This window comes from Solanum lycopersicum, chromosome 9 (genome assembly GCF_036512215.1).
Source record: "Solanum lycopersicum chromosome 9, SLM_r2.1".
Classification (NCBI taxonomy): domain Eukaryota; kingdom Viridiplantae; phylum Streptophyta; class Magnoliopsida; order Solanales; family Solanaceae; genus Solanum; species Solanum lycopersicum.
In genome coordinates, this window is record NC_090808.1 from 18,714,416 (window position 1) to 18,786,504 (window position 72,089).

The 72,089-nt window shown below is 34.7% G+C and overlaps 1 protein-coding gene across 1 annotated transcript; it reads right to left on the minus strand.

Moving 5' to 3' along the window:
* Nucleotides 1-15,874: 15,874 nt before the first annotated feature.
* On the minus strand, nucleotides 15,875-39,751 carry LOC101247846 (uncharacterized). The gene is made up of 7 exons (XM_004246199.5): nucleotides 39,288-39,751; nucleotides 38,413-38,512; nucleotides 31,615-31,677; nucleotides 23,158-23,272; nucleotides 21,794-21,876; nucleotides 17,682-17,743; nucleotides 15,875-16,287 (listed from the first exon to the last, which is right to left on the minus strand). Exons 1-7 carry the CDS (start codon nucleotides 39,491-39,493, stop codon nucleotides 16,173-16,175), a joined length of 744 nt encoding a protein of 247 aa, XP_004246247.1. The 5' UTR covers nucleotides 39,494-39,751; the 3' UTR covers nucleotides 15,875-16,172.
* Between the last annotated feature and the right edge of the window lie 32,338 nt (nucleotides 39,752-72,089).

The window sequence follows — 72,089 nt, forward strand, 5'->3', positions numbered from 1 at the left end:
GAGCCGTGACTACTCAAGTGAAGTTGAGCATGGTGCCTAGGGTGAATTTTGTGGATATCACTATGATGTATAGGTTAAGATATTTTGTGAGGATGAATCCTCCTATCTTTCTTGGCTCTAAGGTGGGAGAGGATCCCCAAGAGTTCCTAGATGGAGTGTACAAAATGTTGAGTATTGTGGGGTTTACATCTAGGGAGAAGGCAGATTTACCTTCGTAGTAATTAAGGGATGTTTCTCCAATATGTTACACTCAATGGAAGGATAATAGGCCGGAGGAGTCGAGTCCTATTGAGTGGGAAGAATATAAGGAAGCTTTTCTTTTTAAGTACTTTCTCGTGAGAGGAGAGAAGTTAAGGTGGAGGGATTTATCAATAATCAAGTAAATATGAGTGTTGAGGATACTCTTTGAAGTTCTCAATGTTATCTAGATATATCCCTTCCCTTGTGTCTAATCCAAGGGATGAAATGAATCATTTCGTGACAGTTGTAGCCAATCTAATGAGGAAGGAATGTCGTATGGCGATGCTACATGATGATATGATCTAGATAGACCCATGGTGTATGGACAATGGATTGAAGAGTATAGACTTATGAGGATTTCTAGAAACTTGAAAAGGAGTGTTTCTAGTGATCAAGACCAAACTAGGATTAGGAAGAGAGCTCAAACTAAAGAAGAACCTATGGGTGCTAAGGTAAAATTGGAGAAAGGAGGTGGTTCTCAAATAGACAAACCTACATGTGTTACCTGTGAAAAGATGCATTATGTTAAGATTCTATTTGGGTACCGGGAGTTGCTTTGGTTGTGTCAAGGAAGGACATAGAGTGAGAGATTGTCCTCACATTGCTTCAAGAGGAAATGAGGGTAAACAAGTTACTCCTAGTGTTCCAAAGGATGATGCTCCAACAAAGAGGCGTTTCTATGCACTCCGGACTAGATGAGAGAAGCCGGACGGTGATGATGATGATGGTAAGTCCTTGCTTTTCTCTTTTAGTGATATGAGTTCCTTCAACGTGGGGGAGCATGGTTAGTATATGGGATAGAAAGTCATAAAAGTATGTTGTATGTGTATGGTGTGTTTTGTTGAAATTGAATTTCATTAACTTCTTGCGTTGTGTGTTTAATGAACTTATGATTATGTTGTAAGATATTTTTATATGATGTTTCCTTACATATTATCTTGTTCTTATCATGAATTGCCTAAAAGTTGCATTTTCAAAAAATTTGCTTAACGCACTGTATACTCAGTATTAAAATTTTCAAAATTTGACTAATTGATTCTTTGGTCTAAAATTGTTTTAATGTGGTTATAACTGATATATATGAGTATTATATTGAATATAAAATGAGTTCCGTTATTTGAAATGAAGGATGTGAGTTTTATAGCATGATCAGTTGTAGAATGTCTTCTAGTTTCTTGTTGTGCTATTAATCTCTTGACTATGTGAAATTGATGTTTTATTTTTTATTATGTGTTATATAATATGTTCATGATATTCTAGTTGAATCTCTAATCTTGGAAGTGTTCGGAGAGGGGCAAGTGTCATTCGAGGAAGAACGTTGTCCAAGTGGAGGAGATTGTAAGACCTCGAAAATGACTTAGGTGAAGCTAGAGACTAACATGGTTGTAATGAAGGTATAAGGTCTTAAATAAGTGTATAAAGTGGTATTGAGGCAGTGTCTAAGAGTATAGGTGTATTGGAAGTTAAACGTCAAGGGATGACTAAGACGTTTGACAATAAAGTCACCTATGTGGTTCTATGTGTTTATGTGTGATTAATGAGGTTATAAGGTATTTATATGAGTTATTACAGTGTGTAATGGCAGTGTGTCAAGTTTCGTGAAGTTTGGAGGTAAAACGTCCAAGAACGTCCATGACGTTCGAAAAGTTTGCCTTGAAATGACCTTGTATGTCTAAGCATGTTTCGTTGAGTTTTATGTGTTTGTTTTTAATTAAATTCATGATATATGTGATAAATTAATATACGATCATGTTTGGTTTGGAAACATCTGGGCAAACATCCCCAAGGACCATCCACGGATCCTTGAGAAGGACCCAGAAATGGTGCCAAGACTATCCAAGTAAGCCCCAAACGACGGAGGCAATCGACGGCTCGTGGTCCAATCAAATCCACGTCAATGGACTTGGTGTTGTGAGGGAATATACCCATGTGGAGTCTCTGAAATCAATAATGGAAGGACAGGACGGTCCGTTTGTGGAAAACGGTCCGTCGACTGCCAATCGTTGATAGAGTCTGTCGCTGCGTGCAGTTCACTGCCAAGTGAGGGTGAACTTGTAATTTCACCCCACTTACAAATAAGAGTATTGGTGTTTATTAAAGGGTATTTTGGGTACTTTAAATGTTTTTATATGCCTAAAATACTAAGAAGATTTCATTCTTCAAAATCAAAAACCCAAATCCCTTAGAATTCTCTATAGAACTTCATTGGAGTCAAAACTCAAGGAAGGGTTTTGAGTGAAAAATTGGGTGGATATTCTTCATCAAATTGAAGAATTATATTCATCAAGGTATGTATTTTGATCCTTGAAACTCTCTTCATCAAGGATCACAACTTTAAAAGATGTTTTCTAAAGTTTTCAAGTTAAATTGTCCAATTTTATGATCTATTCTATGGGTTCTTGCATTAATGGTTCCCGAACATTGAATAATGATTGAATTGATATTTTATTTATGATTTCAAACTAAAATAACCTATGAATCCATGAGTTGGATGAAACCTAGTTTTTTACTATGTTATGGGTTACATGATACTTATATAATGTTAATGAATTCTAATGTAGTTTTATGTAGGCTATTGATTGATTTAATAATTGTATTAAATTGATATATATTTTGTACTTGATTGATGATTATGTACTAATTTGACCTAGTTTCATGAAAATTGTTATAATTGTGTTGAATTGTTGGTTATAGTCATGGGTAAGGGCCTTGTGATATCGAATATGGTGAGTTGGTATTGATTGAGGTGTTGAGGATGATGTGGTTGTAAGCTTCCCTATTTTATTTATTTTGTGTTGATTATTCTTCAATTATGTTGTGATTGGTATGGTCCACTTATGGTGGCGGTATTATGTGCTTTACTTGCAATTGATGTGGCCTTGTCAGCGTTATATTAAGTAATATGATAATCATGGCGTTGTCGGCAAACTACTTGTGTAAGGTGATTATTTGTGTAGTTGATTATGTGAAGTATGATAATGGATATCTACATGTTAAGTAATGTGAAAGTATGTGTTCTTCTCTTGATGTTATGTAGGTGATCATGTTAAACTATGAATGTGGCTTTGTGTATATCGTCTTAGGGATGATGTATTTTGTTCCTACTTGAATATATGAGTATATTATAGTCATAATTATGTTGATATGATAGTATATAGGATGACTTGAAGATGATAAGGTTATTTGTATGTGCTTCTAGAATGACATGAAATATGTGTTAAAGTGAAGATGTGGTGTCTTGTCTTGGTTGACTTGTGTCCCTTACTTGATGCATGTATGAATGTGACATGCTAAAGTCTATTAGTCTTGTGTGTATGAATTACATGAGACCTTAAATGATGTTAAGAGGGTCCTTTATGTTAAACCTAAAACCTAGTAGTAAGGTTATGAATGTTGAAGTTGAAAGTCGTAATGGTATTCTTCAAGTAAAGGAATGATAGACTTAAGGTTGATTGTTTGGAACGACATCATGTCAATCCTTAGGAAAGTTATGATTAGCTTTTTGTATCCATTGTAAGGTAGCCCTAGTGGACCTTTCTTTGGTAGGGTAAATGTGATTGGGTTATGAGCTCAATATGGGACCCCTTTATATGAACCATAAATGTAAATTAATCTATGAGAACAAAGGCTAGCACCGAGTGAGTATGTGATGTCTTGACTTAGGATGCTAAAGTCTCTTAGTCTTGAATCTATGAATGACATGTGACCTTAAATGAAGTTAAGAGGGTTTTTTATGTGAAACCTTGAACCTAGTGGTAAGGTTATGAATGTTGAAGTCGTTAGCTATAATGATATCCTTCAAAGCAAAGTAATGATATACTTAAGGTTAATTGGCTGGAGCGGCATCATATTAATCCTTAGGAAATTCGTCATGATCTTCTTGTCTCCATTGGGAGGTAGCCCTAGTGGACCTTTCTTTGGTAGGGTAAATGTGATTAGGTTATGAACTTGATATGGAACCCTTTTATATGAACCTTAAGTGTAAATTACTCTATTAGAAAGAAGGCTAGCACCGAGTGAGTATGGTAAGTGAAGTAGTTATAGTTAAAGAATGAGACAAGATTACAAAGCATGCCCTTCATATTCCTTAACCATGTACCTACATGGAATGTGTCTAAGCTCTACCATTGGCAAGTAAAACACCCCCATCGGAGTAGGTCAGAACTTTGGATTCCATGTCTTGCTATCATGGTCTATGTCGGTTATTGCCTATTCTCATCATAAGGAATACCTATTAGCATTGGAGAAGTTCTATGAAGTTTGGTGGTATGGTACGCTATCTAGACATTGCACAATAGACTTTGAAGGTGTTAGTTGAAGTTCTTAGGTCTTGTCCAAGACCATTACTTGAATGTCCTTTATGCGTTGAATGTCTCCTAAATGAAATAATAAATGTAATGACTTAAGTTAATAAAGTATGTTAAATGAATAAGTACTTATCTAGAGTAGTTAAGAATTGTCTAGTTAAGGTATGAAGGGGGCATAAGAATGGTCACTTTGTATCTTACCTATATGAGTCTTAAGAATAGCTCTAGTTAGGGAAATTGGTTGATTATGTGGACATGACCTAAACTTAGATAGTCATAAGGATTACTTAGGTAATCTTGAAGAGGTCAATCATGGACATTACCTTCTTAATTTACTTAAGTAAGTATTTTGATAGGCTTTGGTAAGAGAATGTCATATTATCTCATGTTGATGTTTTGATGTATTGTAAGTGTGTATGTAAATCATTATAAGTAGTCTTGAGGATCATTTAGGCATGCCTAGAGAGGTTGTATGGGCGGTCTCTCTTTTTGTTGCTTAAGTGAGTCTTAAGACAGCTTTAATGGGGATGATTACATACTAGAAGACGTCTAAGGTAAAAATAAGCAACTTCATTGTACAGTGAAGGAATTCATTGTAACAGTCAGTTAAGTTTACTGTAAAGTAACTTCAAAAATTATGATATTTGGTTTATTGTTATCTTATGTGTTTCTAAGTTGATAAATGTTGTTCTTATGAATAAAATATGATTTAAAAAAAAGATGCATATTTCCAATAAATGTCCGTTTTCAGGATTTTTAGGCATTATGTCATACTTTGTACATGTGGTTATACTAATGTATGCTTTTATGTATCTCTATAGTTGTTGGTAGGTGAGGAGCATTTGGAAAGTAAAAAACTTGGACCGTAGCATCTTTCAAGAGAAGTTGAAATATATCCTCATTTTATTCGAGGGCACAGATGTATTTTATGTTTCGATTTGATGTATTGTAATAGACTAAGTATTTCTTCATGTCCTAAGTATTCTCGTGTCTTAAGTTTGATGAGATAAGAGACTTAGTATTTCCTATGACTTTATATGAAGGAGTTTTTGTTTAAGACTATGATATATTTTGTGAAAATTTTTAATTCCGAACTACTTTTCATTATGTATATGCGATGAATGAGATGAAAGGGCTTGTACAAGACCTCCTAGAGGTCAAGTACGCTGGTTGCAATCCGAGATCACCCCTAACTTCTAGGGTGTGGTTTCGGGATGTGACACACATGACCCCTACATGATGTATGCTTAGCTTGGATAGTGATTATATTTGCATTCCATGACATGGTTGACTTAAGATGATGGTTCCTTGACAAGATGAAGTAGGTCTACTAGAGACTCCTAGATGACATGAAACAAGATAGGGTGACTTCAATATATGCTTTGTGTGTGAATTATTATGGGATGCTTCATATGGATTGCACAAGTGTGCTTTGAGGTAGCCTAGGGGAATATCGCCCATAAGTTATAATGAACTTAGGTATTAATTATGAAAGTGGACTATAATCAAGAATTACCAAAGAGATGTACTTAGCTTTGTTAGTAGTATGGGATGCTACCTTAGCCTCGCACAAGTATACTTGGCGGTGGTTTGTGATATGGTTCATTTGAGTAAGAAGGACAAAAGGGTTACGTATGAAATCTTATATGTTTTATGATGCTTTAATATGCTTATGATACTCATAATATTCTTATGTCTTTATCTCTTATGATTATGTCTATGACTAACCCTTTGAGATATCTTATGTTGGTATGCTAGTTTCTAGACTTAGTACATATCGTACTAATGCATATTGCCTATATGTTGTCTATGTAGGGTCTTAAGAAGATTGAGTTGCTTGAAGGGTAGAGTTTCAAGGTTTCCAAGAAGAAAAAAGTGGCGAGTCCCCATAGCTTCGGGATGAACCTTTATGTTCCTTTATGTTTTCTTTATGTTTAGATTTTGTGGGTTGTGTCTGAAGATTTTCATTCATGTCAAAGTTAGATAGTTTTTGAGACAATGTTACTAGAGATGCTTCCATTTTTATGAAATACCTTTTGTTTTATGATTAAAGTAAGTTTTCAAATTCCCTCCATTTATTAATGATGTTATGTAATGAATTTAAGTGGCTTGTACAAGACCTCCAAGAGGTCAAGTACGGCGTGTTGCAACCCAAGGGTTTCCCTAACTTCTAGGGTGTACTTGTGGGTCGTTACACATGAGACCTGTAATTTTTTTCCAAGAATCACTAATTGACTCTCATGTTGAGCCACAAAGTTGTTTAAGCTTCAGCTTCTTTGACAACCAGAAGTACTTTTACAAGAACACTGTGTGCAGCTCTATCCACGTGGTAATTGAATTATATGGAGGCTCAAATTGCCACATGTTATCATCACCTGTCAATGATAATCAAAACACATGTAGCACGATCACAACCATGTCTAAGTCTGACCTTCCCACACAACTCTTATAAATATTGATGACGTTACACAGAAGATCATATTTGTATACCATCAAATAGCCCTGGATGTAAGCATTTGCATACACTGGTAGTAACCACAAGCGTATGTATAGGTGGCAGTGAAGGTACAACTATGACACTCGGTTATCCACAACACTAAGATCAACCCTATAATTATCACACACAATGAATGCTTTTTGATCTTGTACTATTGCAGGTTTATTACGGGTTGTTTCTCGATATCGCTATTTTTCCTAGAAATTAAGATCCAAGGTAACCTTTTTCCTCACTCTGATTGGATCATCGTTCAGCCCTAGACTCCGGTAATGTTTTGACCATTTCTCGCAGAGTTTTTCTTAGTTCTGGATTAAAAGATGTCAGGGGATTGCCTTAACTCTATGTACTTGGCATACACTGCAAAAAAGAAACATATAGTCTAATCCAAAAGGTTGATTAACCAACAGCGGTTCCGAAATTCAAAACGCTTTACACCTTCATAAATAAGTATAAGTGGTTGTTATTCAAATTAAGAACATAATAAAGGTTAGGGTCGATCCAGGAGGAATGAGGTGTAGACTTAGGTTATTTACAATTGATTATACTTTTAGTTATATTTTTTCCATAAAAAGGGAGGTTTTATAACACAAAATATTAATTGATTGAATTCAGTAACAAGTAACCAAGTAAGCATAATTTTAACATTTTGTAAGATTAATAGAAGATGAAACTAGGGTATATGTGTTCCCGATTGGCTCTTAACACAATAAAACATATAATAGTAACCATGTCTAGTTTTTAACATGCAAAGTCGGTATGCTAGGTATCCCTTAAGTGATTAGTTAACCAAATAGGGAATTTCAACACGCAACTTGATCGGTCTACGGGTGTGTGTTTTACTATCCCTTACCCTTGACCCCATATTATCCTTCACAAAGGTGGTTCAATCTATTAGACGGAGGATTATCATGCCAAATCACTGTTGATTAATCTTTTTTCTACTTGTTACTTCCTTGGTCGGGCAAGTAGGAATAATTTGGGTTCTAATGTAAGGCCTCTGTTGAAAAGCAATCAAAATGAAGAGATCAAAATACATGCATAAATACTATTCAAGTAGTACTAATTATTACATCTACTTTTTTACACTACCTCAAAAAGGACAAATAGAAGCAATTAATTACAGTAATAGCTTAATTTCATCTATATATGTATTTTTAGCCCAATTAGCACACTTTGTATGTGTCCCTAAGTCCTTTAGCGACGTTGGTTCTAATGACCACTTAATGTAACGCCCCGCAAGTACACCCTAGAAGAAAGGAGCACTCTTGAGTCGTCACAAGGCATACTCGACCCTTCAAAAGTATTGTACAAGCCTTTTAACTATCATTCATTGCATAAGACATGAAAAGTAGTGCGGAATTCAAACGTTTCAAAACATTATAAATAAGAAACTCTTTTAAAATTGCTAAGGAATAAGTCTCATTGTCACAAGCCAACTTAAAGACACAGCTTAGATATCTTAGGGTCACGATCCTTTACATTGAAAGAAATACATAATAAGTATTGTAGAGGAACTAAAGAAACATAGACTATGTCCTTGAATAAATGAGGACATACCAAGTCATGAGAGAGTCAACTTTCCAAGCTTCGCCTTCTAGGAACCTTCACTTGCCTTCAACCTATACTTATAAAGTATAGGAAAGTATGGGGTTAGTACAAACATTGTACTAAGTATGGCATTATGCAAAATCATGAAAAAGAGGACATTTTAGTTGAAACAGAGATTTCATGCTATTTAAGTAAAACCATCATGAATATAGTTACAAAACATCAAATAGATCATCATTTAACACATAAAGTAAACCTCCCATAATTTCAACAAAAGGATACACTTTACAGTGAACTCAGCAATCATAAAGTCTATCCTATCCAAAGTTATGTTAAGACTCATTAAGGTAAGACATGAAGAAACTGCCCATACAATCTCGTCAATACACACATAAGTGATTTTTAAGGATACCAAGGATAGGCATAATTCATCTCATGTTACAAGTCAACATATATTAAAGACACTAGAGGAACATACTTGCATTTAGGAACTTCACCTAAGAACCATCCTCCAAGACAAGCCCTAAGATAAACTTAGTGCAATGTGAAAGTAGCATCTCATACTACTACTTCCACCTTAGTGCTCCTTGAGAATTCCCTCATACTAGGCACATCACATTCTTCATTCACATAATCTTCATAAATCATACACATAAATCATCAAACTTCATAAATCTTAGACATATAACCAATATGTTTCACTCTCATTAGACATAAAGTCACATTACTTCATTTACATCACATAATGGCCCATTAATTCATTTTTACATAAGGACACACCAAGACTCCCTCCAAATGCCTACTTGTGCAATGGATAGATAGCGTCCCATACCACCTCCTACCCTAAGTAGTACACCCTTTAGAAGACTTAGTTCACTACATTCATTTGTGGTGGCTTGATTTAACTGACATAGACCATGAGAGCTAGACATAGAATCCAGGTATCAACCCCTACCGGATGAGGGATCCCCACTTGCCTAAAGTGAGGTCATTCTTGAGCCTTTACATGGATTTTCTAGCTACTCCTATGCGGGTTCATAGTTAAGGGATAAGGAGACTTCTTATAAGTAACCCATTCTCTACTAAAGAGGAGTACTCATCTCAAGAGGTACCTTGAATACAACATCTCTACTCACAAAGTGTACCCACCCCTTTTATAAATCTTCTCGGTTCTAAGAATAACTTTTCTTCGGAGTCTTAAGAATTCATTCATTATAGGTTAAGGGATAGCTACTTAGTACCACATCTCAACTCACGAAGGGTACTTATCCCTAGAGGTTACTTTTGAACACCACATCTCAACTCACGAATGGTATTTAACTTTCAATCTATCTTACAAAGCTCTTGGGAATAGAGAGGTTGCTACTAAACACTTCATCTCAACTCACGAGAGTGTTCACCCCAAAATCCCCCCTTTTTCATTCATTAAAGTTCTTTAGGAATGGTAGGGAATTGTCTAGACACTTCATCTCAACTCATGAACAGTGTCCACCCTACAAAAATCATTCTTATTCATTAACTTCATTCATTAATTCAAATTGTGTGTGAGAGTACATGTGACCACACCTTTAACATAATCACCATTCTTATAACATTGACTCCTAACATGCTCATACCTTCATTCATCATAATTCACACACTATGATGCTTCACATATACACATACTTCATTTAGACATAATACTTTCAAGATATACAATTCCAATTTCCTATAACACATCCAAGCCTTCACCACATTTTTCTCAATTTCTCCAGCAATACATTATAAAATAGAATTTAAGGCAGTAGATAATCACAACATATTATAAATAAAACCATAGTTCCAACATTATCAAATCATGCACATTAAACCCACTCTATAAACCAAAAGTTGGAAATATGTTCATCGGGGTTTTGAAATTAAAATCATAAAATAACCCTAAAAATAACATATTTCTATCATTAAAACATTTTATGCAAAGACCAATGATTAGAGTCAAAGATAGAAGAATTTGGTGTTTGAAAACCCTTTTTGATATCTCTTTGGAATGGCTCCTTGAATGAAAGGAGGTTCAAGAATGCACCACCATACGTCACTATGAAGAAACCCACAAATTTTGGTTAATAAAACGTCCAAGACCTTCACTTCTATCCCTTACCTTCTATGGAGTTTGAGAGAATCTTTCTTGAGGAAGGGGTTTTGATTTTTGGATAATGAAGTCTAACCTAGGTCTAGGAGTATAAACTAACTTAAAGTAAACCTAAGACCCTAAAACAAACTTCCATGCTTCATAAAATACTTGTGGACGGTCTATAAAAACACCCCAAGCTTGGCCGATTCCTTTACAGCTTTTATCAGTGACCAAACTACGGACCCTAAGAGTAGGTTGTAGTTTGAACGACGGCCCATCCTGTTGGGCATCATTTGGTTAAGAGGTTGGATTCATGGGGAAAAGTTCCCCACCACTAAGTGTTGAGCTACGCCCAAAACGACGTGGTGTCGACCAATGCATGGTTGTAGATGAGGTCGTCGATTGTACAGTGAATTGGCAGTTTCTGCCTTAAAGTTGGGGTCCTCTTCTAGGGCCCCTCCTGGGTCCTAGGTGGAGTCGTACCCGGACGTTAAACCCCTAAACATGGTCATCTAGGTACTAGGTTCCTCCAATATCAATTTAAACACTAAACGAATTCCTAACCATCCAAAGGCACACCTAAACACATGCAAGCACATAAATGTCTAGTCGTCGAACGTATTGGTCGTCCCTTGACGTTTGACTTCCAAACTTACCAAACTGACTTCAAACATTAAAATTAGCTAATTTAACACATTATAAACTCATGAAACACTTGTGAATATTTAATTCAACCTATTTCATTATGAGGGTCGTTACACTTAACTAATGTTGGTAAAGACTGTAGCACTCTTTATTAATGTCTATATATATTGTTGCTAAAAGTTTTTTTGTAGTGTTAATTTCTGAAAGTTCCCACTACCCTATTTTTGGATTTAACGACTCATTTTTTGGTAATAACAATTCATATTAAGTTTGTTAAAGTAAATCATGAAGTTATAATTAGAGTAATTAATATCTGAAATCTTTAATTGATCAACAAAAGCTATATTATAAACACGTACTTCAAGAATTAAATGGATAAAGTGTTCACCAAAATAATTCTCATATCCATAAAATAAAGTATCCAATTGTCTGACTCCAAAAAACATAAACAAAAAGGTCTATTTAGAAGCATTTAATCCTACATAAAGTCAAAATAGGAAATGTTGGAAAATCTAGCTCGACAATCACTTCTATGAGTTGGTCCTACGAATGTAGGAATTCCTAGAGTTTGTATATACATTTCATCAAATAGCACGACCCGTCCTTGTATCTCAAAGTTTTAAGTACTTGGACTCAAATATTTTAAGCTTTTCTACGACTCGTATCTACCGCTCATAGAAATTGGTATGGCTCGTAGTCTGGCCTTATCTTTTTATACTTGGCCCCATATTTCACTACTTCAGTCCATGACTCATTCTTATGGCTTGTAGGTTGGTTCGTCAAAATTCCAAAAATTGTTCTTTCACCCTTTTCTCATGAAAAAAATCCAAGTAAAATACCATCAAATCTAATAAAAATGTTTAAGACACATACAAAACTTCAAGTTTAAAACAGTATGAGTACCATAAATCCGCGTTTCATCATTAATATAAAAAATTTGTCTTCAAGTGCATAAGTAGCACACAAAATATTTAGAATCTATTTTCTTGTGAACATTTAGTAGGGTGTGTTTAGTATGAAGGAAAATGTTTTTCCAGTTTTCTCATTTTTGGTTGAATTAATGAAAAATATTCCCAAATCAACTTATATTCCTCAAATTTAAGGAAGATAACTCCCCTTTAAAAAGTTAAAAAAGATTTGTACAAATCATTGTGAACCTCATATCTCAACTTTACATTCTAACTTAAATTTGAATATCAATTCCCAAAACTAATCCTAGATCTAGCTCCTAATTCTTAATTTCGTACCAGACTGTCGACCTTGATTTGAGATCCAACTACCAGGTTCTAGACTATGTCAGGTTCAAATTTCAAGTTAGAGAGTTAGGGTTAAGGTAAATTCTTGATTCTAGGTTGGGTCTCAGGTCATGGTTAATCTCGAGTCAAGGTCGAGTCTCAAGGTAGGGCTCGAGTCTTGAGTTGGGTGTTGAGGTCAGGTGTCAAGGTCAAATGTCAGGGTCGGGGTTGGGTAATAGATTGGGTGGCAGGGTTGTGTCTCGATTCAGGTCTTAGATCGAGGTTGGGTCTCGGGTCTTGGGTTGTGTCGGGGTTGGGCCTCAATTTGGGTTTTGGTTAAAGTCGGGGTCGTTTCTAAGTTTGAGTTAGGTATTTGTTTCTAGTTCAAGGTCAAGTGTTGGGTAAGGGTAGGGATTGTGTCTCGAATAGGGTGTTGTGTTAGGGTCGAATCTCAAGTCAAGTGTTGAGTCTTAGAGAGGTTCGGGGTAAGGTCTCAAAAACGTGATCGGGTCTCACGGTAGGATATTAGGTCATGTGTCAAGGTCAAGGTCAATCTCGGGTAAGGGTCGTGTATGGTTCTCAGGTCGTGGTTGAGGTTGGGTCACTAATTAGGTCGACGTTAGGTCTCTGGTCAAAATTGAGAGTCAGCTCGAGTTCAAGTTGAGTTTTGGGTCTCGAGTCAGACTCGGGTTTCGGGTCAAGGTAGGTTTGGGGTCAGGATGTGGTCTCGATTGAGTTTCAAGTGTTGGATTAAGTTTAGGCCACGAGTTCGGTTTTGGGATCGAGTATTGCATCTTTGGTTAGGGTCGGCCTCGAGCTTAGGTTCTGGGATCATGGTTGGGTCTTGGGTTAGGTTTTGGGGTCAGGTCTGGCCTCAATCTTGGGTCATGATCATAGTCAGAGTCGGGAGTCAGGTCTCGAGTTTGGGTTGTCTCTTGGGTCTTAGGTCAGGTGTCTGGGTTAGATCTCGAGTCAATTGTTTGGGTTAAGACAGGGTCAAGTCAGATTCTAGTTAAAATGTTGGTCCCATGTTGGTAGTAAAGATCAGGCTCTGAATCAGGTGTAGGGTCAGGTATCGAATCGATTCATTTCAAACAAAAAAAATAGAAATAAGAAAGCATGTCTATTTTACTTCACTTGAAGTTGTACAAAATAATTACTTCAGAATACTTTACGCAGAACTAGGGGCGTCAATGGGACGGTTCAATCGATTATTTTTAAAAAAATTGTATCATCCCAACTTTTTTAGGTATTCTATAATGTATAACCAAAATTATTTTTTTTAAAAATCATCTCAATCCCATTGGTTTCTTTTCGATATCGGTACAATTCAGTTAATTTTCAATCTTTTTTACTTTTATAATCACCTAAAAATAGAAGTACTATTATTAAAATATTTCTTTCGCAAGTATTTTCTTCAAAAGCACTTCAATTCTTCACCAATAAGTCAAGAATCTAAAACTTTATCGCCTTATTGTTTGATCTTAAACATTTAATAAGGGTATTTGCATAGGTTTTACTGTATAGTTTGATGGAGCATATATTATAGTATCTTTTAATTTTAAACCAAATTGATTAAAGGCTAATAAAAGAGCATAGACCCAAAGTCGTCAGAGGCCTAGGACCTAGGTCATATTTATATTTGAAAAATGTTATAAAATATAGTTATACATTAAACTTAATATATTGCTAATATGTTAAAAGCACTTACATATACACGTAAGGTTATTCAAACCATTTTCGAATTTTTTAAAAATTAAAGAGATCATCCCAATTGTTTAGGACGGTTATACACTTAAATAAAAGTCAAAAATTTTATTGAAAAGATGATATAAATATTTTTGATTCATTTTCAATAAGTTCGATTGATTCAATCGATTTTTCATATCGTTTTGACACGCTTATGCAGAAAAAAATAAATTTCTCTTATTATCCTTCTCCTTTCCCTTGTTATATGATATCTACAAGATAGGAAAGAATTATAAAGTTAGATCATAGATATATACAACCGTATTTGTTTATTATTCGTTTTAACTAAGAACATTTAGAAGTGCTAAGGCATGAAAAGTTCACTAGTATATAATTTTGTATAGCCGTATGAAACATATATAAATCCTCTAGTGCACTTTTACGTAAAAAAAAGTGTGTTTGGTATGAAGGAAAACATTTTTCGAAAGTTTTCCAATTTTCTCATGTTTAGTTGGGTTAATAGCTCTGAAAAATGTTTTCAAATCGACTCATTTTTCTCAAAATTAAGGAAAATGACTTCACTTCAAAAATTAAGGAAAACATTTTCCAAAACTTTCCTTCAACTTCAAATTACATTTTTTTTTGTTAAAAAAATAAATTGAAAACTTCTTTTAAAAAATATTTCCAATTTCTAATTTTTTTTTCGCCCCGCCTCGCCCCTACCCATGACTCATCAACCCCCACCACCTCCAAAATAATTAAGTTGTTATTAAAAAATATTTTCAATTTCAAATTTTTATTTTTTTCACCTCGCCCAACACAACCCGTGACCCCCTACCCCACAAGCCCCCCAACCCCAAAAAAAATTGAGTTTGTTTTTAAAAATTATATTTTCAACTTCAAATTTTCATTTTCTTCACCCCTATACTCGATCCCCCTGCAAACCCCCCCCCCCCCCCCCCAAAAAAAAAAAAATTAAGTTTGTTTTTAAAAATATTTTCAACTTGAAATGTTTATTTTTTTTCACCCTTACGATTGACCCCCCCCCCCCCAACCCCAAAAAAAATCAAAGTTTTTTTTTAAAAAAAAAATATTTTCAATTTCAAAAATTATTCTCTACTCTAGTAAAAATAAAAATATTTTTCAAAAATGATTTTCATTCCTAAATCAAACACTAAAATTTTCTTCTGAAAAATATTTTTCTACTCAACAACCAAACATGAGAAAATTAGTCAAAAATCTACTTCTTTTCCAAAAAATATTTTCTAAGAAACATTTTCCTTCATACCAAACACACCCATAATTGATACTTTTCAGTACAATAAGTACATAATATTCGTATTGAGTATAAATGTTATTGCGAAAAAAAATCTGACTATAGATGCAGTATCTTATGTTGAACGGTATATTTTTTAAAAAGTTTCCTTTGGGGTGTGGGGTACAAGAGATGATGCATTTGCTTTGCAATAACAGTTGATCTAGTTCACTGTTTTGTTTTTCCTAACATTCAACTAGTACGTTGGCTTCATACAGAATTTTCCGATCTAATAAAGGTTAAAACGAAGAGTTATCCAATTTCTTGTCTGATATGAAAGGGAAAGAATTTGAATAGTCCATAACAATGGTGTATTGCAGCAAAAGCATAGGATCTGAACTTATTTGCATCCATTGATTTACAGAAACAAGAATCCTTCCTGCACTAACTATATTTACATGCTATAGCCCAACTACCTACTTAAGTAAATCAATAGCAAATCACAAAACTAGATATTAACTAAAATGAGCAAATGGAGTCCTAACAAGCCAAAAGGAGCTAATATTGATGCATATTTCCACAGGAATAACCTTGACTATATTATTCTTCATTAAACTGATAGAAGCATCTACAGTAACCCCAAGCCTTATGATTTATTAGGCAACGGTGGTCGAGGTGGAAGGATTAAGCTGGCAAGTTCGTCATTTAGCTTTACAGGGAGGGGTGGCATCTGCTTCATTATTTCTGGCATATCGTTCAAGCTGCAACAAATAGTTCTCTTAGAATGTAGCAGAAACACAACCAATATATATATATATATATATATATATATATATATATATATATATATATATATATATATATATATATATATATATATATATCAAGTAGAATTTCGTTGAAGGTTACAAAAACGCTTCGTCAAACACTTTTGTCAACAAATTCTTAAGGGGATATATCGAAGCAAACATTTCAGCCAAGGAAGATCAAGAAATCAGTATAAAGTAAAAAAAACATATCAGCTAATCTGGAGAATCAACAGGAGTCAAAAGAGATCATGAATTGCTAAATGTTTATCATATCAGTTACTTCTCCCATTTCAATTTATGTGATACACTTGGAATGTGCACAAAATTTAAAAAAGAAATACTTTTGAAACAGTGGTTTAAGAAACATATAGATATTTCTGTGGCCATAAATCATCTCATTAAAATAAATTGAAAGTTTAAAAATCAAAATATAGAAAGGTATAATTCTTTTTTGGACAAAATAAAAAAAGAAACTGGTCATGTAAATTAGGACAAAGGAAATACAAGTACAAGCCATAAATGATGCAAGTAAATTACATAAGTCTGAGAAAAATAAGACGAATGAGCGCGCATGCAAAAGTATCACTTAATAAAGCATGTATTCTCCTGCAACTAAGCTAGAATTTGGCCATAGATTTCTAAACATTCTTGGCAAATATTATTTGGGAAGAAAATTTGGTAAAATTTCATTATGTATTTTGTCATTGTATTTGAGAAACATATTTCACTTTTTTAGAAAAATATGATTTATATCCATAAGTTTGTATAACAAGTCAATTGGATTTTCGTTGCAACAAATAATAAAAAGTGTCCATGACACTAGAGCAATGTGGTAGTTTGGAATGAGTGCAACAAACACTGTTCTATATATCGTGAAGAAGACAAAGCACATGACTTTGTTACGGACCTATTCATTATTTTCCATCAACAACCATGTCATAACTTTTATATTAATTGAATATTTCACCACTGCTTTGGTGTTCACGTAAAAGATTATGTAATACAATGCAACTACTATAGAGGGTGTTTTTGTAAAAGATAAAATTTTGGTGTAAAATTTCAACTTTTGAAAAATCCCAAATAATGAGATTCTACCCAAATACAAGAAAAAACTAGTATTTGAAAATTTAGGATATTTGCCAAGTAATGGCAAATTATATGAACAAACACTATTTGTCCAAATTTTCCCCAAACATTAGTTGGGAAATCATGGTCAAACGGGTTCTAAGATTCCTTTATGACAAAGAGATGGCATAAGATTCACTACACGTAACTTACTGCAAACTAAATCATTGCACGTGAACAACTAACTACAGTGAAAAGGGAAAGAATAATCCAGAACATACTCATTTAAGATGGTGAAGATATTGTTTCGAGCTTGAGTAAAAAGGTTAATGTTTTCTTGGATCTGCACAGAAACCAAAAGAAATGTTAATACTGCCAATAACCAAAGAACAAATAATGCTTTGCATTGCAAATTATGAGGAACAATCCATCCACATGGATTTAACACAGAATACAACTGACTTGACCTTAGTACAGCATAATAGGAGTAATGCAACGTACTATGCAGTGGGTGCGTGAAATAAAAAGAGGGGATATCCCACTGGAAAATATTATTCAAAATTAAAGGGGTGTAGCACACCCAATAAACATGCAGAGAGTTATAGGAATGATGTTTACTGATTATACTACTGATATTTAAGGGAATCGGTAACAGATAAAATAAGAGAAAGTAGAACAGGGGAGGGTACGAGAGATAGACATAACACAAACACGTGGGGAAGGAAGATTCTAACAGATTTTCCTGCCTATAAAATGCTGCCACTATACTATTTAACTATCCCCAAAATTTTATTCAATAACCCATGCAAGGCCATTTCTTGCCTCATACAAAGTCCAATCCTTGTGATTGTCTCCTCTTCTTGCTTCTAAAGATTTAACTGGCCAAATATTTTCTTCCACGGTTAGTGCATCTCCCCTGCAATTCCATCTCCTCCACTTTCTTGCATGATAATACCCCCATCCCAAATAAGAACCTTTTCATCAAGGTTCGATAAAAAGTCGGCTCATTCCTGAACTTCAATGGTGTAATTTGATGGTCAGGCATTCCAACATCTTTGTAGCATGGAAACATAGAAAACATGGTAATTCAAGCCTCATTTGGTAAATCTCGTTCATAGGCCACGTCTCCAACTCTCTTAAGAACCTTAAATAGACCAAAGCAACATCTTCCAAACTTATGGTAGGGTTACTTAAAACCTCAGAGACTGCTGTCTATAGGTATTTAATTTCACAAACGCCCATCCTACTACTTTAAACTCGATATAGTGTGTCTTATTAGCGAATTCCCTCATCCCTTGATGAGCTCTAATAAGATTGTGCTTCAGCAAATCCATCACTGCATTACGTTGAAGCATATATGCAGCTCCACCAGTTCAAAGGCACCACTGCTCATGATATATCGAACAATAGGAGGTTCTCTAGCATAAAGGGCCTGGAAAGCTGTCATCTCGGCAACTTTCTAGTACGTTGTACTGTACCAATATTCAGTGCAAGGTATAGGTGTCCATTCATGAGGGCTGTCACCCATGAACACCGAAAATGCTGCTCACAGTACTTGCTGAGAGCTTCAGACGAACCATCCATTTGCAGATAATATCCAGTGCTCAAGATAGGGGTGTTTGTTGGAGCCGGTGAATTTTTTCCAGAAGAGAGTATATGTTTGGGATCACAGTCTGTGACAATGACCTCGGGATGTCCATGTAGCCTAATAATTTCAGAAGCAAATGAAGAAGCCATAGTTTGAGCTGTGAAGGTAGAAGAAAAGGCAATGATTGATTGCCCATATTTGAGTTACCAGTCAACCAACGTCAAGATTGTTACCTTCCCTTCGACCCCAAAAGGCAAGTAATGCATTGGTACCTCCTTAAACACTAGGGCTGACACAGTAAAGGTTGTAAAATCCTTGTTGGCTGTTTGAGCAATTTTTTATTTGTTAACGTACTTGGAAAGCAACAAAAGCCTGAACATCCCGGAGCATTCATTTCCAAAAGAAATTGGATGAGCATGGTTACCAAAAGGAGTAGACTAGAACTAATGAAGTAATCTGTAAATGCGTCCCATGAAAATAGTGAGCATAGTAGGGCCAACCCAAAATCTAAACTTTTTGGATATTTAATTTGGACGTTGGATTTTATTTTTGAAACTAAGGAGTTTGGATTGGACATAGAATTTATGCCTTATATTCAGTCCTACCCATATCATGTGTCCTAGCCAATTTCCAAAGATCCAATAAATTAGCACTCTAGGCCCTAACCATTATAATTCTAAGTCCAATTTGAAATTGCATGACATGGCCAGTATGGTGGCCTCAGTCTTTGCTAACAGTATAAAGTTATACATTCTACTCGAGTTTTAAGTTTTGTGCACCGTCAGTGCATTAGTTTTTTTACACCATCCGGTAGCATAAAGTTGCTATAGCTGGTTATTACAGTTTTAGTCAAGTAATTTGCCCCCTCTTAATCTCTCTCACCCCTTCAAAACATCCATTTCCTAGGTCTCTCAAATTTTACGAAGATCGAATCATTCTCTCTGCTTTCATGTGCCCCATTTATATAATGTTCACCTGAAATCTTGATGTGCTCTGACTGTTATATGATGATTTTCAAATAAAGATTCAATATTATTACATGGCTTAATAATATGATTTAACAGTTTCCTTTTCTACATGTTCTCTATGTATTCAATTTGCATGATTGATATCTATTATAGAGCTTTTTGAATTAGATCAGATTGAAGGGACCTTAATTCAAACTAAGGAGGACCTATCATCAAAGAAGTTCCTAGAACCTAATTATATTTCCATGATCAACAAATGAGCCAAAACCTTCAAAGTCATTCATACTATAATGCTGAGAATTTGACATGAAATTATTAGTAAACAAATTAGAATTCTGCATAATTAGTTAAGAGTATAAATAGGATTCTACTTGCCTTTGATGTTTTTATTCTTGAACTATTATTATATTTAAGAACATAACAAGGAATACTAATATGTAATTAACAAAGTTACCATGGTTAATTAGGTTAATTAGCTTTTGAGATTACCTGATGGTGTATGAAGTTCAGTACACTGACTCTGACGCTGCACAAAATTATTCGCCACCTAAAAATCAAAGGCCTAGGGTTGACCAAACCATCCTAATTTCACTACATCGACTTGTGATGTGACGTTGGATGAGAGAAGCTAGTAGCAAAATGAGGTAAGGAGCTTGGTGCAACAAGTACGAGAAGATTCCAACATGGGAGGAAGGGAGGAAAGAGGTGAGACGGCAATGTGGACATATGGAACACGTGTAGTATCCATCATCGTTGTGATGGTGTACGTTCTCTTTTGTCTTCTCCACACAATTTAACTGGACCAATATTTGCTTTCACAACTAACTTATCATCCCTTGCAGGCCCGTCTCCATTATCTTCATGCCAATGGATCTTGCTAGCAAATATTGACAGGTGAATAACGGAATGAAGCTCAATGTGTTCAAAATCTTTACCACTCTTGATTTTTTTGAAACTGGTAACAATCTTGTACAAGTACATATCCATCTATCTTCACCACTCTTGATCTCAGCCAAAAGGTTGAGAAACGTACAAACGTACTATTGAATATCTTTATTAGTGATACAAATCTCTGGATTTATATTCAAAGAATAATTTCTCTCATGTTATCTAGAGCATTATCTACACACAGGGCTCGCAGAAGTCAAAAACAATCAAAGAAAGCATGTAGACTACAGAGTTTCTGATTTCTTATCAGAAAAAGGACTTTCAAGAATAGAACAAAATAAATACAACTATATCTCTTTAAGAATTGAACCTTGCCGCTGCAGGAGACAAGAATGAGACCAAGGTCTAGTTTACGTCAATTCCTCCCATTGGAGGCAAGGTTATTTATATAAGCTGGTTTTTCTTCATACCAATGAATACTTAAAAATGCCCCCGATAAAATAATCCAAGTTTATATTCACAGCAAAGAGATAAGAGGTAAATATTAAGTTTTTCACGGAAATAATATTTTCTTCATCCCAATTTTTATCACACTTTCTAGTACATCTTAAAATGTTTGACATGATTAATGCAACTCTCATTCTTTCAAAATTCAAATTCATTTAAACAATTCATCTCAGGGTTTGATGTCTCCCCCGTCCTAATGACTTCCCAATTATTTTTAAGAATCTCTTGTTCTCTTACTAATATAATATGCAGGTCAAATTTCCTCAAAACTCCATTACCATTCAAACTACATCACATTAATATATAATCAAATGGAGTAAAATAAAAACAGAAAATGACTCTTATAGCTTGTTCATGTAATTGGTCCATTACCATTTTGTCACCTTTCACAGAAAAGAAGGTGAGGTAGGTAGGAATAAAATTGTTAGAAGCATCAGCTGACCTTAAAAACAGTAAAATTTGCAGATATTTGATCCAATGCCTGAGCGTTTTGCTCAAGAAGCTGTCCAGTGGTACCACCAATGGCTGCAAAAGTTACAAGATAAGACACATATTACTCAGAAATTCCACCAAAAAATAAAAGAGAAACGAAAGAGAACTCAGAAAATATACAAGATTACTTTACAGTTGCATATCGCAACAGAAATACTGATTGTTCTTTTTATTCCTTTATTCCATTTTGAATCTAGTGAGTATCGTAAGTGCACAGTGAAGAAGAGCATTCCACGATTAACTCATGGAAAAGGACAGCAGATATTCTCCATGTTGCATGATATCCTCTCCATACTACATGCTATCTTCTAGGCCACATTCCTCTTTACTCCATATCAACTTTCGACACGAATAGAGAAAATACTTTTATTATTGTTCTCCACACTAAATGAAATATTCTACCCAATCACTGAGGGACTAGTTCTTCCATAGTGATAAGCAGCATTCCTGATTATTTCCAATGTTATAAACTTCTGAAATCATGACTTGGCTTTTCAAAACACACAAGTTAAATCCTCAAAAAAGAAGTTAGAAGGAAGAAGGGACTAGTAACAACACTTAATTCTGCATGAAGACTACAGTTATGGAGTAACTATTAAATATAAGAATGGAGGACAGTAGCACTTAAAGGAGATCTAGTTTAAGCTTTTCACTATCATAAAATAGATTCCCGCTGTTTAATCCATGTGAGAACAATTTGATTATCTTTGTTAAATCCTATAGATTAGCACAACAGAAGTTTAGAGGATTCCCCTAGCCCTAGGTCTTGGAGCTCAAAGTACTTGATAAACGCACTTCCAGAAATACTAAATTGGCAGATAATCAGACATGTCAACAGAGATCCGCACTTCACTAGGAAAACAGATGAAAATTAGATGATTGCGCTTATTGAGTTTTGCTTCTCAACTGTTCTAGCTTTGAGCATTTACTTTATGTGCTTATTTTCAACAAACGTAGCCGAGAACAAGTGTAATCTAAGGGAAACTTCAATAATAACATACCTTATGGGAAGAAAGAGAAGTTGAATTCTAATGTCTAAAGGCCTTTGAATATTCACAAAGCCATCATGCACAACTAATGCAACAAATTATGATCTCAAATTAGGCATGAAGCAGGCATAAGGTGATGTGCTAATCATATTCTCTATCTATTTCATCTTTCCAATTACATAAACTTTCCTCTACATTCAATTTCAGGCATGTCTATCTAGACTCGCACACAAAAGCAAGACTCCCAACATGGTTCTTTTGATATCTCATTCTCAAATTTCACTGACTTTTTAAATGTAAACTCAAAAGAGTGAAAAGGAGCAACCTTTGTAGGAAATTCCATCATCACTGTCCATTGACATAACAGATTGAGCATAGGGAGGACCATTTGCACGATTAGCCACATGAGAAGATTTTGGCATAGAGTCGGTGACCTTTTCCTACAATCAAAAAACAAGGGAAGTATGACGAAGAAGTGTTATTATTCGACAAAAGTACCAAACAGTAGAATCATAAAAATGCTGCCAAATAAGTATAACTTTCTGTTAGAAGTCGTAGCTCAATTGCAAATAAAAAATTTTTCCCACAGTTTGAAAAAAAATGGATGATCCACAAGTAATTTGAGCAAATATCTCAATTAACATCCACTAAGCTGTCCAAAAGAATCTAGACTTGAAGGAAATCATGGCACCAGTTCAAAGATGTCCACAATTGAAATCCAAACAAACACACTTAGAGAAAGAAGAACCATATCGCACTTCCAGTCATCTGCAATAACTCCTGTCGTGAAGAACACGGTGAGGTAAGATGGTGAGGAAGAACACGCAGAGACACAAGAAGATCAATTCAACATTTGTATGACTAATACAACAGTGGTGGGGAATAAATCAACTGAAATTTTACATTTAAAGGAAAGCTCATCACCGGAAGAAGTTGGGCAAGTAGACACAAAAGAATCTAAGGCCTTGCAACTGAAGGAACAAAATGATGCAGCAAATTGCATCGAAGAAGATGTAATTCCTTTGAAAATGCAATTAACAGTTGAGGAGGTTGTTCAAGACACCAATACTTCGGAATGGATTCAACAACACATCATCAAACTAAGCTGATTTGGGTGTAGATCTTAAAGGGTGTGATGAGAAGGCCAAAAAATTATTTATGAAGATAGACAACAACAATCGGATGAACAAGGGGGAGCAAGCCATTATAAAAAAAGAAGGGGGTGAATGAATTGAAAGGATTAGAGCTTGATGCCAAATTCTGTAGTTATGGGCTTATGGCTCAAGAAGTAGGGGGAGATATCTGGCAAGAAAAGATCAATGAAGTTGGAAAGAGTGCCTTGGAGTGTTAAAGGGCTAAACTGTGGCAGAAAGAGGAGGCTAATCAGAAATATTCTACATACTTGGAAAGCTTATGTAGTGTGTCTACAAGAAACAAAATTAACAGAGGATATCATAAAGATACGGAAGGAAGTTCGGACAGACCAGTTGCGGAAGATACTCATTTATCTGTGGAGGACTAAGTGGGCGAGGCCAGGGAACATAAAGGGATTGCTAAAATACAGGAACAAGGATGGCGATGCAGCCAAAGAGGAAGGAAGATGGCAGACTGCCCTTGCATGTACTTTGTGGACAGTATGGAAAGAAAGAAATAGGCGATGTTTTGTAGACAAGCAGAGCATCTTTGAGGAGTTCAAAATGAACTGTTTAGCTCTATTTTATTTTTGGCGTAGTCATAAATTATTAGCTCAAACAGAAGATATTTTTGACATTATAGACTATCCATAGGAACAACAAATAGATGTTCAAGATGTAAGTTGTAACACTTTAGAAGGGGACTACATATTTTGATGTAGTGTGTCAATGGATATATAGACTAACTGTTACCATTCTCAAAAAAAAAAAGATGTGCACAAGCCCTTAGCATTCAATGAGGACTTATGAATTTGGTATAGAAATAAACCATAGATGCATAGCAGTCTATGAAAGCACATAAACCATTAGACATTCAATCAGACATCAGATAAAAGTGTCATTTTTTCCCTAAGAAATTAAGACTGCAAGATTTAATAGCCTCCAGATTTTGGGCCATTCAACCAAATGAAGGCTTAAATAAGGGTGAGTAGCTCTAACAAGCACTGAAGTACGGAGTTTTGCGTATCAAGAACAACAAAATTGGAATGAGCCCTCCATTTTTTCTCAATCATCAATACTTACAACCTGCAAATCAACGAGGAAAGGCCATGATTTTTCTAAGGGTGGTTTAAATCTCACATTGGATAGGGAATGACCGGTGATCTAGTTATATGGACTTGGACAATCCTTCCTCGTGAGCTAGCTTTTGGGGTGAGTTAGGCAATTAGGCTCAGGTGCCATTTCAGATCAAGACCCATCTCAACCAATGTTGGACCCCCAAATTAAATTGTCCACGCTTGAAATGTCCAACCCTAGGCGTGAGGTGAGGTGTTAAAGAATGAAAAAAGTTTCACATTAGTGGTTTCCTTGTAAGACATGGGAAATCCTCGTTTCTTTGAGCTAGCTTTTAGGGTATGAGCTAGGCCAGAACCTAAGTTTACATGGCATCATAATAAGGTCAATTTCCCTTTTGGGCTGCTAGTCCAAGCTCCAGTTGGGCTTGGGCATGAAGGGAATGTTAATGTAGGTTAAACCCTCGCATTGATTGGGGAGTGAACCGTGGTCTACTTATGTGGACAAAGTCAATCCTCCCATCATGAGTAAGTAGTCCTGGGGAATGAGTTAGACTAAAGTGTCATATCTCTATAAATTTATTCCAAGTTGCTCAAATTTGAGTGTGGGTGCAGATCTAGAGGTTGGGCCCACTGTGATCTAATTTTAAGATTTAGAGATACGAATCCATGTATGAATACGAGTGCAAGGATTCAGCAAAATTTAATTGAATTATCTAAAAATAGAGTTATAAAACCAAAATTATGAGATATTATCGGAGAACTTGAGGAGAACATATTGATCCAGAGGAGAAACTGGAAGGAGAAAAAAGGAAAGGGAGTGCCAATAGGAATTTATACATACCAAGGTATTCCATTTACTTCAATTTCACCTTAACTTTTGTTTGGATCACAAAAACCATTGGATCTGCCCATAATTTGTTTTTTTTGTTTTTTTTTTGACAAAGGTAACAAGGATCGCCCACAATTTCTACTTTGAATTTTTTCAAAATAGCCAAAACTAGTTGACATGATCGGGTATGAATCACACATACACACACGTCCCTGTTGACATGGATGCGGCACCGAAAATGAAGAGACTGACGACTTAAATTTTACTTGTAGATGTGAAACCTTGCACCACAAGTATATATGCGTATGAAGCATATGATTTTGTACATTTGAAGGGTAGCCTCTTTATCTTCTCAATACCTTTTAGGTGCATCCATGAGTTGCGATCTATGTTGAAGGATAGGTGTCTTTTACAAAAATCTATTCAGCCTTGTAAGTTCACAATTTTTGGTATGCCTCTTGTACACTTGAGTTCCTCCCATTATTAACGAAAATATTCCTTGTAAAGAAAAAGTATAAGTATCTTCCAATATGCTAGCCATTTCATCAAGAGGCTGTCATTTCGTCTCCTTAGGTTTTGATGCCCAATCCTCTCGAAGTGCCTATTGTTCATTGTTACATTTCACCAGATTGTAATCTTTATTCTCCTTGCATCCATGCAAAGAAAATCATTTCTGAGTTTGTCCAGCTTCTTCACAACCTTCAGATATAGAAGGAAAAGAGACTTAACATAAGTGGGAAGAGAGTCTAAATCTGAGTTTATAAGAATGAATCTTCCTCCTAATAATAGATATTGAGTCTTCCACATTATCAATCTCTTTTCTGCCTTCCCTGTTATGCCATCCTATATCAATATCTCCTTATGTTTATTGTCAAGTGGCATGCCCAAGTAAACCGTAGGCAAATGATCTACATTGCAGCCAAGTATGTCTACCAACTCTGGATGTTGAGCACCTACTTGATTGCGAACAAACTGCTCTTCATCCAATTTATCTTCAAACCTGAAGGAGCTTCAAAAAACAGTAGTAGCAATCTGATGTAATTTATCTGTTCCTCGGTAGGTTCACAAAAATAATTCTATCATCAACATAAACAAAGTGGCATATTTTCTTAGTTTGCCCCGTAGCACCTCCTATTTGGAAGCCTCTAATCTCGTTGTTTTTGAATTTTCTGCTCATCACACCATCAAAATCTTCAATTACCAAAACAAAAAGAAATGGCGATAGAGGATCTCCCTGTCTAAGACCCCTGACCCTCCCTGATGGGAAATAACAACTGGTTCAACATTCACCAAAAGAATACCTGATAGTACTGATGCAAAAACTAATCCACCCCAACCATTTCTCCAAATAATATTAACTATAATACCCTCTACTATTGGTTTTGATATTTCTTTGACACACTGCAACAGTTCTATAAGCTCAATTTTAATTTTGAATTGTTTCAGACCAACATCAACATAGTAATCCATTCAGCCATGTGTTTTCATACTAAAGGGTTCTCATGTTACTGATAGTTTCTATGTGCCTACAGATGCAAGTATATAGTACATAATAGCATTTTCCTGAGCAAAAAAGAATTCAGTACATGTTTGCAAACATAGTTGTGTGTGCGAGAGAGAGGGTGTGTGTGTTTCTGTGTAAAATTATTGGTTCCCTAAGTTTCTTTACACATTGAGTATCAATCAAACATGAAAAGGAGAAAGTTGATAAAAGTAGGATAGGTAGCGAAGAAGGCCTTCTTCAGCAAGGAGAGCAGCAGATGAGAGAGCCTTCAGTGAGATATTAGTCTGGGAGGAGTTTAGGACTAAAGCTCTATTATCAATTTCTTATCATGGCAAAACTTGTATTACAAAAAAAAAATCAATTCACAATAGCCTCCCATGAAAATAGGAATGAGCAACTACTTTTACCATTCTAAAAAACATTTATATGTACAACTGAATTTGTATTTTAAATACACTTGTCACTTCCGCTCCTATTTTTAGAGGGATAGCACAAGACTGGCAGGTGGAATCCATTATCTTTTTTTTTTTTCAATTTATGCTAGTCACTGCCAATGGTTTTGAGAGTGAGAAGCCCAAAAATGTGTAAGGGCCCTGCTTCGTGCTTTAAGCGAAGCGCTCGCTTCATTGAAGTAAAGTGCAATTTAAAGGAAGACCAAAATAAACCATTCACAAAAACAATATATGTAAGCAAATGTTTTAGTTTAAAAATAAAAAAGTAGTTAGCAAAAATCCTCCATATGACAGGAAATTAGCTACTACCTGGTGCCTAGAGGAAATTAACTGATTCGCTACTGAAAAATGAAATAGCTAATTAGCTACTAAAAAAGGAATAGCTAATAGCTACTGCCTAGTCCCCAAAAGAAATTAACTGATTAGCTACTGCCTAGCACCAAAGATAAAGAAATTAATTATTGGCAAATTCAATTGAATTATTAGACTGAAAATGGAAATTCAACTGAAGAAATAAGTTGAAAAAAATAAAGACATACAAAAGAAATAAGAGCTGATAAAGAAGAAATAAGAGATGAAAAAATGTGGGGAAAATACGCTCTATATAGCCATACATGCAACGACGAAGAAAGTAAAGGAAAAAACTGCCAGCCACCGAAGAAGAAAGAACAAAGAAAACAGAAGGAAGACAGAAAAAAATATGATGAAGATAAAAGATGTTGAACAGTCCATCCACGAGCTGCATATACTCTTGAACTATTTTTAATTTTTCTTTGAAAACCAGTCCCAACTTTTCTGTTTTATTCCGATTGGATCTTTTCTTCAGACAGAAGAAGCAAGTGTCAGCCTCGTGTCGCTTCAGTGAAAATGTTTTGCTTCACAGCCTTGAAATCGAAGCGCCTACAACTCATGCCCACTTCTTACAAGACTAGTCACTGATTAGCTTGAGGAGCACACAATCCTGCTTAGTCGGAAGATATTGCACCGGCTTATAGTCTGAAGTCTTATAATCATGCCCTTAGCAGCATAGACAAAGAACCCTTTCCTTTGTGTTAAAGAGTCCCACATAGGATAAAAAGGGATGGTGGTCTCGTAATATAGTCTTGGACAATCTTTCCTCTTGAGCTAGCACTTTATGGTTGAGTTGGGCCCAAAGTTCATTTCTTTACATACAATTAGAGCAAGACCTGTCCCAATTCTTGTTTCCTAATGTTGGGCCCCATATTAAATTTTTCACGCTCCAGACGTCCATTGCTGAGCATGAGGTGGGGTGTTGATGAGTCCCACATGAATGGAAAAAGGGATTGGTGGTGTCCTTACATGTTCTTGGACGATAGTCCTCTCCTGAGCTGACTTTTAAGGTTGAGTTAGGCCCAAAGTCCATTCTTTTCCACTTTGAAAATAATTTGGGAAGATGAAAGGATCTTTTATTTTGGCTTTAGAAGCTACCTTACAATTGACATCTATGGGAGAGGAAAAGAATTAGTGTTAATGGCTGTCTTTTCCTGCAGTAGAGCTGCAGCAATACAAACATCCTCTCCTTCATTATGGCTGGTTTACTGAGAGTAGATCTTTTTTTAATTTGCTGTGTGATGATCAGATGAGTTGTGTCTAGATCTGGACGACTTGAGCCACATCTTGAGCATTATTATTTCACTGGAAGAAGAGGTAGATTTCAAGTGCTATTCATATGCATTTGGATGAGAAAGAAGAACATCACTTATAAAGGCGATGGATGTTTTGGCTCAAAGTCCAATGTTATTTCTACATTTCATATTTGGTACAAGGAGAACCATCCAGCTAGTCATATAATATTTTGAGAGTTTTTTTGCATTCTGACACTTTGTATCTTGAGAAAGACCTACAATACCTGAAATTTGTTGTACCCAGTCCAGAACTAAATGACACTTTACTCACTTAGAAGCACTTAAGTAGAAACAATTAGAAAATTCCCCTTTTGACTTCGCATGTTCCCTTGGGTTGGTCAACTTGAACAAAATTTCGCAAGGGGGCTAACCTCCTTTACTAATGTTCTGTATAATGTGAAGACAGAGCTTTATAATATGATCAAACGGTAAACATGTATTAAGGATATTAGTTTCCAATGATCCAAATTTCTTCTTTTTTCTCCCCTTACTAACACAGACACGACTTTTACCTTTTTCCTATCCCCTCTTCTCCTTTGATCTGCACATTCTCCTTTCCTCCATTGTGTTTTTCTTTAACCAAAGCAATACCATAAGTCAAGCGAAACATTCTCTTTTCCTCATCTGTAATGACATTAGGGCCTAACTCAAGCCCAAAATCTAGCTCATGAGGAGAGGTTTGTCAAGTCCAATATAAGGAGACCAAATTCCCATCCCTCTACCAATGTGGGACATCTTAACACTCCCCCGCACGCCCAGACCTCAAATGGAGCGTGAACATTTCTAAATGGGGATCCATCATCGGTGAACAACAAATTGGGATAGAACTGGCCCTAATACCATGTTAAGATATGACACCTGGGCATTAACTCAACCCCAAAAGCTAGAGCATGAGAGGAGGTTTGTCCAGGTTCATATAAGAAGATCAAATTCCTATCCCTCTACCGATGTTGGACATCTTAACACTTACCATGCAGGGGAGAGCTCTTAGCACAAGTGGATCATATTGTCCAAGTCCAGACTGAAAATGATAAAGATCATTCCTTTCAACCCACTAATTATGCACCCACAAGGCCTACCATGTAGCACATCAGTGGTTCAACAGGCTGCTCCAATCAACTTACCATTTTTACCATTTTCTCCTCTAATCCTAAATATTGCACACCATTTAGATAACAGATTATCTTGTTGATACCTTAGCCTTCTACAAAGCCACATGGTAAATACAGATTTAAAACAAAGAAACAGAAAAGACTAGGACCTCTATTGCAAAATTCCAGTGACCTGCCTCACTAAAGTATAGCTGTATAGGTATTAAGGTAATAGGGTTATAGTGTTCAAGACTTTTACCAGAAGTGGGTCCAATGTGAAGATAAAGACTTTTAACTTACTTTTAAGATAAAAATAGGGAAGCAACAAACTTTTATAATACAGAACATCATCTAAAGGTATTGAAGACCCATGGGGTGAGCTCCCCCAGCTAGAAAAACTGATATAATTGTGATACAAGTATAAAGTAGGATAATTCATTTGATGGAGTTTATAATAAGTACTATAAGAGATAATTGCAGTAAGGGGATGACCAGAAAAGCTAAATAGAAGAGAATTGCAGATTGCTCAGCAAAAAAAGCGGAATGCACAATACCAGGAGCAATACTTGGAATGCTTTAAAAATGCAATTCCCCTCAACAACCAAAGAAGTCAATAATCCAATTCTTTTGGACTTCTAAATTCCATACTAATACAAATAAAGATCCAAGTTTTTCCCCTTTAAGGGAGAAGGAGAATAGTTCAGCATTCTGTCATCATACTACACTGGCTAGTTTTCAGTACTGCAATAGTAAAAGACAAATGAAAACAATGACCACTCCACTGTGATATGGACATGACTACATATGAGTCTATACAGTAACAGACACCAGTGACACTCAACCAAGAAACACTTAATACTTACACTACTAAATGACGAAAATGGAAGCAATAATCTCTCCACAGTGATATGGACATGGCTACATGTGTCTATATTGTAACAAACAACATACAGTCAAAGCTCCATAAAGTCAATGACAGAAAAGGAATTCATCTTTTAGAAGGTATAAGTAAAAGATGGCCGAGAACTATGTAACACAAAAGCTATGGTACCTTTTTGTCTTTATTTTTCCGTGAGTTATGATCATCTTTTCTTCGCTTTCCAATCTCCTTTTTCTGCCACAAGGAATAGATAAAACTTAAAATAATAAGGAACAGTTAAGAAAAGTCTATTCTACCTAATCAAATAAACTGGATTTATTTGCTGAAGAAGGGAATGTAATGTGCTCCAGCTTCAGAACAAAGGCTTTTATAACAAAGCCACTATACAATATTATTGCAGTTACCCACATACAGTATTCTAATACTTTTTTTATGGAGGTACAGTTAAGTAATATCATTTTTTGAGACATTGAAGTCCCTGCTCAGGGAAGTCAGGACCTTAAAAAATGAAAAGGGAAAACATCTTACTTCCTCATTTAGATCCTTCGTAAAATTTTGTGATTTAACATGTCAAAGAAAAAAAGCATAAAAGTCTATTTAGGATTTAAGGGTGAACATAATTAGAGTGTGACCTTGACTTAAAGGGGTGCAAACAAAAAGAAAAAGTTTCTATATGTAATAAATGACTAAAAAACACTAATAGATTTGGACCGGAAACCTCATGATTCTCCTTTCACTTCATTGACCACTGGACACACCTTTGGGTGCATTCCTTAACAACTAAATATCAATTTGCTAGCTTTATTTATTACGGGAAAAAGGGTAAAAAAAATTCCCTTGAACTATTAATGGACCAAAAGTGACCTCTTTGTTAGCCAAGTAGCTCAAAAATGTCCTCCCCATAAAAGACGAGGGAACTTTTGGGTAGAAAACTAAACAAAGGACAAAAACATCCTATTTCAAATAGTTAAGGGGTACTTTTGTCCTTTCCACAACAAAATACCCGATGTAATCCTACACGTGAGTTCTAGGGAGAGTAGAGAGCATGTCGGCCTTATACCTTGAGAGGTAGAGAGGCTATTTCTAATAAGACTATTTTTGTCCTTTTCCCTTGAAATAATACCCTCCAAGGCTACATATATTAGTTGATAAATTACTTGAGAAATTAGACTTGGAGAGTTGGTGGAGAATCAAGAGTTCAATCTTTGTAACTCGTATGTTATCACATGAAACATATCATGTGACGAGATGTTGTTGCAGACTGATTGCTCAAAACTTCGTTGTTTTGACCCATTCGAATACTAGAAAGTGGTTTTACGAATGCCTTAGAGAAACTCTGTAAGTTTTTCATTTGTCTGGTTTAGTTAATTGATTAGTTGCTTTATTTGTTGGGTTTAGTAAATTGAAGCCAAAAATAAGCTCAACTCGTGTTGCTAAAATTCTGATTTAAGTACGAGACGGTATCTAAATTGGGTGGTAAATGTTACTTATTTTTGTTTGAAATATTATTGATTTTTTCCCGAAACTTTGCTAATTATTTATCATAAATTTGTTTTTACTTATCTAATTGGTGAAGTTAAATTTATTTCTTCTTATTTGATTGGTCAGGTTAATTCATACTGTTTTGGGGGGAGTGGCATGACGAGAAGTCCCCAAGAGCATTCCTATTGGATGCTATTATGTCCGAAAGGAACAACTTAAAGTAAAAGGTTGATGAAATTGAAGATTACTGATTTTGTCGAATTTCACACAGTAAATTGGGGGAGAAAGTTTATAAATCAAATCTTTTGCTTGAGTGATTGAAAATCCATAGATTCCTATCGCAAGAGATCCAACAAAGAAATTCCAATTGAATTGTTTAAGCATTTGTAGATCAATGCACCAACAATTTACTCAAAAAGCATAACAGTCCTAACTTACCCACATAGAAGTTCTTCCAGCATCATCATGCAGAGTCCTTACAAAACAAAAAACATTGAAACAATGCTTACATTTATTCCAGCTCCCGAACAATTAAACACCTTTCTAGGTTCATTCTTTCTTATGTACCATGATCTCTTCAAGAATCTCTAGAGTACCAAGTTCAAACGATTTTCCATTGTCTAGAAAAAAGGCTTTCAAAGAAAATGGTTGAAGACCACCAGAGGAGGTTCCAAAGGCCCGGAAGGAGCCTCTAGAGAAGTTTCTTGTGATTAGCGCCTGCGAGCTTTTCCTAAGATAGTCCGTGCACTTTCTGAAAAAATCAATGGAGTTCATTCCCAAGTTTCCTTGACACTCTAGTCCTTCCAAAAGTGGTGGCTTAATGTGGAAGGCTTCAAAGTAAAAGTTCAAGAGTGGTGGTGTTCTTTTATTATATCTGGTATATCTGGTACCCCTAACTATATCCAGGCAACAAAGATAAGCATGTTAAAGGTAAAACTCAAAGAATGGAGCAAAGAGCACCAAGGGGAACTGGAAGGCAAGAAAAAGCCACATCCTAGATCAAATAGTGAGCTTGGAGACCATCCAAGAGGGCAGACCTTTAAATGATGATGAGCAGCTGGTAAAGGCTCATTCAGCCTTGGAATATGAGGAAGTGGCCAGAAATGAAGAAATATTTTGGAGGCAGAGATCCAGAGTCCATTGGATCATATGTGGTGATAAAAACATTATAGATTCCTTACAACGGAGAACCATCTAGTGACCCTGTGGCTATCAAGGGATCCATTGTGGATTTTTTATCAAGATCTCTACAAAGAAACAGAAAATTGGAGACCTTATTTAAATCTTAATGAAGTACAAGGCTTTCAACAAAAGAAAGAAATAGCCTTAAGGGAGTTTTTGAGGAAGAAGAGATACTGGCAGGGATAAGGATGTGTGCTGCAGAAAAAGCACATGGTCAAGATGCAAACTTTCCACATATTTCATGTGTGTTATACCATGGCTTTCTTTCAAGCTTCCCCGAAAACAATAAAGAAAGAACTGATGCAGACATTCCAGCGCTTCAATGCCACTTTTGTAGCTTTGATTCCTAAGAGGGTTGGGGCAAATTATCTAAGAGATTTCAGACCCATCATTCTAATCTTCGGGATCTATAAAATCATAGCAAATGTGTTGGCTGAGAGATTAAAGAAGGTAATAAGCAGAGTTGTAAGCAACCACCAGATGACTTTCACCAAAGGGAGACAAATAATGGATGATGCTCTTAGTACTAGTGAGTGCATTCACACCAGTATTAGAGGAGATGTCCCTGGAGTTATGTGCAAATTAGGTACAGTAAAGGCCTTTAACCACCTGAACTGGAGTTTCTTGTTGAACACTCTCAAGCAAATGGGATTCGGCAGATACACTGAGGAAGATGTAGCTCTCTGGAAGGAGGTTATTGTAGCAAATATGGAGCACTAAATCCTTGGTGTACAAAAATCACCTCTGAACCATATGGAGTCGGGGTATGGAGGAAAATCAGGAACCTATGGCCACAAATGGAAGGAAACATGTATATTAAGGTGGGTAATGGAAACAAAACTAAATTTTGCAAAGATGGTTGGATAGACCAAACCTCTCTCAGAGAACTTTTTCCAGATTTGTTTCTAATATGTGAGAACCCTGATGCTAGAGTTAGCAATTGTTGGACAGAACAGGGATGGGACATATCTTTAAGAAAACTACTTAATGACTGGGAGGTGGAGAGGGTGGCAGCACTACTAGAAAAACTAGCTGGAATGATTATAACTACAAGACAAGATCCTGTGGAAACATAGCAAGGATGGAGTCTTCTCACTCAACAATGCCTATAGGGGCCCCAAAATATAATTGGAACTACTTCTGGAAGAGTGACACTCCTACAAAAGTAAAGTGTTTCACCTGGTTAGTGATAAAGAGGGAATGTTTAACACAAGAAGTTCTACAAAAGAAAGGCAGACAATCGGTTCCTAGGTGTTTTTTGTGCAACTTGACAGGGGAAACAAATAACCATCCTTTCCTACTTGTAAGTTTACTGCTCAAATTTGGAATTGGTTTCTCAACATCACAAGCATGAACTAGACAATGTCAGAACATACATAAGATTTTTGAGTTGTTGGATTAGGAGGGGAGGCAGTAAGAGTCAAAGAGATGGTGGAAGCTAATACCATCATGTGTATGGTGGGCAGTCTGGAAAGAAAGAAATGGAAGATGTTTTGAAGATAGATCCAATTCCATCCACAAAGTTAATGGAATTGTATAGTATCTCTACTTTTTTTGGTGCAGGTTTATATAGATGACATAGACCAGATTATAGATTTGATAGGAAATCTGTAATTATTCCTTTTTGGAGGTAGCCAGCATACCCTCAATGCTGAAGAATTCAACCTTATCAGTTTCAAAAAAAAAAAAGGAGAAGGTGGATTAAATAGATAGAATTTTGTATCAAACTACTAGGTTCTCCATTTTGACAGCTGAAAGAGGTCTGTGACAAGGGGATCTCTTGTCCCCTTTCCTGTTCATCATAGTTATGGAAGGGCTAGGCAGTCTGATGAGAAAGGTTGCAATAAACAACTGGAAAAGAGGCTTCAGCATTAAGAACGGGAACAATGAACCCTGGACAAGAGGTTAGGCAGTCTTGTAGAAGGCTGGCAGCCTGCTTTTGAGATTGCCAATTGTCCTAAAATCTCCTGGGAAGATCAAGAGTGGCTGCAAAGGCCATTCACTGAAGCGGAGGTATTGTGTACTATCAAACAGTGTGATGGTGACAAAGCTCCGGTGTAGGTGTGGAATCCGTAACCTATCTGGTCAACCATTTTTGGGTACTTTGACAAAAATCGATGGGGAAAGTCTAGACAATTTTAATAATTTTTGTAAACAGTACAAAAGCTAAGGTGAAATTAAAGAAACAGAATACCTTTTACATAGAAATTTCTATTTCACTCCTTTTCCATTGATCTCTTTCCAGGATTCTCCTCAAGTTATCCATATAATATCTCATAATTTAGGTTTTATAACTCTATTTTAGATTTTTCTTTTGAATTTTTTTTTAAATCGTTTATTTTAGACATCTTAATTATTTTTAAGTGAATCCCCGCACCAACATCCATTCAATGGATCCATATCCCTGAATCTTAAAAATTAGATCAAGAAGGATCCAACCTTTAGATCCACACCTGTATTGGACACCCGCACCCCAGTCCGAGCAACTTAGGTTGCAACGATATTTTTCTCCCCACCAGTGTTTTGGAAAGTGATAAACAACAAAAAATGAGAGCCCGTTCACTAAGGCGGGAAGCGAAGTGCCCATCCTTTTGAAGTGAAGCACCAATTACTACAAAAAAAATTGTAATTTTAGTTTTGCATGTATAAATAACCAAAAACTCTATAGCAATAACATATTAGCAAATATTTCAATTCATATACTGTTTTTTGACAAAATTAATTAAGTTAATATTCTGAAATTGCAGTCTACAACTGAAAAAAAATGCAAGAATGTCTTAAAAAAGAAGAAAGAACTCCAAAAATAGAAGACGGAAAACAGAGGAGAAGAGAAGAGAAAGAAGTTGTTGGAAAAGAGGAGAAAGAAATGTTGGAAAACAGAGGATAAAGAAGAAAGAAGAAGAAAAGAAAGAAAAGAAGAGGAGAAGTACCTAAACAAAACAATCTTAGTTGCTGCAACTTGCGACCGAAAGAACAAGAACCTGAAGAAGAAGATAAAGAAAAAGAAGAAGAGTTGTGCAGGGGTTGACCAAAGAACTCTAGATGTGTGTTATAAAGTCCATTTAAGAAAAACCGACACTTCTCCTTGTGCAACACCTCTTGCCTGTCATTGTCGCCTCTCACCTCTCAGATGCTTTTCTCATCGCGTAACACCTCAAGCCTAGAAAATGATAACTTCCTGCTTCACCTCGCGCTTTAAGCGTCGAGCTTTTGTATCTAATATTGTTTAGGTAAGTTAAAGAACAATTGGTCCTCAAGGTTGGACAGCATATGTCATAAAGTGAAGCTTCGAAACAGATTGTTAACACAATATGTAAGCAACTGTGAGTGTCCATGGAATTCCAAGGGAGACTTCGAATAACAGCTCTTATATATGATTATGAATCAAAAGTCTATGAGGTCGTGCATAACAGAAAAAGAGGACAATGCATTGTTGATCTGTCCAAACATAAGAGTGCACTTTTCTTGCATTGCCATGATCAGATCCAAGATGGTATTGAGTCGATTGTCAAACATGGTAGACTATTATAAAGGCCTGGAGTACGAGCAATGACAGCAACAATGTAATGATAAAGCTTTGTGTTGCAATAGAGGAATGGAATACAGACAATGAATGAGAAATGTTTCTCCTTTGTTTGCAACAAAATGCAGAAATAAAATGAAAACTTATACGGAGGAAGGTTTCAACTTCAAGATTTCTTCTAATAACAACTAAGAAAAGAAAGATAAAGTTCGTGCATAACCCTAATGAAAGATCTCCTCTTAAATACTTAGTGATCTTCATACAATGCACATGTTTCTTTTAACTGGATTCCAAATGTAATTTGACAGCTGTCCAAATGTGTCCTCAACCTTAGTCTTTTTGCCAATGTTATTCTTAAATTTTGCCCATCTTCTGGAGGTCGTTTTAAAGAGAATCAGAAGAAAGACTAGCTGCCAAAATGTGCAAAATTCCATCAATAAAATGAAAATCCTCCAGAACCACTATTTTCTGTAAGTATCACGCTCAAGAGAGAAGGTAAGGCACCTGATCCAACCAATATGTGGATTCGTATTATTCAGTGGTTTAAAAGTTGTACAAGCTCTATTTATCAAAAAAAAAGTTGTACAAGGTCATGCTTGCCTCTTTTTTCTTTTTCTCTTTTCTAATAAAGAAAAATTGCCTGTTACTAACATTTATATCACTGACTAAATATGAATAAATAAGCAAAAACCACAGAAAAAGAAACTTATAGACATCCATCTACAACATCAATGTTGCTAAATATGCAAATAAATTAGATAAAACTAGATCAAAAAACTTACAGACATCCATCTACATCTCAATGCTACATCTCGAACAGTCTTGTCTTTTAGCTGCATTGCAATTTTTGCATACCTAGATATGTTGCTTTCTGTTGCATATCTGCAAAAGTATAGTTCCTATCTCCATTTAACCATTCATGATAATAGAAGCCAGTTATGATACAAATACTAAGATGCATAGTTAGCATAAGAGATGTTGTTTGGCAACGCATGCAGCAAACTGAAGTAAATACTGAGTAACCAACATTAAGAGTTTTCAGCAGAAATATGGTTCAGTTAACCATAACAAGGACATTCATATATATATATTTTATTTTATTGATAATTGTGGTGTCCGGACCAGCTTGCAGTACCTCGACTAACTTCAAGGGATACCTATCTGCCACCAAGTCCAGAACACATGGGAAGAAATCACCTTGTATCTTTGTCTTTACTGAAATTTGAACAGGAGACTTCATGGTGCTAACCCATTTCATTGACCACTAGGCTATACCTTTGTGTTTCATATTTGTAATAACTAATAGTTAACTAGAACAACAATTATCTATGCATCTGATTATTTCCCTCCATTTTCTTAAACTTACTATAGATAATACTGACGGTATAGTTCCAAGTTGATTGGTTGACAAGAAGAAGTGGTCATTGTCATTATAGAAATGAATTACAAGACAAGATTCATTGGTATAGAAAATCACCAATCCATAGAATTAGTGTCTAATTTATTCTAGACAGATACATTCACAACCTAAAGGTTAGCAGAAATTAGGTTAAAAGTTGTATGATTTCTAGAATAAAGAAGAGGCAAGCGAGGAAAAATCAATAAATAATTCAGCAATTAGTTAACAAGTGGAAATAAAAGAAGGATTTATACAGACTTGGCGAGCAGTTCTTCAAGGAGGGACTGTTCGTCGGGAGTCCAATCAACAGAAAGTCCGGGATTGTGTCGTAGCGCCGCCTGTGTGGGGCCAACCACAGAGTTCTCCGGAACGGAGAGACCATTAGTGGTGGCGCCATTCCCATTGCCGGTGCCTTCTTGACCACTATTATTACCCGCCGCAGGAGGATTGGCGCTGGCAGCCATCAATTTGTACAGTATACCGACAAATTACAAACAATTGCAAATTCAAGTGGATATACCTCAATCTGTAGCGTGCAATCACTTTGGAATTGGGGAGCGCCGAGCCAGATTTACAGATTTTTTTTTAATTATTGTGAGAGAAGAGAAAATGGGTACGGAACTGTTTCTAGGGGATTTCAATGCTAATTGACCTTGGATAAAGAGGGGAATATTTTCTTCATTAGATAGTTTTTTTCTTTTTCTTAAAGAGATAGAGTGATTTATTTACTTTTGGGCTGCGCTATTTTTGTACTTCCCTCTATTTGAAAAAAATGTTTATTGCGTTTATCAAAAGTTAATTTGATTAATTTTTAAAGCTAAATTAGATTATATTAAAAATAGTTTGACTTTAAAAATAGATATCATAGCAAACAATATCGAATGGAGGGAGTAAGTATTTTCATTTTGAGATTTTTTTACTCATGTGGTCCGTTGCTTATTATTCCTTTATCCTAATTATTTATCTACTTTTTGTATTGGTACATTTATTAAAAAATAAATTATTGACAGGAGTTTATTATTTTACACCTATTAATTATGAAGTGACTGAATTAAAAAATTAAAATTTTCAAGAAATTCTACTTTTTCTGAAAGTAACTTATTAAGGGTATAACAGGTAAAAATATTTTGTTCTTTTTTAATTTGTGAAAATAAACAAGTAATCAAGGAAAAACTAAAAAAGAAAAATGAACAAGTAATTAGAGAGAAACAGTGTTTCCTTGTCTTATTTTATATGTGTTTGTTTGATTTAGTACATAGTTTATAGAAACTAGTAATCTAAGAAAATTGATACATATTTGTATGAAAATTGATACATATTTGTATGACTGGAAGTAAAATTTTATATTAATGTGTTCAAATTTCGTATTTACTTCTTTTTAAATTAATGATGAACCTAATTTTTTAATCCACGTAGAGACAATAATAAATATAACGGAAAAAAGTCAAAAATACCCTTAAACTATTTGAAATAGCTAAGATATACCCTTAAACTATATTTTGGCTCTAAACTACCCTTTCCGTCAAACTATTGGGTCATAAGTGCCCTTCTAATTAACGGAAATTGTTAAATGCCATGTGGATGCCACATGGCACCCCAATAGATTTTCATTGCCACATGACTAAAAGGAAAAGGGTTAAAAGTACCCTTAAACTATCCGAAATAACTCATATTTATCCTTAAACTATATTTCGGCTCAAAACTATCCTTCCCGTCAAACTATTGGGTCAAAACTGACTTTCTTATTGGCGGAAGTTTTTAAATTCAACATGTGCCACATTGACTAAATCCCTAAATCTTAATTACTCATTTTCCCCTCATTTCATTGTTTTCAAGAAACTATTTCACCCCTTCTCCCTCATTTTGCGGCTAAGGTTTCACAGTTTTCTTCGTCAGTGGTTTTCAAAGTGGATATTCGTGGTTATAGTTTATTAAACTTTTTTCTTAATATTGTGTTTACAACCACGAAAAATCCACTTTGAAACTCAGCTCCGAAGAAAGTTATGAAATCTTGGCCGCGAGATGACGGAAAAGTTGTGAAAAATTCTAACTATCATTTTGAAATCATAAACGTAATAAAATAAGAAAATATTTACTAAACATACAACCATGAATATCCACTTTGAAACTCGGCCCCGAAGAAATCTACGAAGCCTTAGCTGCGAAATTAAAGTTGTGAAATCCTAACTGTCATGCTTTGAAATCGTAAACATAATAAAATAAAAAAAATATTTACTAGCCTACAAGCATGAATATTCACTTTGAAACTCAGCCACGAAGAAAAGTATGAAACCCTAGCCGCGAAATGAGGGAGAACGGGTGAATATATCATTTTTGAAATAATGAAATGACGGGGGAAGTAATTAGGATTTAGGGATTTAGTCTATGTGGAAGTGGAACCTTATTGACATGCACTGTGGCATCCACATGATATTTAACAACTTCTGTTGATAAGAATGATACTTTTGATTCAATAGTTTGATGGGAATGATAGTTTTGAGCCGGAATATAGTTTAAGGGTAAATATGAGCTATTTCGAATATAAGGGTATTTTTGACCCTTTCTATTTAGTCTACGTGAAAGTGGAATCCTATTGGCATGCAATATGGCATCCATATGGCATCCACGTGGCATTTAACAACTTCTGTTAATAAGAAGGGTACTTTTGATCCAATAGTATGACGGGAAGGGTAGTTTTGAGCCGAAATAAAGTTTAAGGCTATATATGAGCTATTTCTAATAGTTTAGGGATATTTTTGAGCCTTTTCCGTAACTATAATAAAGTTATTTTTAAACGCGATATATTGAAATACTTCAAGGATTACTACAATCATATTTTTAGGGATAATTTCAAAGACCTCTATAAAGGTTTCGCTCTATAACACTCACATTCCTATGCTTAACAATATTATGCATACCTTTTATTTTGATTCATTTGTAATCAATCTTTAAACCTATTTAAAATATATATAAATCAACTATGATTTGACAAATTTGTCCTTTCTTTATATTAATTTCTTCATATATTAAAAATGGCTCATTTAATAAATATTTTTAAAATAAATCAATATGAATAAATGTCTACTTTTATTTGGAAAAAAAATATCGAGTGTGTATATATATAATACATATCATAGTACTAACCTATTTGTGTTGATTCAGTTTTAAAGTATTTATCAAATGAGTTAGCTTTTTAATACAGTAATGTGCATTAATATGAAGAAAGACAATTTTCTCAAGTTATCTTAGATATATATTTATTTTAAGCAGGTTTAAAAAAATAGTTTTTTTAAAAATAAATAAATAAGGGAGACAATCATAATATCATAAATCACAAGAAAGTGAGTGTTAAAGAGCATCCATCTTTTAACTACTCCATCTGTCCAAATTTATATGACTTATTTTCTTATTTAGTCATCACAAACAAAGAAACATTTTTATATTAAGTAGCATTTTATACTTTAAAATCTTCATTTTATCTTTGATGAAATATGGAATCTCCGAGAGTCAAAAAACCTCTGACCCCCCTCTCTCTCAAATTATCACTAAATTTGAGTATCTTCATTCAAGCGATAGCGCAAAAAAAAGTTACAGTGCAAAAAAGAAACGAGAAGAAGTGAGAGGTTGAGGGCACGGAAAATAGTTGAGTCCGTCAGACTCGATGGCCAGGAGATTTTATAAGCTTTAAGAAACTAAAATAAATACTTTACTTTATGTTTTTCTATAATGCGCTTCAGTTATAGTCCAATTTCCTCAACAACTCTACCTAGATGTTGTCTCTTTTAGCTCAAAACAACACCTAATACAAATCAACTATAAAAAGTAAAATGTTATAGTGAATTGAACTTTAAACAACAAGAATTGAAATGAATGTAACTTGATAGGAACGTGTTCTCTATTAATGACAATTCATTCTTACAATTAAATCAATATTAAAATTTTGTTCGTACTTTCTCTATGTGGTGACTCTATTTTCTTTCATATTTTGCAGCATCAACGAGGCGTTTTATATATGAGTATATAGAGGTCTTATGCTTTTCAACTCAACATGGATTGGACCAAGAATTCAATATTCTAATCTAAGTTTGACTTGATTTTTCTTCACGCATTTGATACTTTTTATCTTATTTTACGAATCTTCTTCCTCATGTGTAAATATGATTAATATTTTCATATTTTTTTTACTCCTTATTTTATCGGATTTTTTGTAATCCTAATTCCACAAGCAAACATTTTATGCACTTGAAATATGTTTTTGGCTTGATCAATAATCTCCTATGGTCTACTATGGAGGACGTGGTTCCTTCATTGTTGTGATGCACTTTTGGTAGAAACATTTTATTGTAGACATGGAAAGAAAATTTTGATTACATTTTAACATTCTATAATGCACACTACTAGTTGTTGAGACCTATGAATGACCTTATTCTTGTATATGTTTGTTAGGTAGTGCTACTCATTCGTTAATTCAAAACTCGATATTCTTAATCTTGTCACTATAACTCATTGTTCTTTGATTAATAAATTTTCATCTTTTAATAATGACTAAGCCATAACATCTCATACCAATTGCATAACACTTCATTGTAGTGGCATGTGTACTTAAGTGCAATTCTTCCCCCAAAGAACTAACTTCATGTTGATCATCACAAGTTAGTAAGATATGAACTCTTAGCTAAGTTTTTCATTGGACTAACTTTCCACCCATCACAACTCAATAAGTCAGTAGTAATAAGTGGTAAATTTTACCACTTATTTGTGTCCTTTTTTGTGATTTTGTTCATTCTAATCATGAAATGAGACTACTAATGTTTGTTTTATGAGTATTTAGGTGAAAAACTATAAAAGAAGGATAGATGAGGAAAAGAGCCAAAAAGGAGCTAAAATAAAGAGATGTTACAAAGAGGACACTGTCAAGTCCAGCAAAAGTATAAAAATGGACCTAGATATGTGATCTCACATCAAGGTAAGAAGCGAAGCCCCTAAGATTGTCAAAGAACAGTGGATCCTCACACCTGCAAAGAAACTTTTGCCACAACAAAGGTCACCCTGTGACTAATGACCTCTCCTATGACTAACGGGGTACAATGTAACCCAAAGTTGTCTTTCACACTTTTGAATGACTCAAGGTGAATTAAAGATATCTTAACTCTTCGGAAACACATCATTGACCTACCATCAAGAGAAAATCATATTTTGATAGGATAGAGTCACCATTCAACTTGAATAGTGAAGATTGAGAGCTTAAATGTGTATATCTTTAGACCTTTCTTCAACTCTTGATTTAGCTTGATGATTCATAGTTGTAGTGTTTGATTTTCATATTTGGATATTGTGTTAAAGATAAACAGTATTTAGGTTTTGATTCTTGTTTTGTGCATTTTTAATTAGTTAAAAATAGTCTTGCTTATGATATGGGTCTTTGATTTTCTAACTGATCTGATGCTCTAATTGACTTCAGAAAGAGTGATGAACCCAAGGACTTTCCTATTAAGCTTGATCTTGTCTGAGGAAGAGGATTAAGTGTAGGAAAGTTTGACTAGCACGATTTGAGAATTGGATGGACTAGAGCTTGAGAAAGTTTTGATCTGGGTCTAACCTTCATCTTATGGATTTGAGCTCGAGATAGGATAATCATAGTGTTGTCATATTGGTTGTTCATTTTTCTAAACTTGATTGTGATTGAGAGATACAAATGGTACTTTAGAAACCAAGTCAAAGTTGACTTAAGCATGATTAACTTGATGATGTTTGGTTATTTATGATAGATCTTATAAGCATGAATTGAATTCTCATTCCCAGGTATATTTGCCATCCTCAAGTCAAAAGGTCTTTGATCAATCTATCTTTTATTTTTATTATCTTAGCTTTAGTGGTTGTCCCTTGTTAGAACTCCTCCCCCCCTCCAAAAAAAAAATATGTGTATAAATTGTTGGATTCAAATTAGTGGCTTGTGATTCTTTATCTTTATTTATCACCACAACATTGTTAGTTGTGTGATTTGACCTCAACCTCATAAGTTAGGTATTGTTTTTGCATACGACCACCTACATTTTTAATTTGGGAAGTGGAGTGGAGTGTAATCGAAAAATGGTGTCGTTATTGTGGAGCAATTTGGTGAATTGATATAGTATTTATAGTTCACTTGTTTCTATCCACATTATGAATGTTTTTTTGTGTTTTTGTAGTTCTTATTTTGTTTTTTATATTTTTTTAGGAAACCAAGCTTAGGGGTTGCAATCCCTATGTTTATGACCCTTGCCCCTATTGTGGAGGACCTCATGTTGGGAAAAATATATAAAGACTTTCAAAATAAAGAAACAGGTGACATAATGGGAACTGTGAGTCAAACCTTGACTATTGTGATAGAGGATGAAAGATAGTTTGTTGCACTTGAGGGGTGAAATCCTTAACTTGCATCTCAACCTATGCCATAAGGTGATCTAAGTTGAGCTTGAAATCTTTAACTTGAAGACTGATGTGATACCAAAGCTTACGTAATGTGATACTCTTCCTCAAATGGTCAAGAGTGCTTAAATAAAGTTGGAATCTAACATGAAAGGGTTGTGTTTTAATATGTATGAAATCTTGGGTATTATTACACCTTCCATGCCAAAGATAATTCAAGATGCCACTATCAAGGAAATGATACTATAGTTGTAATAAAAAGTCAACATCTTCATCTCTAGTCAATTTGTAAGTGAGTTTGCCACTCAATGGAGACAAAATGATATTTCTTGCTTGAAGGCCAAGAAATGCATGATTTGATATTAACAACGTGGCCAATTACTCACCTCTTCCTTGCCTAATGCACCTCAACAAAAATTTGACTTGAACTTGATAAAGAGGTTCAAATATTCAAAGTGGAGGGATAGAGTGGGATGCATTGTGTGTACACTCTAACATCATAATCCTTAATCCGAAGTTGGGGAGGAGGTTCATGTACTCGAATTTTCACCCTGACCTTCAATTATGTGCTTTATGGGAGGAAACATTTCTTCTAAATTCTATAATTTAGTTAGTTTTGTTTTGACTAATCAATAATTTTCTAGTTTATTACTAAATTTGCAGGTGGAACTATCAACACTAGTATAGGGGAGTCATGTCACGACCCAGGGTTACCTCTTACATGTAACAAGGCATATAAGACCCCAAGAGGCCTCATACAAGTCACTTAGCGTATCCTAAGATAAAGTAATAGAAATGAGCGGGAACTTTTTAATACAATCAAAGTCTTTTAAAATATAAGCAGAAGTCTAACATATTTGTGTCAAACCATTTGAACAACATGAATAAAGTCTTGCATCACAGCTCATACAATAGTCCAAGACATAAAAGAAAAGCATAAAAATAGTGGTGATCACATCTTCGATCATAGTGAGGACTAAACCAAGCTTCACTTCCTTGATCAACTACGATCCTATTCACTAGTATGAGAATCAATGTCGTCATACCTTAAATTTGATAAGAATGTATGCAAGGGTATGTGATAGTAAAATCAAGTACTAAATATGATAACTAGCATAAACAACATAACATAAGAATTAGTAAACATAAAAGATAAGACATAAGCATAATCAAGGCATAATAACATCGTAACAAAAGAGCAATACTTTCTTAAGGACCCCATTAATGAAAAGCCATCACACCTTAGTCCTAATTCCTAAAAAATCTTGAAGATTGGGAGACTTAATCTTGACTTAGCTTCAATCTCCTTCTTCTTCTTCCACTTTCTGGAGAGAGAATATTTGAGAGAGGATTTGGATTTTCTTTGGGAATTAAGAGGATAGCTTAATTGTGTGAGTTTTGGGGTATGAAACCTTATGTATGTGGTCTAGGTTTAGCCAAAATGATACCACATTGATTTAATTAAAATCGTAAAAGCCCATATTCCACTAAAATGAATTCTAGCTTATGGACCACAAGACCACGACTGACAGACCGATGATGGACCAACGGTCCATCCTGGCAGTTGTCAAGTCTGGTAAGAGACTTTTTTCCAATCTATGGTTGTTGGGACCATGAGGCGTAAGCCCACCTATGATCTGTAAGTCCCTTCGTGGTCCATGCATAGACAACGTCTGTGGTGGACCTCTCCATGACCTTATTTATGACTCTGGCTTGACCTACGACCCATGGTTGGGTTCTCGTGGATGGCACCTACAATTTCCATAAATTGCTACTTAACCCTGGCTCGAATCCAGGGTGTTACAAGACACTCCTATGAAACTTTTTCTAATGGATAGACACCATAGGTTTGATGATACTTTCGCACTTGCAATAGTCAGCTAGGTCAGTAATAGTCAAAGTAGTCGTTTCTCATAGAAGTGATACCGCCAAAGAAAAATCAGAGGTGAAGGTGTAGCTATACTTGAACGTCTAAGTTCTTATCAAATGTATGAATGAAGAGCATTTATAACTCTTCATATTCGATCTTGAGTAAGTTTAAAACCCCTCTAAATTAATTTTTGATAAATTCACCTCACAATAACACACTTTACAACCTAGAAAATCAAATAAAAGGTCTCTTCAAAGAGCAAAAAGAGTTTTTCAAAGGATCTTCAAGAATCAGCTCTCCCTTTGTTAAATCTCTATGGAAAGAAGGTAAAAACTTGAATCACTTGCATTTGGTTTGAATTTTCTAGGTAATTTTATGCCTTTGTGTTGATTGAGATAAGAACATGCTAAACAATAGCTTTAAATGGGAGATTAGGGCTAAATTTTGGTTTTTTATTATGGTAGAAATTAACACATAAATCTAATACTTTTTGGTGTCTGAGCATGAATGTTTTTATGGAATGAGGATTTGGAATTTTGAGTACGAATTCCTAAGGTCAAAAGTTTGAAATTATGTGTTATTGATTACTTTGAATCGACAGTTGAATTTTGTAAATTGGCGTTTCACTGGCTTATAAGTTGTTGTCATGAACTTGTGTTTGAGGTTGACGTTGTATAATTCATGACTGGCAGTCGCATGAGGAAACTTCAATTGACAAAATTCTATATGTCCTTCTAATAAATACAAAGTCTAATGAGGAGAACTGTTTCCACATATATGATATTGCTCCTGTGACATTTCTTTTGCAAGAGTGAAGTGTGATTAAAGACTCAGCTTGTTGCTGCAAAGAACATCCCGCAAGCATGACTCCGCAATTTCAATGGTGCTTCCAAAAGTGTGATGTCACTGTAGAAATGCTATCCAACTCTCCTCTCAAGCGGAGCTCCTCAAATGTTGATCCTCCTTCCAAAATTGAGCAAGCTCTGTGAAATTTAAACCTAGATCCACCTTTTGTTTTTATATGGAAAACTAATAAGTGCAACCCTAATAACCCCCTAATTTCAATTAGATCACCTCTGCATGTATGACAATGCCATTGTCGCTTAGGATTAGTAGACATATGAATAGTTGATTTGCTGAGGACATTCAAAGAATTTCTTTAACCAACAATGTTTTTTGCGCTCCTTATTATTCATTTTTTTTATATTTGAATGCTCACTCAATTCATTTAAAACCATCTTCATTGCTTTTATCATCATAAAAATCCAATTGATTAAATTTTCAAAAAACTGTTATGTAATTCTAATTTTTGACCAATTGGATGACAAGTATTATTCTTGTGTTCCAAAATTCTTGAAATGGGATACTTAGGTACCCTTATCAGTACTATTTTCACCCTTTTTCTTGGACTTCCTATCACAAACAAACCATTCTTTCATTTCTACTTGAGTTAAGGCCCAAATCTACAACACCCAAGTTTCTCTCATCAACCATAATTATTTTGGGCATAGAGTTATTGTAATGACCCTCTAGGCCTTTTCATGCCTTCTTTTAATCACTGAGAGTATTCCTATAGTGACCCCAAGTCATTTATGGCTTGCCGGGACTGACAACTTGGTCACTCATTTGGTTTTTATGCAAGTTTCTGCATTTTGTAGCTTATGAAACTTGAGTGCTTGAATTCGGTAAAGATTCTCATAGTGTAATTTTGATGGTTCCTTTAGATCCAAAATATTGATTTTGATCTAGAAGAACCCTTTATGTGGATGATCAGGCTTTTGGGCTAATTTCAAGGTCTCTTGTAAGTTTTTGCTAAAAATGGATCTTAGGGGTGGCACCCAATTTTTGTTGGGACAACCTTAGATGGAAGTATTGAATGCGTTATTGAGTTTGGATCGTCGAATTCGGTGGGGTAGCATATTTCATTTGTGCATATGAAGTTCTGAATATTGAGCCTTCTGTCAGAGACTTAGAGTATTGGCTAACGCTTTGTGCGGCCCTCGACGACTCACTAATATTTCAAGTTCTTATAAATTCAAGGAAGCCTTTATGACTTAGAATCTCTAAGAGAATGCTTGGAAAAGACTTAGAAAGAACAAATAGAGAACTTTGAAGAAGGCTTGTGTATTACTTTGGAGAATGCTTTACAACTTTGCTTGACGCCTTTGCAAATGAAGGGCACCTCTATTTATACTACTTCTTAAGGATTAACATGCAATTAATATTTACTTTACAAGTCCCTAAGATATTTATACTTTGGTCCCCTTTCTATAGAATTCTACACTTTCTTGAAATATATAATGTATTCTAAAATTCTCCACATGTCACATCCGGGGAGCAACCCCTAGAAGTAACATGGCGTACTTGACCTCTCGGAGGTCTTATACAAGCCCATAGTTATCATTCATCACATTGTCATAGTAAATTTAGCAAAAAATTTAGAACTTTTCATAGCACATCATATGCTAGAAACATCACTTTATATATATATATATATATATATATATAATATATAAGCCATAATACATGTTTAGACCCTAAGTCTCTTTGCGACCTTAGACTCAACAACAATAGAATACATTAGGGATACAACCCTTAAAACATAATACATAACTATACAACATTAATCAAACTTTACATTACATGCGTAGGAAATCCTTGGAACGTAAGGACCCCTTTCTTTGATCTTGGGAATCACATATCAAGCTCCTCAATCATAGACATCCTTTAAGCATCCATAACCTACACTTTGTGTAAAAAGTAGAGAGTAATGAAATTAGTACAAGAATACACTAAGTATAACAACCATGCAAAAACATGCATTTAAAAGGGACATTTTCTTGAGATCATACTTCATGCATTTTGAGTAAATATTCATAAAACCTTTAGACAATAACATTTATATCATTAACATACTTCATATAAACATATTTAAAGGCTAAACATTACATAATATCACATATAGAATTATGACATTTTCAAGTCACATTACAGTGAGCTAACTTCCCTTTATAGTGAGTATTCCTTTCTTTTATTCATTAATTTCCCAAGTAACCCTCTAGTGATACTTGGTGAAATGCATCACCTTAAGGCCCAAGGAAAACATACATATAACCCACATAAGACAACACATATCATCACATAAGCATAATATATCAAAGACATATTTAAGTCAAGATTCCTTTGTCTTTACAGTAAGCTACTGCCGTTTATACCTATTTTTACTTCTTTTCATATACATGATTATAAGACCTTATTCATGACCTTAATCTTAGTCTACTAGTTCAATGCACATGTGAAGCCCCATAACCTCACACATGCTTAGTAAACTCTTCATGAGACCACAAACCTTAACATTTAATTCATACATCAACAAGTAAGTGAAGACAACTTCATTCATGTTAATATAAGACCTTCACCATATAGTCATTTAGACCAACATAGTGCGTATAAGGATAAGATCACATCTTATAAATTCATAACATGCATATCTTCATAATAAGTAGACAAATACTACAAAGTCATGCATATGGACATAAGCATAAACATAGACATTAGGTCACCTTTATAGGACTTCCTAAGGACATACTTATGCAATGTCTAGATGGGTTCATTACTTCAACCTATCCTAAATAACCTCCCTTAAGTCCTCCTAGTTAGGATCCTATTCATTTACTTCCATTTGTCTATTTTACTTTAAGGAAATTATAGCCTTAACAGACACTAAGACCATGGGTGCTAAAAATGGAATTTGGTGTTGTAGAGCCTTACACCAATATAAGGTGTTCCTATCTACCCAAGGTGGAACATTAACAAACATCCTAGCATCCTAAGTGAATTCACTTTTCTAGATCCTATGTGGCAAGCATAGTTTATGGAACTAAGAGATAGGTATGATCCCTCCACATGCCACCTGGCAATTGGGCCTCCTCTCATGAGAAAACATGGGTGAACCTTCCTCAAAGAGAAGTCATCACCTCATATGGATCCATAGGTGAGTATTACTCTAAGGGAAGTCAACACTCTTTAAGGAACAAATGGTGAATCTTCCTCCAAGGGAAGTCAAGACCTCTCAATGTCAAGTTCACTTGGTGCTAAGCTAAGTTCCCTTTTTGAAAAGCCTTTATTATATTTTCATAAAATACAGGCTTAGGATATTCATTCATCATACTCTTATAGCATATTCAAGCCTCTATCTAGTTTATAGTATTCTTGTATAGACCTTTTAAGGCCCATCTATTATCTAGATCATCATTCATGTGTGTGTGTATTCATATGTAAGCAAACCTTCACATAACAAATAATGTCACACATGTTCATATATCAATGCATGAGTCTAGATGTGTACCTATATGAGAAATCCTTTCATATCAACACTCCAAGACACTATGTACATTCATACTTCATCAAATCATATACTTAACATCATGGTATATAAGTTATATTCATAATATGTTCATACAATTGTATGTATGTCTTTAGAAAATCAACCTATGAACTATTTCATCAAGATGAACATGTGCAATACATAGTCAATGTCCCATACTCTTGCCTATGCTAGTACATCTATAAAGTCATCCTAGTGAATGATACATCACACAACATCATAGAATGATTAACATACCATAAGACTAATTTATTTAAGACTTACAACATTCTTACAGTAAGCTTTTAGTCTTTATGCACTTATTTTAGATTTACATCACATATAGCATTATAATACCTCATCATAGGCAGCAAGTACATATAACCTTAACATATCCATTCACATACTCATAACAATAGTAACATCACCTAGATTCACAATAGAGAAGAAGACTAGGCACAAGTTACACATAAGGGTATCATCATAACCACTCCTTCATATAATACTCAATTTGCCTTCAAGGCCATGGTCAAGACATATATAATGACAATAAAGTAAACACCACCACCATAAGTGGACCATACCACACAATGCCATACAAGGCTTCATCAACATTATATAGAAAAGTAGAGGAGATAAGCATTCTTACCAATTTCTCACCCTTTGATCATACTTGAAAAATAAACCTTTATCATCATTAATACATTATATAGCATTATCTATATGTACTTAAATCATAAAATAGTCTAGAATAAATCCTACTACAATTGCCAATAAGCTCGAGATCACTATGAACATGCTTTCATATTAGGAATTCATGGAAGAAAAACTTGCTTTGGTTTATCCTATTCAAACTATCATGCATTGATACATGTCACTTAGTTCATTATAAATACACATTCTAGACAGTAGACCTAAGCATATTAACATACTCGAAATCCACTTTTATACAATTAAAGACTAACGTTCCAGTAAGCACAAGTTACTAATTAATAGCTTAGGACCATATAGATCAATTATACAAAGACTTCTTTAATTTAATCATACAATGTTTATATTAACAATTCAAACAAATTATTAGCCTAAGGCAGTAGCTACAAGAACAACCACATAATCGATTTCCACTTTTATACCTTAAGAGGTTCCACATTACAGTGATCACATTGATAATTAGGCTAGGCATGTTCAAACCTTCATATGTTGATCCACATATATTTTCATCATAAATTCAACATCAATTCATGTAAATAATAGTAGATATAACCACTTCAATGTAATAAAATCACAATTCAATCGATAACAAGTCAAGATCACAAAGCCCATGCAAGGTTAAATCGATTTAGGGAGAGAACATGGGTTCATCATGCAATTGGATTAAAATTAATTTAAAACCAATATATTAACATGAATTCATCATTATTTAACCATTAAAAACTTTTTGAGAAAGAACACATGGATAGATTGAAGAAGAAGAGATTTGATCATATTTTCTCTTTGAAAACTTTGAGATTAACTCTCTAGATGGAAGGATAACAAGAGATGATGGATCACCATACCTTTATCTTTATGAAAACATCTAAACTTGTTAAAGAAACCATAAGAATCCATTCTCCAATGTGTTCTTGAGATTCAACAACAATGGAGGTTTCTAGGGAGAAGATTTTTGGAGGGAAAGGTTCAATTTCGTTAGAAGGGATTGGGAATGGGTTGTTCTCGTTTTTGATCCATTATATACACCCAAATATAGGTAAATTAATCAATTAGAGTCAGTTTAGGATGTGGGGTAAATTTCCCATTCACCCCTTTAATAAAACAGTCGCAGGGAAGTTGCAGGCCACCATCGACGGATCACCATCGACTGGCCGTTTGTGGATTCTGTCGATTGGAACTTGTACTATTTTTGGGTTGATACTTGCCCAGTCTAAGTGTCCATTGATGAGACCTCAGAAACGGGCCGTCGTTTGGTTCATCGATTGACACTGCCAAGGTAGTGTCTCGACCAACGTTGGATCCTTCTTGTGGGACCTTTTGCAAGGCCCTTTACGAGTCGTACCCAGATGTTTCCAATTTAAATACAAATCTTAACAAGTTTTAGACGTCCCACATAAGTTTCACCCAAAACAAATACACATAACACATCCAAACAGGCTAGGCCCCATCAAGACACACTTGAGCGTCTTAAGGGTCAAGATATTTGACCTCAAAATTCACAAAACTCCATATAATGTATATAAACATAATTATAAATAATTTTAAGACTTCATAAGCTTATTTCATACAATATATAAATACGCATGGACACATGAGACACATAGGTGACTAGTCATCAAGGGTCTTGGTTGTCCGTTTATGTTTGACTTCCAAATCACCTCAAACTTTACATAATTCTTATTAAACCATATTATAAGTCATTTTAGGACCTTATAACCTTAATAAGAACATGTTAGTATATAGACACCCTAACTCATTTTGGGGTCTTACACCACAAGCCTCCCCTTAACTCTAGAGTCTTCTACACCTCTCTAGATGCAAAATCTGACTGGAATAGTCGTGGGACATGACACTCTCCCCCACCTAATGATGCGATGACCACGACTCATATTTATGCACTAAGTTTTTATGGACACCCCTTAGTGCTTTCAAGTGTCTTGGATGAACTTCACCAAGACCAAGTCGCTTTCTTTTTAACCTGTGGGATGACGCTTGTGATCGAAAAACTTCTTAATCTTCTTGGTTGCCTTGTCCAAGTAGGACTTGAAAGTGTCAAGCTATTCCTCCATTTACTTGGCAAGATAGTAGGCGCCCACTCTTTCCTTCAAAAGTAGCCGGTAGTGAGTGCAGATTTTGGGCTTGTTGGCCTGTCGCCAACTCAAATGGTAGTGGCCGGTGGACTCACTCCTTTGCAAATTGTATGAAAATTGCCCCATGTCTAATATTTTGGCCCAATCTTTTTGATGCGCACTAACAAAGTAACGAAGATAACACTCTAACAGGGCGTTGACGCATTTGCGGATGGAAACTTGTGGAAAAGTGATGTTTTTTTGCCAAGTATCTCAAACATCTCTCTCTAAAAGTTTCTGGTAAAGCGGGGTCCTCAGTTACTAATGATGTGTCTTGGTATCCCCCAATATTTGACTAAGTTCTTGAAGAACAATCAAGCAGCCTCTTTGGAAGTGCAATCGACTATGGTAGGCATGAAGGTAGCATACTTTGAAAAGCTATCCACCACGACCATTATCATTGCATACCCGTCAGACTTGGGTAAGGAGGTGTGAAGTCCATGGTAATGCTCTCCCCGTGGTTGTTCTGCCACAGTAGCGTCTCCAGTAGTATCCCGATTTCCGTTGCTCCACTTTTTCATATTGGTACACAACACAAGTTTTCACATAGCACTAGATGTCGTCCTGCATGCGTGGCTAGAAATTGATAGTCTCAATCAGTGCCCTAGTTCGTCGATGACCACGATGCCCAGCTCACGGTGTGTCGTGTCTTTCTTTGATGATTTTCTTCCTTATTTATCTGAACGTGGGTTCATAAACCCTTAGACCAATGTTAAGCAAGAGACCTTCTTCCACCCAAAAACGCCGAGTCTTGCCTTTGGCAGCCATCTCTATTAATTTCTTAGCCTCTTGATCGTGTTGTATGCCATCTTTGATTGCATCTTAAATTTCATTGTGAGCTGTAGTGATGGCAGCAAGCTCGACATTTTTGCATCGGGCGTCATCCACATCATTGCCTCGCCTCGACTTATACTCCAAGATGTAGTCAAATTCTTCTAGAAAGTCTTGCAACCTAGCTTTCTTCGGGGTGATTTTCATTTGCAACTGGAAGTAGCTAGTGTCCATGTTGTCCTTCTTGACCACAGACTTGGAGCCTAATAAGTAGTTTCTTCACGTGCATAGTCAATGCAAGATGTACATCATTTCCTTTTCTTGCACCATGTACCATCGTTCGGCCTAGTTTAGTTTTTGGCTCTCGAATGCTATCGGGTGTCTATCTTGCATCAAGAATCCCCGATGGAAAAGTCTGAAGCATTTGTATGTACTTCTAAGGTCTTGTAGAAGTCGGGCAGCATCAAAACCGGCTCTTCCGTCACCGGCCTTGAGACCTTCAAATGCTCTCTGTCACTTCTCGCTCCAAACCCACAACTTATTCTCTTTTAACAACTCAATTAGTGGAGCGGCTTTAGCAGAGTGGCCAGTGATGAACATGCGATAGTAGTTTTGAAGTGCACAAAAGGATCGCAACTCGGTCACCTTTGTGGGAGCTTTGCACTCCTAGATCGCCCGAATCTTTGCCTTGTCCATCCATAGTTCGCCGTGGCTGATAATATGTCCTTAAAAGTGTACCTCGTGCTAGAGGAACTCAGACTTCTCCCTCTTAACGTAGAGTTGATTCTCCCATAAGACTTATAAGACTCTCTTCAGGTGCTCCACGTGCTCGTCCAGGTGTTGCTATAGATAACTATGTCATCTAAGTACACCACCACGAACTGGTCCAGGTAGGTGTGAAAGATCTTTTTCATTAATGTGAAAAAGGTGGCGGGTTGCATTGGTTAAGCCAAAAGTCATCAACATCCACTCGTATGCTCAATATCTTGTCATGCATGCCATCTTTGTATTGTCCCACTCCACGATATAGACTTAGTAGTAGCCTTTACGGAGATCCATCTTGGTAAAGTACTTGGACTATCCAAGTCTATTGAACAAATCTACAATTAGCGGGATATGATACTTGTTCTTAACTGTTACCTCATTGAGCGCTTGATAGTCGATACATAAGTGCAATGACCCATCCTTCTTCTTCTTGAATAACTCTGGTGCGCCATAAGATGCCTTGCATGGACAAATGTGACCGGCCTCGAGGAACTCTTTTAACTGTTTCCTTAGCTCCTCTAATTCAGGTGGAGCAATGTGATAAGGTGCATGTACAAATGTCTTTTATCCCACCTCCATCTCTATTTTGTGATCTACCTCGCGCCTAGAAGGTAGAGTCTTCGGAAACTTGTCTAACATTATGTCCTTATTCTCTTTAAGGACTTTCACTATGATCGACGTCAAGGACTCCTTAGTACCATTGCTCTCTCTTGAACTTGCAATGGTATCCAGGAATGTTGGCTCTCACTTATTTAGGCCCTTCACCATCTGCATGACCGACAGGTGGGTGTGTCCTTCCTTCTTCGGTACCTTAACTAGAGATTCCCTGCATGACCCTTCCCGATCCATCACCATGAGTTGTTGGAGGTAGGGGTCAATCATCGTGTGGCATCGCTGGAAGAACTCTTGTCCAAGAATGATATCAAAGATATCTAAAGGAGCGATAGTAAAGTTCATCTTACCTTGCTGCTTCTCCAATGTGATGCTCACTCCTTGGGAGACCCCACATATGGTAGTCAGTGGCGCATTAACCATCTTGAGGGGGGTGTTTCTTGGACTTTAGTTTAGCCCTAACCTCTCTGGCACCACCTTAGTCATGATATTTGCTTCGTCACCGAAGACTATCATGGCACGAGTTGGTCGTCCATTTATGGAGATGTCTATATACTACGTGCTGAAGTCTCCCGGCTTCTCCATCTACTTGGGTTTATCACCGCATAGTCTTACCATGCCCAGCTGCGTTGTTCCCCAATCCTGTCCTTGATTTTGTGCATCCTTCTTCATTCGTTCGCATAGAATAGCACCAAGGTTCTTTATCTCAGGGCACCTGACATAGTCGTGCCGTCCACCGCATATGTAGCCATCTCTTTTGTTGGTCTGCACCCATTTCTCAGTGTAGTTCTAGTGCACGATCCACTTACTGTCCGACTTGTAGGGTCGTGTTACTTGGAATGTGTGTGCTATCCTTGCCTCAGTTATGATCCCCTAAATTTGGAATGACTACTCCTTGCACCTTTGACCTTTGAATGGTCATGTCATTCATTCTTAAACTTCGTTTATGCTCTTGACTTATTGTCGCTCCAACTCTGCTTGGCCCAATTTGTCATCCTGTCTATGAAGTGTAACAATATGTCCTCATTTGTTAGGTTAGGAATTTGAAGTGTTAGAGCTGTGAACTCCTTCATGTATACCCGAATGCTTCCCGTTTCTTCAATTCTTGGAACTTGCACTTAACCTCATACACAACTTTGTTAGGGAATAAGGCTTTCTTGAACTCCTCACGGAATTGCTCCTACGTGTCGATGGTGCACGTCCCCTTCCCAATCTCAACTTCTTTATGCCTCCACCATAGCATGACATCTCGGACATATACAACACGATAGTACTGATCTTATTTTTGTCACTCTTCACCCAACTACACTTGAAGTAATACTCCAAGTGCCACAGAAAGTTCTCCACCTCTTGAGCATCACAGATGCCTTTGAATATGGTTGGCTTGGGAGCCTCTCCCTATAACGGTCAGATGATGTAGATTCTTCAGTCTCTGTACCTTCATTGAGTGTTTTTACTTCAGCCTTCAAAGTTTCGATTGTGCTTAGTGCCTCTATGAGCCTACACGCTAAGGAAGTTATGTCCTCCTTCATCTCGAACTCGGCCTGCTGGCGACCCTCCAACTCCTTATGGATGTTTTTGATATCCTCAAGTGTGAAGTCCTCAAAGGTCTCAAACTTGTCATTGGCTACATTCATGCACTAACCTAATATCTCCATGGCCTTCCTCACCATTTCTACCCTCGCGACACATTCTTCTCTATCAGAGATGTCGATGGCATCTTCGTCAATTTAATCTTCCCTTGCTTCAGTGGTCGAGGGTGGATGAGATGTTAGCACCTCGCTGGGTGTGGGATCGGCCAACACCTCTTCATTACCCTTTTGATGCTTCTTTCCCCTGCAGTTCTTCTTTCCTCCCTCCAGAGGGACGTTGGTGGTTCTAGCCCTTAGTATAAACCTTTGTTTTAATGCCACATTGTCATAGACTTAGAGTATTGGCTAAAGCTCCGTTCGTCCCTCGACGACTTACTCACTAATCTTTCAAGTTCGTATAAATTCAAAGAAGCCTTTAAGACTTAGAATCACTAAGAGAATGCTTGGAAAAGACTTAAAAGAACAAAAAGAGAACTTTGAAGAAGGCTTATGTATTACTTTGGAGAATGCTTTATAACTTTTCTTGGTGCCTTTGCAAATGAGAGGCACATCTTATTATACTACTTACTAAGGACTAAAGTGCGATTAATATTTACTTTACAGTTCCCTAAGATATTTACACTTTGATCCCTTTCTAGAGAATTCTACACTTTCTTTAAATATCTAAGGTGTTCTAGAATTATCCTCAAGCCTCCCGTTAAATCTTAATTTTGGAGGATTCTATGCCTCTCCAAATGCAAAATCTGACTAGAATGGTGGCGGAACATGACACTTATCACAAAATACATACTCACCAAAAATAGTGATGTGCATTACCTAGCACAGGGCATATTTTTACTTCACATTCATAGGCCTTCTTTGACCTTTTTACAAAGAGTCAGTTGGTTGACCTTCACATTTATGTGGCCTGGCTGCATTTGAGATGGTATGACTTTCAGACCCTCCGTGATCGCGGCACTTCTAAGGTATTCATATTGCCCATATTTCTAGACTTCAGTTACGGGCCCATAGCCATGTTTGTGATCCCATGGACACGTTTCTAAAGGATAAATTCCTATTACTTTGCATATGTGGGTCCTCCTAGTTGCTATCACATTTGCTATCTAGGTCTAGTATTTCAAATAAAGACATGCGCTGATCACTTTCATTTTAAAAGCATTTAATTGTGATTTTTCTCTCGTTTTATCTCTGAATTGGGAAACTCAAAGTCCATTGTTATCATTAAGTAGGGATTATATGTTTGCGAATTTGGGGAGTGTTAGAGAGGCTTTTCTTGTGGTACAATTCTCTGCTAAGGGGTTGTTTTCCCTATTCTATTGTTCTTTACATGCGAGAATTATGCACGATGCTTATTTAGACTATACTGAGCCCCAATTTTTTTTCCATTTTGGAACATAAGTTGGACAAGATAATTAGGACCTCTTGACAGAGTCAATTTGGAATTCCCGACACATGTCTCATATTTTTCATTTTGACTCCATCTTCATTTTATTGTGTTTGTTGTCAAGTGGCCTTATTATCATTTTGATTCTATTCAATAGTGTTGTAGCTTTCGAAGGTCGTTCAAAAGGAAAAAGCTCTAAAACTGCGATTTCGAGTGCACGCAACAACCATAAGGTATGCTACGACTTCCCATTCCTTAGATCGGGCTTGATTATGTGAAATCATGTTGATTAGTGTGATTTTAGGGCGTGTACCTATGTAATCTTGTTAAATTACCTAGAATTCATGTTTATTTTCTGGAGTTATTTTTTTGGATCTAAATGCATATCAGTTGTGATTCACGATAATCCTTATCTTCCATATGACTTTATTGTAGTTATTATCGATTGTAGAGTGTCTGGACTTAGTATATGGATAGACTAGTGCATGAAATAGACTTCCATTATTTGGCGCCATATGGCTTATGTTTTTCTCGAACATCATTTCGGATGGCCTTGCTCCCTATAGAGTGGTGTAACAGACTTCAATTTCATAGAATGAGCCTTGATTAGGCGTTAACTCAACCCTTATGACCTTCTATCCATTTCTCCCTCTTTTTATGACTCTATAGATTACATCGAGAAATAAGGCTTTGCTTGGCCACTTTGCACTAGAGTTGGTTCAGCTTTAAGTGTTGTATTATTTACTTGAGAGTGGATGACTTTCCTCGGTGGTTCTGTGATGATTATTTCATATGGAATCCTTCAACAACTATTCTACTTACATATTTGAGGCGTATGTATCTAATCTATAGCCATACTCTATAGTTGGGGTCTTCTGTCCTCTATGGAGTTGATAGATATAAGTTAGATCCTATTGAGTGCTTTGGAGGCCTATCACCTGTTCGAGGTCTGGACTACTCACTCCCTTTATTATATGACCTTATTGGACCATTTTGAGACTATACGTGGTTCGACGTTTGGGCTATGCACTTCGAATCTATTGGGTAACTCTTATTGGTTACTTGGGAGGCTATCCACGATTTAAGGTCAGTGCTATGCTTTCTCTGGTTCTGGACTAACCGGGTTACTCTCTAAACTACTTGGGTTTTGCTATTAGTAGTGTTAGTCTTTCTTTGTATCCGTTGGGCTTATGGGGTTTGTTCAAGTTTTTACTTAAACTTGTGCACTAGTATACTTCATTGGGTTTATAGGGGACCAACTAGGTTTAGTTAATTGTACTTATATCATTTTTTTCTTAGTACATTAGTGTGTGTCTCTTTTACATTCCACTCTTTTGACTCTTGTCTGTGTTTAAATACTATCATTTCATATTTTTCATACTTCTATTGTTCTTTCATCCTAGGATGCTTATTGAGTTGTTATTTTGATACTCATGCTACACTTTATATATGTTTCATGATGTAGTTCTGAGCACCAATTACCAGTGCTAAGATTTGAGCATGTTGCAGCTTCAGTTCATAAGGAAGGGTGAGCACATGACATCATATACTTACCTATCTCTATATGTATCTTGTTTGCTTGTCTTTTGTATTTTGTGACAAGCCTTGTAATTTGGGACATCTTTTGTGATTGTACTCTTTTATTTTAGAAGCTCTATACTTGTAGCTTTCAGGTTGGTGAAAATATCAACCCTACTGTGTCTGTTAGATTCTTCAGTTGATTTAAGGAAAGGTCAATTTTATTCTCGATGAAAATGGTAGTTTGGGAGAACTTTTGTTTAACATTTCTGAAAAGACTGCCTATTTGTTCATTCTCCAGGTTTAACACGAAATCATAAATAAGATCTACCAAGGATTGACAAGCATTTTGTGCTAAGTTTTCTCCTCCATGTTTAGTAACAAATATATTTTGGCTTGCTTCCACCTGTTCTAATATTTTTGTTATTTAATTATCTCTTTCACTATGTTTCTACCTTTATACTAATTACCTAATGTTTTGGGTTATGAGTTGGCTTACCTACATAATAGGTCTTATTATGACTAGAGAAATTGGATCGTCACACCTATGCTTTGCGGATTTATTACAAAGTTTTCAAGTCCTTTTGTTGTTGCTAGAATAGATATTTAATGTCAAATATTAGTAAATAAATAATTATTAATGGAACGATAAAAAATAAGTTTCTATAAATAGTTTATGTAAGCTTTCTTTTGATTATTATTTAAAGGTGTCAAATCAACATCCCAAAAGCACCTATAACTATTTATAATATAAAGCTAGATAAAGATAAGGTGAATAAAACACTTCTCTATGGCCTCTAATTTTAAAACGAAAAAATTAAAAAATTCACTATTACAATATTTTTTACAACTTTATATATACTTTCTCCCTCCTCCTCTATAATGCATTACTTAAAATCCTATTCAACTTTGAGATTCTCAATGTCTGTAAATCACACTTAAGTTTAAAAATGTTAGGAACTCCTTAATTTTAAAGTTAGAAAAGGGTATTATGAGCATGTGCTTATTGTGCCTTATCATAAAAGTAATAATCCTTTTAAAAAATGTCACAACTTTTTGGAAAAGTTTTAAGCATTCAATGTGAAGAGACCTCTTTTGATATAATATAATATAATATAATATAATATAATATAATATAATATAATATAATATAATATAATATAATATAATATAATGTATAATATGATATGATATGATATGATATGATATGATATGATATAATATAATATAATATAATATAATATATATAATATAATATAATATAATATAATATAATATAATATAATATAATATACGGAAGGGCCTAAAATACCCTCAAAGTATTGGAAATGGTATAAAATTGCCTTCCATCCACCTATTGGCTCCAAAATACCCTTCCCACCCACCTATTGGGTCCAAAATACCCTTGTTATCCACTTTCTGGTTCAAAATTGACCACTTATTTAACGGTTTTATATTTAAACTATTTAAATATTTTTTTAAATACGTGGCGCTCAACTATTTGTTATAATTTAACTTATTAGTATAATTTATAAATCAAATCACTACCCACCCATTACTAATTAAACCCCTCCAAATTAATAAATCCGTCACATTATTAATGCAACAACATAAAAGCTACTGCCAATTGAGTGTTTTTAAAAATTTGAGGCGAAATATCTATAAAAGTAAATTATCATACATTCAAGTGTCTAAATAAAAAACTGATAAACTTAAAAGTCTGACTATGTTCATCTTAATTATTCTTACGTCTCAATTATGTGATGTTACTTCATAGGTAACTTTTTTTCAAATAATATATTAAAGGTTTTAAAACAAATCATAAATATTTATAAAATTATATTGTAAAAAAGTGCATGAATTAATTCGAAATGTATTACTTCTTTACCCTTAATCATAAATTTATAATTCAATATTGAAAGAGAATCTTATTGAAAGTGTCCTCCTAAATAAGCGGCTCAACCTAAATTTAACTGGGGCTTCGATTCGGACTCGAATAATTTGGGTTGTAATTATCAAAAATCTATAATTTAATTGTGTTTTAATAGTGTTTATGACGATTTTGATATTATAATTAGATTATTAATTGGGTGGGGTTTAGTTAGTAATGGGTGGGTAGTGTATTGATTTATAAATTATACTAATAAGTCAAATTATAATAAATAGTTGAGCATCACGTATTTAAAAAAATATTTAAATAGTTTAAATATAAAACTGTTAAATAAGTGGTCAATTTTGAACCCAAAGGTGGATGACAATGCTATTTTGGAGCCAATAGGTGGATGAAAAGGATATTTTGGAACCAATATGTGGATGAAGGGTACCATTTTCAATACTTTAAGGATATTTTAGGTCCTTTTCCGTATAATATAATATAATATAATATAATATAATATAATATAATATGTACTAAATCGGTTATTTGAAGAAGAAAAATAGAAAACTTTATCAACTGTAATTAAAAAATGTGAGGGTTCCCCTCTTTTTATAGCCAACAAAGGAAAGTGTATGAATAAAATGCTCATTGTATCTTATAAAAGAGAAGTCACAAACCTTTAGAAAAGTCACAATCCTTCAAAAAGGTTACAACTCATCGGGAAAATTCATAACTCTTTGGAAGAGTCACAAACCTTTGAAAAAGTCATGACTGTTCGAAAAGTCACAACCCTTTAGAAAAGTTACAACACTTCAAAAAGGCCACGCCTAATCGTAAAATAGATAACACTTTGAAAATGTCACAACCTTGTGTCTTTTTTTTAAATATAATGTAATAAAATATAAAAAAGTATAAATATAGTGTAATATAATAAAATATATAACACAGAAGATATACAGAGTTTGGTGTTTTAAGTTGAACACGAACTTGTAGTTTTTGCAACATAAAATCATTAAACTTCTTGTCAAATAGAAATTGGTGCAAAAATGTATTTATACTAATGAAAACGAGTACATACTGATTTTCTAGCTAGTCTTGTCGTTTGAAGTTGAGTTATTCAATTCTTGGTGTTGCATCAAACTTCTTTCTTTCTTGCTAATTTACCCACAAAAATAATGTAACTGCATGACTGAACCATTCTAACAATCTACCTTGTTTTAAGAAGAAGAATATAAAACTTACAAACTCGAATATTAAAAAAATGTTGGAAACCCATCTATTTGTACCAACAAATGACAGTATAAAAGGTCGTTATCGTGCATTATCAGATAAGCCACAACCCTTCAGAAAAATCACAATTTTTGAAAATGTCATAAATTATCGAAAAAGTCATAACCCATAAATGTGAAAAGGTGTAAACTTTTACTATAATATGAAACAAAGAAATAATAAATATAAAATATAATGTATATATTAAATTGGTTGTTTTAAGTTGGGGTATTATAGTAATTTAACACTCAAGTTAGGAGTTCATGCTTTTTATATATATGGATGATGGATGGATATATAGATCCTAGGCCAAAAATGTTATTTTTCTAATTTCTCTTTCTAAAATATAGAGTAGATACTAAATTGGTTGTTTTAAGTTGGGCGTATTGTAGTAATTAACGTTCAAGTTAGGGAGTTCATGCTTTTGAGATAACATAAAACATAAACATGACTTTTAACTTGGCTTCAGCTAACAACTATGACCTTTAACTTTAGGTATGCACAAGTAGACACTTAAACTTACATTCTTCTACATGACACCCTACATGAAAATTTGTGTCCTTCGTGGCGTCCTACATGTATTATGTCATATGGACATGTGTGTCTACTTGTTCAGTTTTATACAAATTTAAATGTCTATTTGTGCACTCCCAAAGTTGGAGACCACATGTGTCCCCTTAAGCCAAGTTAAGAATCATGCTTAAGTTCCTCAAATAAATTTTCCTACATTTCTTTCTATCTTTTTTGTTTTTTCTATCTTCAGGTGGAATTGGAAGAAAAATTTCAATCACAGACAAAAGTAGGGGTTCTAAGGGACAAAAAATAATTAATTGTATCAGTCGCTCTTCCAACTCCAGTTCTGCAATTTCACACAACACTCATGATTATTTCAGTTGGGTAGTTTGATTCATCAGAGGTATGCAACAATAAATTTGAATGATATGAAGTAAAGGCTTTCATGTAACACAGTACTTTTTAACTTCTTTGTTTTTTTTATATGTGACCTCTTAGCCTCCTATTTGTTGCTCTTTAACTTCAATTTCGTATTACGTTACCAACTTAATCAATTGAGTTTGGGAAATATAATATTTTAGAAGATCACTGCAAGATATGCCTAAGTGAGTATAAGTTGAAAATTCTTCATTTCAAGCATATAATTTCTATAATGGTATTTTGAGATGTAATTATAATGAAATCTGGATCAAGTAGGTGGAAAATTCCCCATGTCAAGCAAATTTGATCTGATGTAATAAATTATATCAAGCATGAATTTATTCTTTTCTTTAGTATAAGTTCTTTAAAATTGTTGATCTGATTTGATTTATTAAGTTACTTCAGGCCTAAATTTGTTATTTTTTTAACATAAATAATATATTTGTTCTTCATTCAAATAAAAGTTTCAGTTTATTTTTAAGGCTTGTATTTTCATAAGTATGATGCATTGTTATTATGCTAATCATTTAAGTTTTTCTTAAAAATAGTTAAACAACTAAATGGACATATATCAAAGAATGATAAAAAATGAAAGCACAAGATCTAAGTATTACATTCATCATTTTGCTTTTATAATAACATACATTTCGCAAAAAAGTGATGAAAAATTGACAGCTTATATCTTAGTTAAAGAAACGATTGTGTAACATTTAGAAGATCAATGTTACCTATATAGGGAGCAAATTTTTAGAAGAGGCTTGAAATAATAATATTTAATTTGTAAAAGTATAAATTAACCATATCATAAGAAATTATAGATTGTACCACCAAAAATCTATAAGGTGCATTCCTCTATTTAATTTCAAAATTTTACCTTTACAACTTATTTTACTCTCCATATTAGAATTACTCACACTAATCAATTAAATCAAACTCCTGAAAAGTTCATTCCGTTGATTAATTTAATCCTTTATCTTTATACTTAAATTAATTGGTGTCACGAATATACATATATAATCAAATATCATGATTTTCACGTGACTACTTATAAGCAATCATAAAGGGGTGTCTTCTTTCTCATATTCGAGATATGGTTCTTATCAACTAATTATTATTCACGAATGTAATTTTTTATTATCCAATCTATTAGGAATATTTTGACTCTTCTTAGAGTTCTGCATTTTAATATATTAAAATAATAAAACAAACTACAGATATCATAATAAAATCATCAAGAATAAGAGTATAAGATCATGTATTAGACTAGAGATATTATTTATTGAAATCTAGAACCTAAATACATATCTCAATTTGGCCGTTCAATACCTGAAAAATGTACTAACACAAGAAGTTAAAATCATATCATTCCCAAAATTAAGATTGAATTATATTTAATCTTGTGTTACAATCATCAAGATGTTTGTCCAACTTCTTCTTTGATTGTGAACATTTAATTTATAACTTATAAGAACTGACAATTTTAATCTTCCGATATGAGTTAAACAACCCCATCGCCATGTTAGAAAATAACATACATCGCAAAAGCAATCCAGAATCATACATCTTACATGAATATATATAACAATCACAATTATGTATCACATACAAAGTATGGTGAAAATTAGCTCAGGATTACCTTTTGAAGCGTGTTCAGATATCTTAAAGCACATCAAAATCCAAAGATATCTTTAAAAAAAATCAAACTTCAGCTCTATGATCTTCTACACTGATCCTAAATTAATAACTAGACTCTCTCAATACTTGATTGAGAAAGTTTCGTATTAAAACTAAATTACTTTCTATGTCAAAATAATCCCTACTTATAGAGATTTCATCCTAGTCCAGAAAGGAGACCTTTTTCATCAAGAAAAAGAAATAAACGTTTCTTCTCATAAAAAAGAATGCTACTTTTTTCTTTTTTCTTAGAAAATAGGATTCTGAGTTCTAGTTTAATATGGACATGGGAGGAACCACATAATTAATTACTAAGGCTTCCTATTATGTAAATAATTTTAAATATTTAATTTGAAGTATTGACTATCATAATAAATTACAAATCATTCCACTAGAAATTCGTAATTGCACTCCTCTATTTATATTTTGATATTTCTCGTTAAACACTTATGTGATTCCCCATGTTAAGATTGCAGATACTAATCAATAGATTACATTATTGACAAATTTACTTCAATGATTTATTTCCTTTAGTGGAATACTTGACTTATTTCATGTTGTAGATTCATCAATCTCTCAACCGAGTTTACTCATAAAATCTTATAAGTTTCTCATAGATGGTGTTTCATCAATCTCTATATTAAGGCATGTATTCCATAAACTAACTAATTGTTTCACTAATATATATTTTTATCATCCAATCTACCAGACATATTGAACCATTTCAAAATTTCACCTTTTAATAAAACAAAACAATAATTAATATGTACAGATTATAGTTGTTATATCAAGATTAAAAATATAAGTACATTTCAAAGTTTAGAACATATGTTTTCATGAGTTAGTCTAAAACATCTATCTTCTTTGTTGCGTTCAATGTATACAAAATGCACTAGCACGTGATGTTAGAACTATATTATCTCACAATCAAGATAAATACATTTAATCTTGTGCTACCATCTTTCTAACGGTTTGTCCAAATTTTCATTATGATTGTGAACTATTCCTTTAAACTTGTAAGAATTAATAATTTAATGCTCTATGTATAAGAATAAACTCTATACACCAAATCATCTACTATATATGTTGAGAACACATATGACAAATTGATCTATTCTATGTAACACTTCATTGAATTGAATAAATTATGTAAAATTGTTCAACAATAATATTATATCAAAACACATGGTTAATAGTATATCTTAACAATCTCCCACTTAGACTAATTACTATGCACCTACGAATCTAACACCCATTCCTTCAACATGTGTATCAAAAAACTTTTGTGGTAAAGTTTTTTTGAAGGGGTTGATGTACCGTGATTTTACGATACTTTTGATACATTTCACTTAAGAGTTGTGTGTGTATAGGGCCATTTTGTATTGGTTTTTATGCGTTTTTCTCATGTTTTCAGGAAATATGTTCAGACGCTGAAACAAGGAGCTACAATTGAAAGAAGTTTAGAAAAGAGGATCTACGGAGGTGATCTAAGGACCGTAGGTCCGTTCACTCTGTGTAGGTTATGAACGTAGATGCGCAGGCAAGGCATTGCCGAAGATTAGGGAGTTCTTGAATAAGTGTGGAACTACAGTTTCAACCTACGAACCATAGATTGATCTACGAAACATAATATTGCTTCGAAAAATCAGTTAGAGAGGTTGTTCCGGTACATGATGATGAAAATTTTAAGTATGGATCTACAGAGAAGGTTCCACGGATTGTAGATTGATCTATAGTCCATACTATTGATCAATTGATTTGATTAGAGATGTGGAATTTTGAAGACTGAAAATTTGCCATAATTCCTTTGCCACGGAAGGTACCTAGGACTGTAGGTCAGTATCATAAATCAAAGACGCATTATTTCACTATCTTTTTAGTTAGGACTTATTTTTATATATATAGGGCATGTAAACCTCATTTTTAGAGGTTAGACTTTTGTTGTTCTAGTTCTTGACTTTGGAAATTGATTTGCATAACTTTGGCAATTATGTATTTCTAAAGCACTTTTTGAAGATATTTTTGACTTTGTAATTCAAGTTGAAATTCTGGGTTTTTTCTTTTTATTACGTAAGCCCATGATTGTTTTATCTAATTACATGAATTGTGTTCCTGCTAATATGGTTAACTAAATTCACAACTAGGATAGTGGGAACCGTGAGCATTAACAAAGTATGAATACCAATTAAGAAATTCTTGAATAGTGTTATTGCATGCATTGGTAATTCTTTCATTAAATAGTCTTTTTAACGAGTGCACGCGTTAGAGCTAGCCTTGTTGTTACTTTTTGGACCAAGGAGGTAAATAATAAGAAAAGAATTATCAACATCGATTTAGTGTGACACTATCTAATAGTATAATATCGATTGGTACCAGGCTGAACACTAAGCCATATATCGATATGATGTCTAATATAAGGTAAAGGTAAGAGTTAGTAAATTATACATACATAGCCGGACCAAGGTGCAAGGTGAAATTCTCTAGATGTCGGACCAAGAATTTAGAGATACCTAACTTATTACTTTGCATATAATAACTAGGAAAAGGGTTTCTATTAGTAGGATTACCAAATTATGATCTTATGTGGAACACATACACCCTAATTACTTTCTCATCTTAATTACAACTAAAGTTTGAATCTTGCTCAGTGATTACTTACATAATTTTCCAACTTTGTTTCACAAATCCCCCCCTTTAATTAATTATTTTTTGAAATATTTTGTCTAAATGAATATAATCGTCAGTTAAGTTTAAGTCTAGATCATATTCCTTGTGGAATTGACCCCAAACTACAAGTTGAATTTACTTGATAACGATCGCTTATGCTACTTTAGGGAGGTGTAATTAGAGTGTATAAGGGGTCCACCCGGTTTCTCTCGAATGATATATTTGTAACCATCATGTATACTCTTTCTATTATGTCTTGAATCAAGTGGTACTTTCGCTCAATGTGATTTGCCTTTTTATGGCTTTGGGGTCCATTTTTGAATTTGCAATTGCACCACTATTATCACAAAACATTGTGAGTGACTCTTCTATAGTAGGAATAACCCAAAGTCTATTTCAAAGTTTAAGAGCCACATTGCCTCCTTAGTGTCATGAACAGGGAGCACACCCCCTATACGTTATCGGTGACTTCATCCTCGGGGAGGACTTAGACAAGCCCTTAGAATTTGCCATAACATATCATAGGTCGAAAATGCGGAAAATTAAAATCTTTTACATAGTGAGGTATACAAAGACCTCTCGCATATCATATATGGAGTATACATAGACTCCTTGCTTATTGAAGTTACATAGGCTTCTCATTTAGACAACGCAACCAATACATAGGAAATAGTCTAATAAGATTGTCTCACATTAAACAATCTAAAGAGCATTACAACATTTAGGCATAGCCCATACTTCAATATTAAGAGCCACATATAGTCTTAAAAAAATAGTCTCAAAGATAAAGGAATGAAATAGTGTCTTTAGACAAAACAACAAAATAGATAGAATAGTGTAATGGTAACATCCCCGAACATTGAGTACCTACAAATAACTTGGGGAATATTTCCAAGCCTTCTTGCAAAGTGGCCTCCTATACTTCAATGTCGCGAACCTACATTGTTTGGGAAAAGGGAAAGAATATGGGCTAGTACAACCACATTTACTAAGTATGGAAACATATGCAAATAAAACTATTGAATCCATGCTTAAAGGACATTTTGTTCAAAACCATGATAAGCACTTTAAAAAGCCTTTATGCACATATAAGAGCACATACAAGTCAATAGATCATAATATCACTTAAGACAAGCTCATAGTCAACACAAGACCAACATTAGCATTAGGTCATAGCAACATGAATAGCATCACATGACACCTCTCATAACTAGTTCACTCGGTGCTAAGCTAAAGTACCTTTTTGAAATGTCTTTAAGTCATTCGTAATCATCATATCATAATATATGTCATAGGAGAATAACACCTTGTATATCATGACATTAGCTCATTAAGTATTGCATGAGAACTTCCTTTCATAACAACCCTTCATTTGTGAGATCAACACATCATAGTCATATTAGAATAAGGCATACAAGTGATTCATATTCAACCTTGTATCATCATACCCTTAACATGATCTCACAATTCACACAGTCAAGACATTTCATCACATTCATCATATCATCATATTCTTAATATAATCACATTTAATACTTTTATTGAATACCATCAATTCAACAATATTCATTCACCAATTCACTTATAACACCATATAATAGTAATCTATACTAGAATTAAGTCAATTGTATCATCACTAATCAATTTACCCCCAATTCAAAATCTAGGGTTAAGGGAAAATGGTTTAATCATGAATTATTTCATATAAATAGGCCAAAAACTAAGAACTACAACAATTTAACCATAAACAATAATAATTGATCAATAATAATCAAAGCAAACCAGCATCAAATTAATTTGAAAGATCAATTATGAAATTGGAAGAAAACCCAACTTTTAGAAATTATTGGAAACCAATTTTGAAGAGCCTCTTGGGGAAAAAGATTCCAAGAGTGAATAACATCCACACATTAATATTCCATTGAGTTTGATGGATAAAAGATTAAGTCTTGAAGCCCTAGTGTTCCTTGAATCTTGGTCTTCAATGGGGTCTTTGAATAGAGAGAGAAAGTAGAGAGAAGTTTGAGAGAATTTGTTTTAGGAAATTATGGGTGTTGATTTATGTTAATGAGGTTTAAGTCTTTATATAGTCCCCCCAACTAACTTAATTAACCAACCTGTAACGACCCAAGGGCATACCCTAGATGTTATGGTATACTCAAATCGCCACATGGCGTCGTCGACCTTTCAGAGGTATAAGACAAGCCCTTAGACATATTTCATTGCATAATCGTAAAAATAGCAGCAAATTTTAAACTTTTCATATCACACATATGCTAGAAATTTTTTTTCATATATAAAAAACTTCATATTTCATAGTTAGACTCTAATGTCTCTTTGCCTTCTTAAGACACAACTCAATAGAATAGAATAAGGACACGACCCTTAACAACATAAAATACAAGTCTAAGCTATTACATCAACTTAAAGAAATATCTTGACATAGGCAACCCTTGAATCATAAAGGTCCCTTTACTTGAACTTGGAAGATATATCCAAGCTCTTCACTTTGGAG

Bases quoted from the DNA above. Each gene is read 5' to 3' on its own strand.
- LOC101247846 (XM_004246199.5), bottom strand. From the start codon at position 39,493: ATGGCTGCCAGCGCCAATCCTCCTGCGGCGGGTAATAATAGTGGTCAA. The intron at 23,273-31,614 runs GTACCATAGCTT...TTTTGATTGTAG, and splicing joins GGAAAAATAAAGACAAAAAG to GAAAAGGTCACCGACTCTAT. The intron at 21,877-23,157 runs GTTGCTCCTTTT...TAACTTTTGCAG, and splicing joins TGATGGAATTTCCTACAAAG to CCATTGGTGGTACCACTGGA.